Raw genomic sequence first — 72,089 nt, 5'->3', positions numbered from 1 at the left:
CACATACTACACACACACACACACACACACACACACACACACACATTTATAATCTATCTATCTATCTATCTCTCTGTCAAGAGATTTTAAGGGATCGGTTCATGTGGTGATCGAGGATGGCAAGTCAAAAATCTGCAGGGTGGCCAGCAGGCTAAAGACCCAGACCCAGGAAAAACTGATGTTGCAGTTCAAGTCCAAAAGCAATCTGCTGGCAGAATTCCTTCTTGCTCAGGAAGGTTAGTCTTTGTTCTATTAAGGCCTTCAACTGATTGGATAAAGCCCACCCACAATGTACAGAATAATCTACTTTACTCTAAGTCCACCAATTTAAGGAGACACTTATTCTTTATTTTCCTCTGGCTTATCTGTTGAGGTTGTTTTGATATCTTATGACATGCTGCAGTGAAATTTAGTTTTAATTATGTTAGGGTCTACTGTTTCTCTTTAAAACTACCAAGGGAGCAGGAGGATATAATGTGGAGAAAATTGTACTGGAAGTATTTTATTTTATTTTATCTTAGATTTTTATTTATTTTTGAGAGAGAGAGAGAGAGAGAAAGAGAGAGAGACCAAGCAGGAGGAGGGGCAGAGGAAGACGCAGACTCCCTGGAGAATACAGACCCCACCATGGGACTCTATCCTAGGACCCTGGGATCATGACCTGAGCCACCCAGGTGCCCAGACAGGAAGCATTTTATTAAAAGAGTATTCAGAATGAAACAAAGGAAACAAAAGAAAAATGCAGGCAATGTGGAAGTCCGGTTGGCCCCAGTTTTGAGACCATTCCTGTTCTGGATAATTCTCTTAAGCTCTGGTCCACCCATGTCTTTTCTTCTCTTTTCCACCAGATTTTCTTTTCTTTTCTTTCTTTCTTTTTTTTTAAAAAGATTTTATTTATTCATTTGACAGAGATCACAAGTAGTCAGAGAGGCAGGCAGAGAGAGAGAGAGGGAAGCAGGCTCCCCGCCAAGCTGAGAGCCCGATGCGGAGCTCGATCCTAGGACCCTGAGACTATGACCTGAGCCAAAGGCAGAGGCTTTAACCCACTGAGCCACGCACACGCCCCTCCATCAGATTTTCTAACACTTCTGCAACTTTGAATCATTCCTAAGAGGCTTGAGAGTTTTCATTTGTAAAACTGGGGTTTTTAATTTCATTTGGAATCTAAAGGGTCAACCTATGTTTTGGCAAACAGCAAGACAACAACATTCAGGCTGGGCATTTTGGAGCCTGCTTGCCCCAAGGCACTGGGGATCATGGCGATCTGGGGTCGTTGGGAAGCCAGCCTAAGATGATCTGGCTGGCATACGACTGGTCATTCCATTGAATTGGTGACCTCTGGAAATCTCTGAGCAGTAGTATGTGGCGATACGTCTTCGGTTTTATATTGATAACTGACGACTAACCGGATTTCACACAATGCTGCCGTCCTAGGATGCTTTGGCAGCTAAAAAGGGGTGCTCAACATATTGAGTCCAAAATACACTACATGAAAATATCTCCTCTCCTTCCCAGCTCCTGTTTCCATGCCATAGCACTTTCGGATTTCATGCCTTACCACCAGCCCATACTTGGAGAAGATCCACAAGATCCGAACGTGCCATCGTAACATCTCTGAGATGGGCGAAAGTGTTGATAACATGCCAGAATCCGTTCCAAAAACAACTACCAGAGAATACACCTCTTAAGCTCTGAGTTGATTAATCTGGATTGCACTTTACAGGGTTCAGAACAAGGTCAGAAGATAGGGTTGGGTAAGAGTAGCATGTCCTTGAAAGTAAGTGGATGTTGATGACAGACTGAAAGCAGAATGAGAAAGGCAGACAGAAGAGTCAGTTGGTAATACCCAGAGGCACGTAGGTATGTTACATGCATCTGGGAAGAGCCTGCTGTCTAGGTTTCTTTCATACAACAGACTTGCCAGGCAAGGTTCCTAGCCTTGTCTTTGTATGAATTCTAAGGAGGTGCTGTATTACATTATTTATAATCAGGTTTAAAAGAAATTCCTCATAATTGAAATATAAAATGATGACATAAACCTCTTATGACCTTAAAAACTGTATACAGTTAAATCATGTTTCCGTCTTGCTTTGAGACATGGTCATATCTTCTATTCTCTACAGTTCAAGAGCCATTGATATAGAGTGGGTAGCAATTAGCATTTAACAGAAATACTGTTTTGGGACATAGTCCACAAGGTCTTATGTTAGATTCTTATCTTCCCTCCAAATTTTTGCATCTTATATTTTAACAAGCCCTTTCCAAGCCACTTAAGTTTAAACTCTGATGTGTCCTTTACGGTTTGGCTTTAATGATAAAATCACATCTTGGGCACTTGTGCACTCTGCTTTCCGGAAGGTAATTTGGCATTACAAATAAATAAGTACTTCAACACCACAGTCGGACTTCTAGAAATTTAACCCGTGAAAATGATAGGAGATGAATATAAAAATGAATTGACAAAGATGTTTGTTGCAGAGTTATTAATACAGGTGAAAAACTGCAAATAATACTGAATGGCCAAAAATAGAGGCATTGATTAAAGCAATTAGAGTAACATTGCAATTACTTATTGTGCAGTGAATTATTATATAGCCCTTAAAATCAGATGAGAAAATGTGCATAATATATTGTTCAATGGAAACAAATTATACCAAAGAACGTGATAATGATCACAATTTTGTTTGAAATTATGTTTATGTACTGAAAAAAGATTGAAGGTATAATCATCAAAATGTAAACCATAGTTATCTTTGAATAAAGGAATAATGGGTGAATGGCTTCCTCTTTGGCTTCCTTGAGACGTTATAATCTTTCTACAATGAAAGGAATCATTCCTTCACCAAAGAGCAAATGTGAGGTCAATGGTAGGAAGACCCACAAGAAGCCAGACAGCAAAGGTCTAAGTAAGATTTCATGCATGAATGCCCTAATTTTCTGCACAGGGGAGAGTGGGTGCCTACGAGGAAGGAGCCCAGTTTCCCCTATTGTTCAACACCTTACATTAGTGAGGTACTTGTATTGCAATTGAGGAGCCAACATTGATACATTGTTAGGAGCTGAAGTCTGTAGTTTACATCAAGGTCGGTCTCACTGTGTTACACATCCTGTGGGTGCTGACAAGTGTCTGTACCATTACAGCATCATTCGGAATAATTTCAATGTCCTAAAGATCCCCTGTGTCCCACCTCTTCATCCTTCTGTCTCTTCCCCCGAACCCCTGCCCACCACTGACCTCTCTACTGTCTCCGTTGTTTTACCTTTTCCACAACGACATAGAGTTGGAATCGTACAGTTTATAGCCTTTCCAACTGGCTCTGTTCACTAAGTGACATGCATTTAGGTCTCTACATGTCTTTTCATGGCTTGATAAAGCTTTTTTTTTTTTTAAATATGTGACCAGATTTCCACTTTAGGGATTTACCATAGAGTTTGTTTAGGCATACATCTATTGAAGGGCATCTTGGTTGCTTCTAGCACTTGTATTTGTTTTTATAGCTTTATTGAGATATAATTAATAGACAATAAACTGCACACATTGCAAGTCTACCATTGGATGAGTTTTCATGTACTTACATGCCAGCAAGACATTGCCAAGATCAAGGTAATGAATGTATCTACTGCCCCGAAGTTTCCCCACTCCCTTTTATAATTCCTTCTGCACACCCTTACCTGCCGCCTCATCCTCAGGCAAACACCCTGATATATGTCACTTGAGATTAGTTTGCATTTTCTAAGAGTCGATATAAGTGGAATCATTCAGTGTGAACCCATTTTGTTTGACTTCTTTTATGAAGCACGATGGGGAGACATTTTCTCCTGGATTCTGTACAAGTTTAAATTTTAAGAGGTTGGCAAGTCTTCTGAGGGTGTCAGCTAAGAATATGTAGCCAGAGATTTATCCTAATGTCAAGTAGCCCCTCATTAAATAGCTCCTTATATTTGTCTTCAGTTACGATGAAAGCAAAACTGTTCTTTCTTTCAGAGTCATGTGCAAATGAGTCTCTACTCTCTTTGGTACAGACACGAAGCATTTTCACAATCTGATACAATGAACCTTCCAAGTCTAATGAACCCTTGCCACGTTTTGATATGACTGACAGGTTTTTTAAAAAATATTTTATTTATTTGACAGAGATAGAGAGAAGGAGAGAGAGCACATACAAGCAGAGGGAGTGGGAGAGGGAGAAGCAGGGTCCCTGCTGAGCAGGGAGCCCCATGCAGGACTCGATCCTAAGATCCAGGGATCATGACCTGAGCCAAAGGCAGATTTTTAACCAATTGAGCCACCCAGATGCCCCAAGACTGACAGCGTCTTGACTGAGTGAAGCTTTCAGCCTTCTTTAGCTCTGTACTTTGACAACAGCAAATTATGGAAAAGCATTTTCATTGTATAATTAATTGGAGAATAAAAGTCGATTATATAAATGTGTGTATTATAATTCCAATTTGACTAGAAAGACTACTGAAGGAGTGAAGACTTATATTCATCTGCAATGATAAACAGCAAAAGGTTAATTAGAATTTTTTCTCAACGGTGCAACGATGAGTGATGTACGTTTTCTTCCTCATCCTTTTCTGTGTTTTGCAAATTTTCTAAATGACTTGTGTATTGTTATCAGAAAAGTGTGAAAAAATTTAATGTTAAACTCCAAATTTGGGCTTTCGATTTGCAAGAAATCAGCAAGTTATTTGGAATAGTTCCCATTTCCAACTACCTCGAGCCCTAAGGCAATGAAAGTCAGTATTTATCCACCATTCATTCGCTCAGGTACTCCTCCAACAAACGTTGTGATTCAGCTCCTAGCTGCTAGGCTCTGTGTTATAGACATCCCTTTTCCTTGGAAAGATCCCTCTACAGTTAGTTTTCTGGGTCCATTCACTGAGTTGAATGGGTCAGTCAAGGCGAGTGCTTAAGATTTCAACCAGGAAGTAGGCCTTGAAAGAGACAAGAAATGTGCTGTTCTTGGTTCTCAAACGTGAACCCATTCCAATGACAAATGTCATTCTGAGTGATCTTATGGCGCTTTCATCAGTTACTGCAAAAACAATGAAGGACCTTAAAGTACTTTAGGACCTGGAAAACGGCTGTTCTTACAGGGCGCTTGCTGGTTCCATTCTTCTAGAACTTTTGTAAAGTTAATGTTTACTTTACGATAGTTGTAGACTCTTATGCAGTTGTAAGAAAAAAGACAAAAAGATCCCGTGTGTCCCTGTCTCTCCATGTATCTTCCATGTGCCTCTTCACAGTACCGCCTTTCAGAACTGTAATACAGAGCGCACGTTCTGGAGAATTTAATACTAGAAAAGAGAAGAGAAACAGCTTTGACTTCTCATCAAACTTCGAACATAGTGGTCACCTCTCCCTTTCTTAGCGGGATTCTGCAACATTGGCGCTTCCTCTTACACTGTCTGATAAAGGCCTCCCTCAAGATAGGTTTTTCTTTACATCTTAAAATATTTAAATATTTCCTTAAAGGGTGATGCGACAATCACCCAAAATCTAGATTATTTTCTTGGATGAAGGTAATGTATAAGTGCACGAGGACATCAGGCTGTGGGGACTCTGGAGAGAATAACTTCACCTGTGAACATTAAGTCTGTTTGTAGGAAGAAGGCTGACGGGAGGAATATTTTTGAAGGAGATCATTCAGCTGTGCCTTGTCTCAAAGGAGCCCTGACCGAGGCAGGAGAAGGAAGGCACTCTCCAGCTACAAACAATTATGGCGGCGCACCCAGGGGGGCTGCTCCTTCCTTTGTGAGGACAGGCACAGTCACACTCAGAAACTCTAGAGTTCAGTTCAGGGAAAATATCTTGGAGAGGAAAAGGGAAAGTGTTTTTAAGAGAAGCCCAAGCCACCTCCCCATTCAGAAGGAGATAAAGGAGTTCCTGGGGTCTCTTCAAAAGCAAGTCAGTCAGGAGACCACCTGGAGGTTTACTTGGAGTTTATCCTTAAAAGCGCAGTGCTTCCTTGTTCTTCTATATAAATTCCTTTAATAAATAAATAAATAAATAAATAATATAATATAATATAATTAATAATAATAAATTATAATAAATAAATAAATAAATAAGCACTTGCTACCTATCCACTCCTCGATGCTGAGTTGGCAGAGAGGTGAGAATTTTTTTTTGAAAGATTTTATTTATTTGATAGAGAGGAAGAGAGAGAATGCCCACAAGCCAGAGGAGGGGCAGAGAAGCAGATCCCCCTGCTGAGTGCGGAGCCTGAAGCAGGACTCAATCCCAGGACTCTGGGATCATGACCTAAACCTAAGGCAGAGGCCTAACTGCTTAACCGACTGAGCCACCCAGGTGTCCCAGAGAGATGGGGATTAAGAATGACTTTTAAACATGAGATGCTTAGAAAAAGATGACAGGAAAAAAAGCATCCCTATTAGAAAATAGATTTCTCATATTTTACTCCACCTGAGTGCCTGTTGTTAGGAAAGCACTGCACTGTGAATCAGGAGACCGAGGCTTTGGGGCTGACTAGATGGGTGGACCTTGGTTTTCTCAATTGAGAGCCTGGTCTAAATGATTTTTAAACTTCTTGTCCAGATCTATAATTTGTGCCGTGATATAGTTCAGAGACTATGGGTGGCCCTAACGGTGGAGTCAGTCAAAGGAGCTCCTGGTAACTGCCTGGCACAGGCTAACCTTCAGAGAAGTGGGCTCCCCTCTATCCTATTTGGAATTTTCCATGAGATTAAGCAGAGTTCAATGTATCACTAAAACTACCCTAAGGCTTAGAGGATGGTGTCTCCCTGACTTCTCGTCAGTCTCCTCCCCACCCATGTGACCCCACACCATCTCTCCTCCTATACCCCACAGTCTGAGAGTGTGGTGAGTGTGACCTCCTTGCAAAAAGACAAAAAGCTTATGAGCTTCGATGCCCAGGTTTACCACTTACCATCTGTTATGGGCTGAATTGTGTCTGCACCTCCCACCCCATCACCAAATTTATATGTTAAAGTCCTAACCCCAGTACCTCAGAATATAGCCCAGTTTGGGAATAGGGCCATTGTAGATCTAAGTAGAGGTAAGACGAAGTCCTACTGGACTAAGGTGGCACAGAAACCAATATACTCCAGTCATTATAAGTAGGAGAGATTTGGATACATATGGGTTCACGAGGGCAAGGCCATGTGAAGACTGGAGTTGTGTTACCACAAGCCAAGGAACCCACCAGACACCAGGAGAGAGTCCTGGAATAGATCCTTCACTACTGTTTTCAGAGGGAGGCTGGCCCTGCTCCAACTTCCAGCCTCCAGAACTAGGAGAGAATCAATGCCTGTTGTCCACGCCACTCAGTCTGTAGTACTTTGTGTGAAAGCAGTCAGTCTTGGAGGAGGCCATTGGTTTGAGGTGGCTCTAAAGGGTTGGTGGTCTGTGTAAGCAAACTAAACCCTAACCCAGAGTGAACTCTGGGTAGAGGTTAGGAGCAACCAATCACAGACAGCCAAGGGTCCCAAAGAATGCAACCACAGAAGCTATAGCCAATCAAATAATTTCCTGGCTTTGTTTCTTTATTTTTTGTGGAAAAGACTTGCCCCTACCTCCTGTTGGGGGAGGGCTCCTAATCACTTCTGGATTGGGGTTCCCGATTTGAATGGATGTTTACTCAACTCTTAAAAAATTTAAATGCTTCAGTTTATCTTTCAGTTCCTCACGACAGCCATAGCAAACTAATATACCATCTGTGCAGTCTTGGGCAACTCACACACATTCTGTGAGCTCAAGTTTTCTCAGTGGAAATTGAAGACAGGGAAGGTTTTTATTTAAAAAAAAATTTTTTTTTTTTTAACTCTTCACCCTCCAAGTTTCCCAGTCCCCTTATGCATGAACTTTGCTTTTCAAGTACAATTTTATATTTGCTCGGGTCTTCAGTGAGGACAAACACGTTTCCACTGAGAAGAGGGCGCACCCCTCCATCTTTTCTGCATTTTCTGCTGAGTTCTGACCGGGCCTTTGAACCACCCTGCTCAAGAGGGAATCCATTTCCGCAGCATATATTCAGTAGCTTTTGTGACTGTACAAATATCACTTTATTATAAGCTTCTTCTATAACAAAAGCTAGACCAAAGCCTCCATGAAATTATCTTGTTTTGCCCGTTTTTCTCCTTCTACTAGAACACTTTTCAGAAATGAAAAATTCATTAACAGGGAAATTTACATTCGGCAGGCAGCTGTCTGCCATGATTTGTAAGAACATATTTCTTTTCTATGGCTTATGAAATGAATTAAAAGTTTAGAGTTATTCTTTTAGGCTGTGCATGCGTGCATGTGTGTGTGTGTGTGTGTGCCTGTGCACTTGGCTTATTAAAAAGTAACTGACTTAGAGCAGCTGAGATGAAATGAGAAGGAGTCATTTTTTCAAAGAAAATATCAGACATTCACCATGGTTAGATGCTTTTTGACAACAGTTATAAGATAATGAGCTTTGTATAAGGCACCAGATTCAGATCAAATCATTTTTGAAGATTTATTTTATTTTTCTATTTTTAATGATTGCCTTCATTTTTGTCAGCTCTTAAAATGAATAAAAATGGTTTCAAATCTGATTTATCCATAGTCTCTGTGGTTTATTTAAGCTTTGTTCACCCATGTCTTTGTTATAACTGATAGAGATTCCCAAGTTCCCAATAGTATACCTATAAACATATCATTTAATTAATCTTGAAGAGTCTAAGAAAGAACAGTTCCAGGGTGCCTGGCTGGCTCAAAGGAGTGTGTGGCTCTTGATTTCTGGGCCATGACTTTGAGCCCCAGGTTAGGTTTAGGTGTAGAGATTACTTAAATAAATACAACTTAATAAAAGAGAACAGTTCCTTTCATTTCTAGATAGTAACATTGCATTATGCATGAGAATATTTTCCATGTGCCAAAGTTAGAAGCACTGATTTAGTTCCCAGAAGGAAGCATATTATAGAAAGTACTTATAATTAGGTTCTTGGATCAGGTGTGTGTATGTGCATAGGTATGAATGTGTTTGCATACAGGTGTGCATGCATATGTGTGGATTAATTTTTTAAAGATTTTATTTACTTATTTGACACAGAGAGATCACAAGTAGGCAGAGAGGCAGACAGATAGAGAGATAGAGAGAGAGAGAGAGAGAGAAGCAGGCCCCCTGATGAGCAAAGAGCCCGATGCGGGGCTCGATCCCAGGACCCTGAGATCATGACCTGAGCTGAAGGCAGAGGCTTAACCCGCTGAGCCACCCAGGTGCCCCATCCCATATGTGTGAGTTAATTAATAAATCTTGGGATAAAGATTCATGGGGGAGGATTTTTCCGTATCCTAGTGGAATTCCCTCCCCCCCTTCTTGGTTGTCTGTTGAAATAGAAGCATTATGAGTTACTGATTAAGAAGGTAATGGCTCTCCAAACAAATAAAAAATGACATAAAGGGTCAGACTGCTGATTTGCCAGTACAGGAATCTAAAAAGCTGACTGTGGTGTCACTGGATTCTTTTATGGAAATAATAATAATAACAATTATAGTCTCACTTCGCTGAGTACCTACTATGTGCTAAAAAGTTCTGCTAGGCAATTAATATTTGGTTCCATATTTAACCCTTAAACTTTGTGGATATTATCATCTTGGACTGTTGGATGGGGAAGGTGGAGCTAACAAAAGGTAACTGCTTTGTCCAAGGTCATTGAACTAGGAAGCAGCAGGGTCAAGATCAATAAAACCAATCTTGAGTTGTGCCAAAGCCATAGTTTACTAAACTAGCAGAAAAAGTTTCTCTGCATAATGTCATCCTCACAAATCTCATTCTAAATATTTTTTTAAAAGATTTTATTTATCAGAGAGAGAGAGAGAGAGTACAAGCAGGAGAAGGAACAGAGGCAGAGGGAGAAGCAGGCTCCCAACTGAGCAAGGATCCTGAAACGGGACTTGATCCCATGACCCTGGGATCATGACCTGAGCCAAAGGCAAATGCTTAACCAACTGAGCCATCCAGGCTCCCCTCATTCTAAATTTTTTAACTTAAAATTTAAAAGCATGATTTAACAAAACAAGTACTGCATAGGCATGGTTCAAAATTAAAAATGTATGAAGAGTATAAAACAAAAATAAGTCTCCTTTCCCATCCATTTACACCCAGCTAGATAGATATGGCCTCTCTCTCTCTCTCTCTCTCTCTCTCTCTCTCCTCCCCTCCCGCCAACCAAACAATTCTAGCCACACCTTTATAAACTCTGGTGGATCTCTTAGTATTAAAGTCCTGAAGAGTTTACATTTTCAGCCTGTCCGATTTCTTGCAAACTTGTACATGATACTTGCTTAGATTGATCAGAAGTGAGCAGAAAGGGGAGGGATTTCTTTCTTTCCACACATCCATATTTTGAAGGAGGAGTACCTAGATGACCTACCCAAGTGAGTCATTAAATTGTAAGGTACACATTAAAAAAAAATTTAAATTGAAAACCTGTTCCCAGGGTGGAGGATAGAAAACAAAACGATAAAAGAGGAACTGGAAGGCAGCAAAGAGCTGAGGTGAATATAAAGCTGAGAGATGCAAAATTTGAAATTAAAAAAAAAAATGCGTTTGATGTATAAACACAGCCCTGACTGGCAGCAGACTATCCCAAAATGCAGGCAGGAGGGAAGGGCTGCCTCCTACCGAAATACCAGAAACCACACAGCACATTCCTAACCCTTTAATTCCTCTGAATAACAATTTACACCACCAAGAAAAGAAAAGCTCTTAGATGTAGAAAGCAAAATCCTTATCAGGACTGATGCCCAGTATTTAGAAAACAATTTGGACCGGTGGGTGGAGGGGGGAATAATCTCTTTTCCCCATGATGTGGCAGCAGAGAATAGATCAAAAAGCATCAGGCAGAGGAGTCCAGCAGGGACGAGAAACGGGGAGGATTTTCACATTCAGAGACACGGAGAAAAGAGCAGGCAGCTGACTGACAGGCAGAAGAAAGATGTAAATGATTTTTTCTGTATTAACCTTAGCAACAGCTCTAAAAAATTTACTGCCCCACTGGATTGTTTATTAGGCTTTGAGCCATGTTTTCTTCCTTTGAATGTTGGGATGCCCAGGCTGGCATCCTACCTGCAAGGTTTTGCACGCCCGCCCTGTACCATTCACTCACAAACGCCCTGATCTGATTCCATTCACTCCCAGGAACACTCACTGAATCCCTCTTCTGTGCAAGAAGGTGCTAGGTGCTGAAATGCAAAATGGAAGTACGCAGAACATTCTTTTTATTAAGATGCATCCCTCTACTGTAAAACAAATCCCTTTTTAATAAGGCACTCTCTACTCTCAGATTATTTAGCTCTGTGATACCCAGCCTCTTCTTTACAGGGTTCCAGAACATTTCTTAGAATAGCCTATGATTTTATGGCTTCCGCCAGCCACAAATGGTCTCAATCTGCCCATGAGATATTTCTTCCTGGATTCTGCTCTTCAGTGTCTAGCAAAGACTTTGGCTTTTGTAAATAAGGCAATATTTAATTACAGATATGCTCATGACATGACATCTTTTTAGCTTTTCTTGGCTTGGTTCTTAGATGTCTGATTACTTGCACCAACTTCTTAGGAATTTTTGAATTATTTTCTACCCTTGGCTTGCTAACAAACAATGACTTGACCGGGTATTTCTTACCTTTGGACTTATACAGAAGCATATATATATATATATATATATATATATATATATATATGATATTTAGAGATTTGAGATAGGCTAGAAAAATGCATAAATTTGCAAAAGGATAAAATAAGAATCACAGAATCCAGGAACATGTGGGAAAGAAAATATCAAACTAGATAAGTAGTGTGTAAATCTGTTGCTTGACATGGGGACTGCGAATTGGCTCTAAGCTTCATAACTGACCAAGGCAAGGAAAGATCCATGGGGACTAAAAGTCCAGGCCAAGCTAGTTGCTATGTGGAAGCATAGCTTTTCTGGATATTGAGCCCTGTGAGAAATCTCTCCCCTGGGTCCTCAAAAAATGGCACTGTGAGGTGTATTAGATAACATAAAAAATGACTTGGGAAGTCCCACCTGGTGGTTTCCCATGACACACCTTCCTATTGGCAGATGGCTTGATATCAAAAGGTAATCCTAACTTAATAGAGACAAAAGTAAACTCATGCTTTGAGCCTGTTATGGGCTGAATCATGTTCCCTCAAAATTAACATGTTAAAACCCTAATCCTCAGAACCACAGAATGTGACTGCCATATGGACGTGGGGGCATTTCAAGAGGTGAAGTTAAAACAAGGCTGTTAGGGTGGTCCCTAAGGCAAGCTGACTGGTGTCCTTACAAGAAGAGGAAATTTGGACACATGAGGAGGCATCAGAGCCCATGTGCACAAAAGAGAGATCATGAGGAGAGGCAGCAAAAGGACAGCCATTTGCAAGCCAAGGAGAGATGTTTCAGATGAAACCAACCCTACCGGCACTTTGGGCTTGGACATCCAGCCCTCAAACCTGTGAAAAGTAGATTTCTATATATTGTGCCATTTTGTTATAGCCACCCTAGCAAACTAATACAGACCCCAAAGGCAAGTCCAGAGGAAAGAAATAGGGAATGGACATAGGAGAGGCATTTGACGTTGATGAAGCTTCATGAAAGCTTTATGAAAGAAGAGGAGGGATTTCAGTGGATTTAACATGCAATAAAATACTTGCTGACCCTCCCTGTATGGTTCTCTGTACAGAACCCCTGTTTTTGAGAGCCACGGTCTTGGCCATGAGATTTGCATTTGCCAATAGAATGTGGGCAGAAATGAGCAAGGTATACTAGTTTCAAGCAGTGGCCCATTGTTGACTTCATTATTACAAGATGAGCAGTATCAGGAGAGTAAGGAAAAGATGTTTCTTTACCCTGAGTCCTGGGGAGAAGGCAATGTGGAGAGTAACCAGAGCTGATGGGTGGTAGACATTGTTTCACAAGCCAATGAGATTTTGAGGTCTTAATTGCTAGCTAAGCAATTGTTAGCTTAAGCTAACAGATACAAAACTGATGAGTGATGTGGCTGTCAGGCAAAGCTCATGAGCTAATTTTTCAGTCATCTTTACTTAGGTTGTATCAGGAATATTGAATTAACTTACAGGAAACATTCATCATGGAGTCAAATGGCAAACTGAATTTTCCAGAAAAAGAGAGTATAGGCTAAAGGGAGGATTTAAAATTAGGAAAGAATTTAAGATTTCCTTCACATGAAGGAAAAATGGAAGGTACTGAGGAAATTTAGTCTGAAGAAGAGGGAAGATAAGGAAGAAAATTCTGTGGAAAACGGAGCATACCCATTTTCTGGGTGGGGTGGGGCAAGTTTCCAAGGGTTTTTGCTGGAAACATAAGTGAAGGAAATTTTCACTATTTATATTTAAATTCACATTATATTAAATATTAAATGCATGTTAAAAAGGAAGAATTTCCTAACTGTTAGAACTGTTTCTTAAAGGAATCTCCTTATTAGAGGTGCTTAACCAGACGCTGCTAACATCTTATAAGAAATAGGAAGGAATTTGTTGTTGCTGATAATGTGGTGGGGGACAAATATGTAGTGTTGGATTGGACCAGTAATTTTGAAACACTTTTAGTACTGTGACAAATCTTATAAGGAACCCTTAACATAATAGTGGTATTTAGTAGTCTAAATTTATTTTATATAGCCAAACTAATAACACTTAATTTGTATAGAGTCATTCCCTATAATGGTGAGACTCTTCAGATGAACATAAAAAAAATGAACTGAGGTTGTTTACTCACCAACTGTTATCACGTAGCCTCTCTTTGCTTCATACTGTTCTTAGCACTGGGAAAGGCAACATGGTTGTTTCTTGCTCCCCTAAAATTTATGACAGAATAGAAGAGACAGACTTTCAGCAACTAAACCAACAAGTAGGATAATTTTAGACAGTCATAAGTGCTCTGAAGAAAAATAGCACAATGTGGTGGAGAGTAGGTGGCTAAGTGTAGACATAGCAGAGTGAGTTGTCTGGAACAACCTCTCTCAGGAGCTAACATTTGAGCTGACTCCCAAGTGACAAGGAGGATTCTGAAGAAGAACATTAGAACATTCCAGGCAGAGGGAATGACAGAAGAAAGACTATCATGGAAATGAATGTGACATGGTTGAGTACTAGAGTCATGGGTGTACTCTGTGGTGGCAGAACAAGAGGGAGAAAGAGGTGGGTAAGGCACAGATCATGGAGGACCTTACATGCCAGTTCTGCTCAAACTATCCATGGTGAAGAACTTAAAAAATAATTAGAAAATTTTTTTCAGCCACAGGCAAACATGCAGTCCAGTGGTATTGGTCTGTAGCTTATGCTGCTAGGTCATGTCCATGCAAGTCTGACAACCCCCTAACAAGACTCTTGTTCAGTGAGATGAGTCCATTGATCATGTGCTTAAACATTGTGGCAATGCTATATCGCCATGGTAGTTTCCAAATGCTGACTCTCAATTTCTCTCCTTATTGTATTTATTTTGATGCAGACCAGGAACACATGGCTATGGATCTGGGGCCCTCACTTTGATTGGTGCATGGAAAGGACCTTGGATTTTACTCTAAGTGCACTGGGAAGCATATACAGGGGAGGTGGGAAAAAGAAGAATCAAAGACCATTAATAGGATTGTGGTGGTTCTCTTCCCTAAGAGAAGAAGACTAATGGAGAAGAAAACTGGGTGGAGAGAACAAAACTTTACTTTGAAATGTTAATCAAGAAATGTCTAAATCTCCAAGTAAGAAGTCAAGTAGGAAGTTGAATATATGCATCAGGGGCTCACGACTGAGGTCAGGGCCAGGGTTGTAATTTGAGAGTCATGATAGCCTGCAATTAAAGCCACAGGCTTGGTGAGTTATTATGAAAGCATTGTTATGAAAGAAAAGTAATCCTAGGACCTAGGCCTGGGGCTATTATGACATGAGAGTCATTGACTCTGTCAGTGACATTATCCAAGAACTTTGAATCTAATACTTATGGAACCAGGACATCACAACACATAGAACAGAATCCCAAAGCAGCACAATGTTGCCAGGAACTGGATCAGTAGGTACACAGGGATTGAATGAATGGGCTCCAAAATTCCCTTCTAACTCTGAGCTATTGCAATTCTGCTATCATTCCAGTTTTACACCCACAACATGGGGTGGGGGTTCAATAGTGGTATTCAAGAAGTCATGTCCATATCTAGAACTTGTGAACGTGATCTTGTTTGATAAGAGGGTCTTTACAGATGTAATTAACTTAGGAATGTCAAGATGAGGACATTCTGGACTATCGGGGGGGGGGGGTCTACATCCAATGACCAGTGTTCTTATAGGAGACACACAGAAGAGAGACAGAGACATAGGAGGAGAGGTTATGTCCCTATGACAGAGATGGGAACGATTCTGCTTCAACCCAGGCAATGGTGGCAGCCACTGGGAACTGGAAGAGGCAAGAAGGTATCTTCCCCAGAGCCTTCAGAGGGAGTGCAGCCCTATCAACTCACTGATTTGGCACTTTGGCCTTTGGAATTATGAGAGAAAAGAATTTCTTTATTTTAAGGCATTCAGCTTATGGTGATTCAGGAAATGAACGTACATCCATCTTTCAGCTGACTCTATTCCAACATTTCCTTTGGAACCCTGCTTTATTTTAACCCTATGGTTCTCAGCAGCAGCTGCACATTAACATGGCTTCGAGAACTTACAACAAATACAGAGATTTTGCTTCTCTGGGCTTCGGTCTCAGTTGGCATCAGAGCACAGTCAGAGATGAGAACTGCCATTTAATGAGTCACAACAGCTTAATGCCATGGGGATGACATAGATGCACACCAGGGACGAACATCTATATGAACATTTCTTTAACCTTACGAATTTTCTTTGGAACATTCTGTCTTTATGCCCAAATGTATTCTTGGAAACCATTTGGCGCCGGAGCATGTCGGCTGTCTACACAGACACTGATGGCACGAAGTCAGGCCTGTTTCCACCACGAAGGGGTAAAGATATGCTCTAACAGCAGCCATCACTACAGATCAGGATGCTCCCCTCGCTGCCTCCAGAAGCACAGGAGTGGGGAGGGGGAGGGGAGGCATTGTGTTCTAGACCAAAGCCTAACAACATTTAACTTTAACATGAATCAAAAGATGTCACTTGCAAGGTCTTGCTCCCCATGGTCCTACTGCCTTCCTTACAATCAGATAATTATAATTTTGAATTTCTGGTGGCAGGCTACCCTGGGTAATTAAAAAAAAAAAAAATCTACCGCCTAGATGAGCTGAGTAGGAGAATAGTGCATTCTCGTTTGGAGGGAAGAGGGCCCTTAATTGTGGAACAAAGCAATTCCTTGTACGTCGGTCCTAAATAAATGTTTCTTTATTTCTGAAGTTGTGTGACCTCCTGCAGTTGGTCTTTCTAGCACGTCAGGGAGCAGTCAGGAGTGAATTGTGGTTAGCAATGCACGCTTGTCTGTAAAGGCCTTTTAGCAACAACGAGGAGCTCACTGCGTCCATTGACTCCCCGGGAAGTCTGAGGTCACAAGCTTGGCTGGGGCACATGAGCCCAGATAATGAAGATGGTTTTGCCCTTTTGAAACAAAGCCAGCAACTGTATGTACTTCATTATGCCCTTTGGGTCATGTGCTAACAATGAGGGTTTCTCTAACACTAATCCCCCTAATGATGGCTTCTCCCAGCCCTTACACAAACCCCACAAGGCCCCGTGGTTTGGCAAGCCAGACAGAATAAAGGCAGCACGGTGTTTGGCTTTTGAACCGAGTTCAAGGCAATTAAAGTTACGGGCTAAGGAGGAAAGGAGGGGTTTAGAAATACCAGTATAATAAGGAGTATGACTGCAGTACCCCGTAAATTATCGCAATTAGGCAAAGCCTGATTTAACGGGGGAAAGATGGTGAGAAGCGCTACCCTCGTTAAATCTGGCTGTGAGAGGCGCTTGGAATGGCATTAAATTTGTTTTAGTTGTTTGAATCACATAAAACAGCCCATGCGTGTGCGAGTACACACGTGCACTCACGTGGGTTCGGCGGATTTTTTGCAGGGTTTTTTTTTTTTTTTTTTTTTAGGGGAGAGGAATAGAACGCAAAACCAAACAGTATCAACTCCCCCACCCCCCATACCAAAAATCCACTGAACGAGTGTTCAAGAGCTCAGGACTGGAAGAGGAGGAGAAAGGCAGGGCAGAATCGGGGAGTGGAAAGGGAGAGGAGTTCTGCTGACAAAGCCATGTGTCCTCTGGGCTGGGGGCTCCTGCTCAGTTGCCTGGGCTGCGCACTCCTGCCGGGAGCCCACGCGCAGTTCCCCCGGGTCTGCATGACCGTGGACAGCCTGATGAGCAAGGAGTGCTGCCCGTCGCTGGGTCCCGAGCCTGACAACATCTGTGGCTCCCAGGAGGGCCGGGGCCAGTGCACGGAGGTGCAAGCCGACACCAGGCCCTGGAGTGGTCCTTATGTCCTACGCAACCAGGACGACCGAGAAGGCTGGCCCAGGAAGTTCTTCCATCGGACCTGCCGGTGCACAGGTGAGGGAGGCGGGCCGACCCGGTCGTGCCCTGAGCCAGGTGGGGAGGCCCCCGTTGGGAAGGGAGCCCCTTCTCAGGACGAGAGGAAACTCTTAAGACTATCAGACGAGGCTTTCCGTGGCCCTCCAAGTTTGGTTTTCACAGGCAGCAAACTGAGTCGGGCTGATGCCTTGGTTCTACGTTTCGCACCCTCTAGTCCACCAGACGAGTATTACGTGGGCCAAGCCCGGTTATGTGAACTCATGCCAACATGCCATTGGCTTGTTTGTTGGAAGGGGGAAGCTAACGAGCTTCAGAGCAAGTCCTTTCAAGATGATTCCGTGGCCTCCCCTTCTGAAATGGGTTTGCACTTGTAGAAGGGGGTAGGGTGGCGCGGGGAGCCTTGGCGTCTGCAAGACAGGCGTCCAAGGCAGGGCTTCCGCGGTCCTAGCCTCAGAGTTTCTGGTGTTTGGAAGAGGACTTGGGCAGAGTACCTCTTGCTAGTTCACGATATGCCTGGGTTGTCACTTTGCCGCAGTCGCAGGGCTGCAGTGGGACAGGGCGTCTGGGAACTGGGGAGGGAGGGTCCTGGTAAAACAATGGCTTTTTCTGCTCTTGCCTGGGTTGCATGTGGGCATTTGGACGTTGGCTCCTTGTCCCTCTTTCAGACCTTGGGCTCTCTTATTACTCGTTTCTTTGAAATCCCTGTGCGCTTTTTATGCCTGGAGCTCTTCTGAGCCTTCTCAAGTCGTCTTCAGTAGGGCCTGCCTGGGTTCAGCCGCTGCCACGCACAGGGGCCGTAAACCGTCAAATCCTGGCAGGGCATTTGACGCACAGAAATCGCCCCAGCAACTTTAGCAAAGCCCTTGGCCTCTCTTCTACATATAGCAGCTGGCTGCATGCCAAGTGCTCTTCTTTTAAATTATTATTATTAGAGGCACCTGGGTGGCTCAGTTGTTAAGTATCTGCCTTTGGCTCAGGTCATGATCCCACGGTCCTGGGATCGAGTCCCACATCGGGCTCCCCCGACTTGGGGGGAGGCCAGCTTCTCCCTCTCTCACTCCCACTGCTCGTGTTCTCTCTCTCTCTGTCTCTCACTGTCAAATAAATAAAATCTTTAAAAAATAAATGATTATTATTATTTGCTCAGGTTCTCATAAGATGCCGGTACATAGGGAATACAGATAATGGGACTATGTAGGGATATAAAAAGGTGAACTTAAGAAATGTACAAAGGACTGCATGTTGATGTAGGAATGGTGTTAGTTTTTTTTAACATGCAGAAAATTCTGGCTGTATAATCACTTTGCAGTCATGCTAATTCTGTGATTCGAAGGAACTATTTGTTTTGCATTGGGTAATCATTGTGACAGAATTTTAAATAGCATACTGAACATATACTATCCATTTTTTTCTGAGCTAATGGAGCATTGTCTTCTATAGACATTATTTCTTGGATTCTCCTGGCTTTTGTCTGAGAAGCAGCAGGTTTCATATTACCTGTGTGATTGAAACCACACTACACAGTAACTTATTTGTCTATGACTCAAAAATTCTTCTAGAACACTTACTTCCAGGCCAAATCAATGATAGAGTGCTACCACTTACAAGGGTTGGGCCTCTCCATTTATGGAGTCCTGGGGCAGACGATATTAACAAATCAGACTAACTTTTAGCTCTTCTCATCATCATCTACTTTATATTTTGACCTGGTTAGCAAGGTTGTTTGTTTTTTTTTTTTTCCTTTTGTTTTTTAAAGGTGAGGATGGAGAGAACAGAGAATGGCCAAACAGAAGGGATAATTATAATCTCCCTTCCCAGAAGGCGCCTATTATATTTCTCCAGAAGTGACAGGAAGTTAGAGTCACAGTGACCTACTTCCTAACATGAAAAGGGATCCCCTCCCCCCTGCTCGGAGGAGGATAAACACATACCTAGGGCAAAGTAGGTCAGAAAGAGGGTTTGACCTGTATGTCCAGACTGTTAAGGACATCACATGTCTATAGGCCATTCCAAAGAGGCAGAGCTTTCTCAGTGCCTATGGTCTCCATTGCCAGCCATTGTCAAGGCCATGGCTGCTCTTGAGACCAACTACCAGCCTATGGCTCTCCTCCTGCCCTCTATGATTTGGTCTGTGTAAACTCATTCAGAATCATAGCTCTTTCCATACCAACTCTGGTTGGCTCCACTTATATCGGCTCAATGGTCTTATGCTTTGAGTCTCGGGGCATCCGACCAAGTCGCAGTGGCCAAACTGGAAACCAATTTATTATAAACAGTAATCACAATTCTGTGATGTGTCGTGTGTCCCAAGGCAAGACATAGGATGTTCATTCAGCTTATTCTCCCACAAAGAGTGAGTTGCTTGCCTTCCAAGGGTAGCATTTCCTGGTTTGAGAAGCAGTCTTCAGAATTTAAACCTGATCTCAAAACCTAAACCCCAAAGCTCTCCTCTATGTTATCCACATAATTTTTTTTTTTTTTTCAAATAGGGTTCCTGGGATTTTTCTAGGTCACCAAAATTTATTAAGGAAGAGATGTAATAATGACCCTGAGCTTTGTTAATGCAATGGAAAAATAAACAGACATTTATCCATCAATGGGCATTAAGATTGTTTCTACATCTTGGCTCTTGGGAATTGTGTTGCGATAAACATGAGAGTGCTAACATCTCTATGAGATCCTGATTTCAGGTTTTTTTTCGACAAATATCCAGAAGTGGAATTGCTAGATCATATGGTAGTTCTATTCTTAATTTTTGAGAAAGCTCCATACTGTGTTTTTCCATAGTGCCTGGGCCGTTTTGCTTTTCCACCAACAGTGCACAAGGATTCCAATTTCTCCACATTGTAGCCAAGTGGTATATACATCCAACTGAATACTACTCGGCCTTAAAGAAAAGAAGGCAGTCGTGTAGTGGGTGACAACATGCATGAACCTGAGAGGCTTTACACTGAGGAAATGAGTCAGTCACAGAAAGACAAATAGGGCATGGTTCTACTTATATGAGGTATCTAAAATCAAATTCATTAAATCAAAGAGGGGAATGCTAGTTACCTGGGGCCCAGGGAGTGAGACAGAGAGAGTTAGTAATCAGTGCACAGAAAGTTTCAGGTGGGCAAAATGAACAAGCTCAAGAGAGTTAATGTTCAACGTGGCACCTAGAGTCAGCAATGATGTATTGTACATTTAAAAACGCATGAACATGATAGACCTCATGTTAAATGTTCATACCACAATAAAATAAAATACTTCATAGTCTTCACGAATTTGAAGTTGGTAAAAGACATTAGCCTAACAAAGAGAAATAACAAAATCTGGAGCGGAACTCTCCCCCATCACACACACAAATGATGGGCTCAAATCCTCTAGAGAGAACTTCTCTGTTCTCTGGAGGGATAATTTGGAATCCAAAACCCACTGACCTTGATTGTCAGGAGGGCCTGAATTTCAGGAGACCTTGGCATTAGCTCTTTACCTTCTACGTCTCCCTTGCCAGCTGGCGTTTCTGAGAGCATACCAGTTGCAGCTGTGTTGTTGGACTTTTGGAAAACATGCATAGCAAATAGTTTTTGAACAGTTGTCGGAGAGCTTCTTGTTTGTACAAGTGACTAAGTGCCTCCATTTTTCCAATCTCTGAAATGGGGATAATGATGAAACCGCACTTGTAAAACCTTTTTGAGCTCTGTAGATGAAAGGCTCCCTGTGAGTATAAAGTATTGTTATTAAAATAATAGAATCTCTAATTAAAAGGAATACGCTATTTAGAGCTCCTTGTAAATTCACTAATCAGTGGTCCTTAAGCTTCTTTAGTCTAATAGCCTTCTGAGGTTGAGCTGTTACAGTTCATGTAGGAACGTGTACGGCTTGGCGGTTCTCATTCTCTTTTCTAACCCTAGCCCAGTCCTAAGTAGGTTTACGAATTTGTCTTTTTAAATTTAATTTTTGCCCAAGGACATACTCAGTGGTAGATAGATTGGTATCTCCAGATCCTTTAGTTTTCTTTCTCTCCCCATTTTCCAGTAAGAAAATGCCATCTCTACTAAGAGGCCATCTTGTATTTTTTGATGCTGTGATTGGTAGGTTAGGGGAATAAATGAACTCAGGTCAAGTTGATGTAGGGAACCACTAGGGTATCTAAATTAGAGAAATAAGTGTTTTGTGTGCTGGGCTTTCAGGTTGTTGCACTTTTCTGTTGTCTGCAGCATTTTCTTGAATACTTTGGACCATGTTTAGAAGCTCCAAACGTAACAGGGGCTCAAACGCTGAGTTTTTGGAGAGATGCTGGAAAAAGAATTTTTTAATTTTTTTTGTACATTTCAGGGTCATAGGCGAGCTTACATGCAGAAAATTTTTTTTAATTTTTTTGAGCTATAACTGATATATAAGATATAAGATATAAACTAAGATATGAGATATAAACAAATATAAACATATAAATAAATAAATATATAAGATCTAAACTAAGGTATTATCTTCGTTTCAGATGTACAAGTTAGTGACCCGACATTTGTATACACTGCGTAGTAACAGTTCCTACCGAATAGTGTTGGCCATATCCCTTATACTGTCCATTACATCCCCGTGACTTATTTATTTTATAACTTGAAGTTTGTACTTCTTAACCCCCTTCCCCCGTATGCCTCCTTCCCCATCCCAATTCCTTCTTCTTAGCCCTTCTATGTTGCTTTTTTGAGGACAAGTATTGTTTTGTAAAATGAAACACCTTGGGTCACCATAATTGTGAGGCAGCTCTGGTCTTCTGCGTCAGAATGAATTGTTTTGCCTTTTGTCTTCTGTGGTGCTTGGTTTATTCCTCTGTTTTCACTTGTCCTCAGAGTTAGACCTGCACTGGTGGTTCATGGCACACACGTCTGTCATCTCCTGGATGAAGCTATGGTGCCTTATATCTACATGTATCTTCTCGTACCTGATGCCTTTTATTCCATTATTCATTGCTTCATTTCTCACCACCCTGACTGACGTTTATTTAGCCCTAGTGATGCCCTTCAGGTACAAAGAGGGGAAAAAACACAACATGGTTTTAAGGTGTCCACAGTGTAGTGGACAAGGAAGACAGATGAAAACAAATATTTAAAATCCTGCTTTGGGGCTCCTGGGTGGCTCAGTGGGTTAAAGCCTCTGGTCAAGATCTCAGGGTCCTGGGATCGAGTCCCGAGTTGGGCTCTCTGCTCAGCGGAGAGCCTGCTTCCCTCTCTCTCTCTGCCTGCCTCCCTGCCTACTTGTGATCTCTCTCTCGGTCAAATAAATAAACAAAATCTTTAAAAAAATAAAATAAAATCCTGCTTCTAAGTGGTATCTAGTAAAAATAACAACACTCAATATAGAACTTATGTACCAGACACTGTTCTAAGCGCTTAATACATTAACCTGCTTGTTTTCTGTGTTAACTCTGTGAGGCAGAGCTCTGATCCCAATCTGACAGGCTTGAAAGAGTGAAATCCAAACCTACAAGCATGGAAACTTCTCCGAACAAACAAGTGGGAGCACAGAGAGAGGCACGCAGAGCTTTGACGGCCCTTTAGGCTGTGGGTGCTAATAAATTATCTGTTGAATAAACAAAGGAGGGAGATAATTAGCTATTGATCATTTTGTTTCTAGCAACCGAAAATAATTGTAAAGGAAGTGAAGGAATATTAAAACTCATGACATAAGTTACAAATTACTCAACTTTGACAAAATCTGGAGACAAGTTTTACGCATTTACATGTAGAAATGTATTGAATCGATCATTTTAAAATTGGGGTGTGCAATTTCTTAGCATTCGGAAGGAGACCCTCACTCTCTAATTATAAAGCTGTGGCTCTGTATTCAACTTTAGTCATCTGGCTCTAGGGAAATGGTGGATATTTGGGTGCTTGGTATTGGTTACTTGGGTACTGGTATTTGGGTACTGGGTTGCTCAATAAATATTTATAAATAATTTCTATTTAGTAGCTTCCCTCTAATAATCAATGTAGATTTTAATGTTTAACTGAAACTGTTCCAAAACATGTTTCAGTCTTGGGACTAGTAGAATTTTTTCCTTTCAAGTGTTTTTTTATTTCATTCTCATATGATGTTAAAACATAGAAGACTGGGGTGCCTGGGTGGCTCAGTGGGTTAAGCCTCTGCCTTCAGCTCGGGTTGTGATCCCAGGGTCCTGGGATCGAGCCCCGCATAGGGCTCTGCAGGGAGCCTGCCTCCACCTCTCTCTCTGCCTGCCTCTCTGCTTACTTGTGATCTCTGTCTGTCAAATAAATAAATAAAATCTTAAAAAAAAAAACATAGAAGACTATAGCTAACTGAGTTATGTGAGGACAGGTAGGATATTTTGAGTGTTTCGAGGAGCATAGAACCCAAATAAATTACCTTAAGAAAATTCTTACTCATGATATTTTTAATGACATTTTCTTTAACGATCCAAAAATCCACTGGATTAATAGAAAAGGAGGCCCGGACATTTTTCTTTACATGATACAAATGCTAGTCATTTTGTTTCATGTTATTGTAATATTTTCTTTGTAGAAATTCAAATAATCTTCTCTCTCCTGTGGTCATAGTATTTTTTTCTTACCTCTGCTTTGGTATTTACCATTTATCAAAATTATTTACAGGACCGGTTTTCCTCCTAATCCACAAGGATAGGGAGAAAGAAGAAGAAGAATTTTTCTGTCTATTGGATTATCTGTCACATGCTTTATATGTTTTTGTTTTTAGTTAATTTTTCAAAAAAATTTCAGCTCTATTGAGGTACGACTATGAATATGAATGTATAATTTTTAAAGTGCATATTGTGGTGACTTGGCTTTATGTTTCTTTTAGTCAGTCAACAAATATTCATTTTGTACAAGGCCAAGCACCGGCCTAGACAGTAGGATAAATGCTTTCCGGTTGCCCGTACCTGAGACAAGTAGATAATTACTGCTACTGTGATGAATCCAGCGGAGGGGGTATGTGAGGGACCGGGGAGGCCCAGGGCAGGAACACCTGACCCTGACATGTAGAGTCAAGGATGACCTTGTGGACCACCCACCGTGAGGCTGAGAGCAGGAGTGGTAACCCAGGCAAAGCGGAATTTAAGGAGATGAGGAGGGAAAGTGCCGTGGACTGAAGTGAGAGCTAGTAAAAGGGTCTGGGAGGAGAGGGAGGGGGACGAGGGGGAGAGAGGCAGGAGAGGAGGAGGGGGTAGGGGTAGGAAAGGAGAGGAGGAGGGGGAGGGGAGAAGGGAGAGAGGGAGGAGGGAAGCAGAGTTGGTTTCCCATGTTAATGCTTTAAGTCAGCCCTCTAATCCCCTGGGAGATGAGCATTACCGACCCTGTTTGCTTCAACATTTTGCTCTAAAAATATTTGAATGTTCACTCTCTAACTTATCACCGCCTAGGGAAGGAGGGGCTGGTCATACCAAAAGCAGTAATCAAGGCTTAAAAGGGAAAAGTCTAGGACAAGCTGAAATAATTCCCACTTTAGATGCTAATCAGGAAGGAGTTTATTAGTTCCCAGGGCTAGTACTCCTTCCCTGGGCTGATAAAGCAGGGACATTTGGGCCGTGGACAAGGGAGCCCTGCAGTGATTTGCACTTCCTGAGACTGTGGCAGCTAATTCACCTTTACGACCTGCCGGCCTCCATCGATTTTTGTCTTAACTCTCTCTCCTTTGTGAAATAAACCAGCTTTTGTATGTCAGATTTCCCCTCAATCCCTGGAAATCAGCCCATTTAGTTTGGTTCCACCTTGAGCTTGGCAAATGTTCTCTTCCTCTTCTAAGTCAATGAGCCACTCCCTCTGTGTGGGCCCTGGTGTGTGGGCCAGAGAGAACAGGGCTCAGCAGCATCGCCATCCCAGACTGCTGGGGAGCCCGGGGGTCGGGGTGTGGGGAGGAAACAGAAACTCATTCTCTCCAGTACTGGAGACCTCAAGGCCCAGGTCGAGCTGTCAGCAAGGTGAGATTCTCCTGAGGCCTCTCTCCTGCTTTGTTGGCTGCTGTCTTCTCCCTCGGTCTTCGCATAGTCTTCCCTCTGTAACTAATAGTGTCCAAACTGCCTCCTCTTGGAAGGACACCCATTGGACTGGATTGGGGGGCCACTTAATGACCTCATTTTTAACCTCATTTCCTCTTTGAAGACCGTAGCTCCAAATACAGTCGTATTGTATCTGACTGGGGCTTAGAACTTCAACCTGCAAGTTTTGAAGGGACACGGTCCACCCATGACAGCTTTTGACACCTTTCCTATTGTTTTCTTGCTGGCAGTATTTCGAAGGAACTCTAGTACTCCCATCCTTGGAGATTTCAAGAGGAGAGGAAGTGTAGGAAGATGGCTCCCTTCGCCTTCCTGCGAACACCTTCCTCTTCTCCTCCTTTCTAGGCCACACTTCAAATTCAGAAATTTCTTCCAAGCTACATAAACTGACTCCCTCTTCCATCCCCTCCCCCACTTTTTTTTTTTTTTTCTTTTAAAAAAATAAACTAGGACATTTTGCTGGCTACAACTGTGGGGACTGCAAGTTTGGCTGGACCGGCCACGACTGCAGTCAGAGGAAAGCCCCGGTTATTCGGAAAAATCTTCATTCCTTGACGGCTCAGGAGAGGGAGCAGTTCTTGGACGCCTTAGACCTCGCAAAGAACACAACGCACCCCGACTACGTGATCACCACCCAGCACTGGCTCAGCCTGCTGGGGCCCAACGGGACCCAGCCGCAGATCGCCAACTGCAGCATATACGATTTCTTCGTGTGGCTCCATTATTACTCTGTTAGAGATACGCTATTAGGTGGGTTATTTCCCTCAGCCGAGGGTATATTATTATAGTTTGGGACTGTGGGGGGATGGGTGGGGAAGTAATTTCGGGCAAGTTAATTAACAAGAGAACAACACCAAGAAGGGTTAGGCTTACGAAAATCAGACGATTATCCAATGCTGCCTGAAGCAAGGAGGAAGAATATTCTACCAGTACGTTGGCTGACATTTGGGAAAATGTTTTCCCCTGGAGTTGGTGTGATGGGTTCAAAGTCTAAACTCTCCTCTGTGAAGCTATTAATCTTCAAAGGCAAAGTCTGGTGAAGCGGAGGCAAATTCCTTTTGATTCCAGAAGAAAACATGTCTAAATCTGGCCATGGAAGCCCTCTCTGACATTTTCCCTCAAATTAGAGGAATTAACAGAACATGTGCTAAAGCACATGAAGCTTCTTTGTGCAGAATTAGAGGGTTTATGTGGAAAGTGCGTATCTCATTAAACACGCATGTGTTAGTCTTTAGACTTTTGCGTCATCATTCATGGGGCCTGTAAATGGTGTCTTGCTGTTGGGATCCTTGGGTTTTTTCAGAGTTGTATTGTCACGGAAGAGCATTAGCTGCTCTGGCAATGTAGAATTCCTCCTGAATTAGCCCTTGGAACCGTTGCAGTGGATGCCTGAGAAAATGGCGCCCTGCCCTTCTAGATCCCCCAGTCAGGGCCTGTGTAAAACTTGGAATGGGGCCTTGTTTGTTAAGAACCTCATTAATCTTGTAGGACCATCTATGCCCTCGGATATGTCTCAGTCAGGGATCACACGGACTTCAGCTCACTCCAGAGGGATGGGAATCCATTCCTGGGTATTCTCTGGAATCCTGAAGCTTTCTTTGGCTCTACCTATTATCCCCACCTTTGGGGTCCCTTATTGGAGTCAGGGTGAATGAAGACATCAAGCTCCCTTTGAATAGTCAGATTCTCATTGGAGTTGTCTGTTCTTGTGTTTATCACTGGCTCCTCATTACTTGATTTTGCCTCATTAATTCATTTGGGGAACAAATCTTTGTTCTGAATTAAAAAGGACTATGTAGCCACCAGCAAGTGATAGCATGTCTTTCCTCAGTGCGAGTCCTTAAAAATCTTGCCTCTCAGGTAAGCATCTGTCTTTCTTTATCGACAGATAAGGAAGCTTTTCTGGCTGTAAACCTTTATAGTTTTCCTGTCATCACTCGGAGGAATTTTTGCTTTATGAGAGGGTTGTCTCTCAGGAGGGAAGGAAGACTATAGTTTCTGGTCATACCTAGGAATTAAATTTATATTCGTGTCTGTTCAGCTGTCTGAAGTTATTATAGGTACTTTGAAAAAGAACTAAAGTTAGCTAAAGTTTCTACATAACCATCGAAAGCTTTTATGAAAGCAGAAGAAAGATGGAATGGGCAGGAAGGGGGTCATTAGATTGACCAAAGCTTTTCACTAAAATTGGCGGTTCCAGTGGCCAGCAAAATTGGTCTGAGTGTATTTTTCTCTGTTCTAGTCTTGGCGACCATGCTTGTCAGCTGGTGATTGTAACTGATTGACGGCAGAGGCAAAATCCATCGAAGTTCTTTGCAGTGACAAAAATGCCTGAATGAGGACTAAGAGCAGCCCAACTTGCCTTATTATTAATTAATTTCTCCCTTATAAATGTGTGCATCTGGAAGGAGTCATGAAATGTCACTTAAAAATTAAACATTTGATAGGGATTCTCAAAGCTGAAAGTGACCTAGATGTGTCTGGATCTGGATCTCTGAGGACAATCAAACTTTTGAAATGAAAGATGGAGAATTTACCCTAGAAGTGCTAGTTGCTTCTGGAATTGTTTTGTTGTCGCTGTTGTTGTTTTTAGAGTGATAAATGACAAAAACAATTTTTTTTTTTTAGTTGGAGCAGCATGGATTTACTGGTTCCGCAGACACATCCCACTGGGGTAAGGTTTCACATTTAAAAAATATTATTCCATGATCTTTAATATGTTTCCCAATTGCTTTAGGACCAGGGCGCCCATACAAGGCCATAGACTTCTCACACCAAGGACCTGCATTTGTTACCTGGCACCGGTACCATTTGCTGTGGCTGGAAAGAGATCTCCAGGTTGGTCAAAACTCTGCATTTGGTATTTTTAGTTATGCGTTTGGTCAAGACCCATATCAGTATTTATTTTATATGCTTTCTTATTGCATTTGATATCATGAGATAAGTAACTAGGCATGCCCTTTGCTTTTAGCAACTTATCGGCAATGAGTCCTTTGCTTTGCCCTACTGGAACTTTGCCACCGGGAGGAATGACTGTGATGTATGTACCGACCAACTGCTTGGGGCAGCAAGACAAGATGATCCAACTCTAATTAGTCAGAACTCAAGATTCTCCAACTGGGAAATTGTCTGTGATAGGTAATGGTACATGTTTACCTGCAATGGAAATCCAGAGGCCATATTATCCTACGTCTGAGAGAAGGAAAGAGGCTGTGCATGTCTGTTTCCAGGGCATCCTGGGTTCTTTTTACATGTTTCTGAAAATAATTTTCCTGAGGGAAGTGGGATTTAAAAAAAATTCTAAGCCCTTTTATTAAAAAACAAAACAAAACAAAACAAACCACCACCACCAACAACAAAATACCAGAGGCCTGGAAATCACACTGGTGAATCGAATGGGCTTGGTTATCATTTCTAGATCAACTGTTTTAAAGCTAGAAATAGTTTCTGCATTTGGCCAAACCTTTCTTACGTACTGATTGTATTCCAGGCAGTGTAATAGTACTGACAATACAAGAATGAATAAAATAGAGCTTCCCTTTTGGATATCGTTTTGTATTTACAAAGGCAGATTGCTTGTAAACAAATTACAATACAATGTGAAAAGAATCATGACAGGTCTAAGTGTGAAGCCAAGAAGAGAGTCAAGAGAAGTCTCTAAGAGGCAGAGGCATACACCCCAAGCAGAGAAGTACTGAAGAACATATAAGCAAATGACCAGCCTTGCAACCCATGGAAAATCCTGTCCTCAGTGACTCCTTAAATTTCTTCCTTTTTTTTTTTTTTTTTTTGGCACATATCTCAAAGAAAGGTCCCTTAAGAGGCTCTGCTGCTTTCCTTTATTATCTATCTATCTATTTATTTTTAAAGGTTTTATTTATTTAGTTGAGAGAGTGAGAGTGAGAGAGAGAGCATGAACCAGGGAAGGGGCAAAGGAAGAGGGAGAAGAAGGCTCCCAGCTGAGCAGGAAGGCTGAGGCGGGGGCTCCATTCCAGGATCCTGGGATCATGGCTTGAGCCAAAGACAGATGCTCAACCTACTGAGCCACCCCAGTGCCCGCTGTGTTCCTTTATTTATCTGTTTCTTCCAAATCATACTGGGTCCAGCTCCCCTGCCCTGTGTCTTTGTCAAGCTTCCTTGAACACACCTCTCATCTGCGTGTTCATGTGTTTGCAGGGGTGTAGGCCAATCTAGCAGGGATCCTCTCTTCTACACACTAAGCTTTTCCTACAGCCTTCTGGATAGTGCTCCCCAACATGGGGGGATGGATCACTGTAATAAAATTTTTATCATGACTGAGATTTTGATTGGTTGGTTTGGCCCAAAGTTACGACACTATTCACAAATTAAAGCATTCCATTTTCACTCTCCATACAACCCTTAGCCTGGATGACTATAACCGCCGGGTCACCCTCTGTAATGGAACCTACGAAGGTCTGTTAAGAAGAAATCAAGTGGGACTGAACAGTGCAAAATTGCCAACTTTAAAAGACATACAAGATTGTCTCTCTCTCAAGAAGTTTGACAGCCCCCCTTTCTTCCAGAACTCGACCTTCAGCTTCAGGTTGGTGCTCTGAACTCTGTTAGATGACATTTTAAAATACTTTAAGATTTTCATGCCCGTGGTTGTAATGAACTCGAAGAAAATCCGGATGTTGGGAGTCATGTACAAGGCTAAGTAATGCAGAAGGGCTTGACAAGTGAGGATAACAAGGAACCAGTGTTAGGAAAGTCATCAACCACCCACTATAATGAATAGTGTCATTTTAATATTTTCTAATTAGCTATTCAAAACCATCTTTGGTATTTCTAATATAGGTACAGTGTTCAGAATCAGGTACTTCATTAAATATCATATTTAAAAAAGTATTTGTTCATGTTCTTTCTTTTTCTTTTCTCTTTAATGTATCAGCCATAGACCTTAATATCAAAGTCCGAGATCCCAGAGAAGTATTATAGACCAAATGCAGCTCAAGCTACAACACAGCAATGACATCACAATACTTAAAATGGAAAGGCCGACTAATAAATCTCTCCCTCTAAAAAAACTTTCAGAATTGTGGGAAATAAGTACGGATGTAAATAAGATTTTAAGCAAAGATGAATGGGGCTCCCGAAAGACACGATGGATAGATTCATGGTCTTCCCCCAACCCAGATTCTCTTTATCCCGTGTGTAAATCATACAGCTGGTGGGTTATTTGGGGCGGCGGAGATGAAAGATGCAGAACTGTACCAAGTGCAGCAGAATTCAAAGTCTGTGTGGGGATTAGACATAGCTCTCAGAGTAGCGTCAAGGATCATATAAAGGCTGACATTTAAGATTGTTTGAAAAGGAACATACGTTTGCTCTTCATAGTAGTAAAAATGCTATCGAAATGGAGCACAATCTTCTTCTTTTTTTTTTTTTTAAGATTTTATTTATTATTTATTTAAGAGAGACCGAGATAGTGAAGAAGAGTACAAGCAATGAGGAGAGGGAGCAGGGAGCCTGACACAGGGCTTGATCCCAGGACCTGAGTCAAAGGTAGATGCTTAACCGACTGAGCCACCCAGGCAATCCTAAAATGGACTGCAGTCTTTATTGATTTGAGTTAAGGGAGTGGTTATGGAAATGGGGGGCCCAGATCACCATAATTGGCACTACTTGGGAGCTGCTTAAAAACACATATTGTGAAGAACTGGCCCACACCTTCTGAATCAGAAACTCTGAAAGTAGGCCATGATTCCCATGTGATTTCTCCTGTGATTCCCACGAATGCTTAAATTTGAGGATCACTGACTTAAGAGAAGGACAGTTTGAATTTCTGGAAAATTCAAACTAGGGAGGAGAAAAAGATAAGGATAAGGATAAGAGGAATATGGGGATACATTTAGAATGCTGAATATATTATAGTCAAGCGGAGGTCTATTTAGTTGAGAAATGGGAGTATGAGAGTATGTGTTAATTCAGAATATATTTCTGATGGCAGACCATGTGCCGGGCATGGCACTAAGCTCTGGCAATAAAAATCTGGAGAAAACACAGTCTGTGTTCTCTAGGACTTCAGAATCTGGCATGGGAGAGAGATATGAAGGTAAAGAATTGTCACACAGTGTCTAAAAGAGGTACGGTCAACTGAGCAGGTGTAGAAGTAGCATTGATTAAGAGTTCCCTCCCTTTCTAGAAGATCAATGAAAGTTGGGACTAATTTGTAGTTAATTAGCTATGACAGTGATTTCCATGTCCCTATCCCATCTCAAGTCAGAAGACTGTTATTTAGGCTGGAAACAATAAAAATAGATCTTTATCAGTTGTAACTGTTGTCACTGACATACTGATTTTCTCTCAGGAATGCTCTGGAAGGGTTTGATAAAGCGAACGGCATCTTGGACTCTCAAGTGATGAGCCTACATAACTTGGTTCATTCCTTCTTGAATGGGACAAGCGCTTTGCCACATTCTGCTGCCAATGATCCTATTTTTGTGGTATGTTGAAGGGCTTAGAATAGGTGAAAAATATTCTATGCAAGATGTTGGATTTATTTGTTTTTTGGTATGATTAAGGTTTGGTGTGTTTTATTCTCTTTGTGGACAATGGGATGTATTCAAACGTTAAATTCATTTTATTCTATGCCCTAGAGTTGGTTAGACAGCATTTAAAGTCCCCTTTTCAGAAACCCATGCTTTAGAAATGCTTAGTTTTGCAATGACACCAGACAGGAGTTTATAGCCTAGAGTTGGATCCATAAGTTAGTAATAATGACATTATAAAATACATCACAATTTAGCATAGTTTATATAATAAATTAGCATAATGATAATAATTTTTCAATAATAAAATGCTTGATGTTGAAGATGAGTGGTGGAACCACTGTGACCCTCGCATGAAGCCCAGCCACCTGGCACCTTTGGAACAGCACACGAAGCCCACAGCTCTGTTGGTGTTTGGTACTGACCTCCTCACTTCACAAAGCGTTTTGCCTAAAATGGAGCTGCTTCTGCCGTCCTAATATTATTGTGTCCACTTTGGACTGAATCTTCCATGTACAACACTTGTCAGAAGACGGTGTGGACCTCCCTGGTTATACAAGAGCAGGTTCTTTTATTCCTTCTGTGTCTAGTTGTTAATCAATGTAGGTTTAGCAGAATCCGGTCCTTACATGCTTTCATGGTTAGGTACCACCTAGTAACAAGTTTACTGGAGATAGTGAGAACCATGGCCAATACCCACCCCCAAGGGCAGGAGGCCGCCATGTGTAAGAGAACCTGGTAGTGCAGAACAGAAAAATTGGTTTGGATCGGTTTGCAAACTTGCGGGTATATTCATACATTTCTTTTTTGTTTGCAAAGGAATAGATTCTACCCAAACTAATTTACAATAAAAAAATTAATTTATTGACTTAAATAACTGGGAAACTGAGGAGTGCTGCTGCCTTTAGGTATTGCTGAATCTGGGGGGGGGGGGCTCAAAACAGGTCAGCTCTGTCTCTGTCTTCGTGGCAAATGAGCTAGCCACTTGCAGCCGCAGATGTGCGCGCTACCAGTGCAGCACGTGAGGCAGGGCTGGAAGCAGCCATGCTACCATAGTAACAGAGAGCCGTCCCAGGATTGGCCAGGCCTGGATTCCCTGCCTTCTATGAGCCAATCAGTGTGGCAAGGGGAGTGAGGTGCTCTGATTGGCCAGAGCAAGGCCACATGTTCACCTGCTGTCCGGGCATGCGTGTGAACCCAGTACTTACCATTTTGGGGAACTCCCTGCAGGGAAGAAAGTTTGTGTTAGTCCGAGGAGGGATGGAGCGTGGGGTAGGAGGGCTGGACAGAAAAAAATGGCAAATGTCTTAAATTAATAGAAAAACCGCATTTGATGTCCCTTAATTTATTAACTGGCTTCGCATGTCTGAGAGGAAAGACAGCCAGCCCAGAGGGAGCGAGCTGGGGTTGGTACGGAGGAGCTCACGGCTTTTCAAAAACCAACGCGGGATGAGCGGACTCTCTTGGTGTCTCTCCTGATAACTTTAAAAACAGAAGGAAAACCGGAAAGGAACTCGACCATGGGATTGTAAATGTTGGAGCCCCAAGCTCTGTTCACTAACCAGACGGGGGAGGCGCAGGCCTGGGCCGTGCTGTCCCGGCTGCCCTGGTCAGCCCCCTCCGGCCAAAGACTGCCGGGCACCCAGGGAGAGGACCGCGTGGTTCCGCGGTTCCACGAGACCGAGGAGGGTGTATTCCGCGTCGTTGGGACAGACTGGGGAAGCATGGAGTGGCTCAGGGGTAGAAAAGAACGAAGGGATTTGGGCTTGTGCTAGCTGATTTGGGGAGGGTGGACGGAGGCAGGGCTTTGCTATGGGTTGGATGCTGTCAGGAAGCAGGGCAATTCCATGACTTTGTACCCCAATCATCTTTAGTAATTGGCAGGGCAAAGGCAGTTGCTTGTATTAGCTGGTGGTAGAGCTACTGTTCATGTTAGGTGTTGTAGGGTTTGGACAATGTTCGTGTTTTGTCTACATTCAGGCACAAACGTGGAGTTGTTTTGTTTTTGTCTTGATCCATTAGGATCATAGAGTGAGCTTGTTTGATGTTGATGTTCCGGGATTGTTTACCCCGGAGCAGAACACCGGGGTAATCGTGATGATGGTGCCAGGCCAGCTCCAGGATGTCTGGGGCTGCTTTTTTCCCCCTTAAGTACAGTTCGCCAGAGTTGGCTTAGAACCTTTAGATGTCTTAAATATTTGTATTTCAACTGCTAAACCCCTACAATGTCTCTGCTTTACAGATACCTAACTGATTGACTACTGTTTTAACTTTGTCTTGAGGATTGTGTGTCTTGGATGGATGGTTTCAAACTATTTTAACACTGTTTGTCTTCAGGGTCCTGTGTCTTGGGTGGATGGTTGCAAAGCAATTCAAAAACAAAATTTCACCACTGGTCACTTTTTGTTTTGCCAGCATTTAGAATTTAAATTATTACCTAGTATAGATTGTATTGTAGCAAGCAAACACTTTATGGTTTTTTTTTTCTTTTTCCAGAATTTTCTTCACCTGAATATTTTAGTAGTGTATCTTAGTCTACTCAGGTTGCCATAACAAAAATAACATAGACTGTTAAACAACAGAAATTTGTATCTCACAGTTCTGGAGGCTGGAACTCCAAGATCAAGGTGCTGAGTGACAGTGGTTCCTGGGGAAAGCTCTTTTCCTGGTCTACAGACCACTGCCTTCTTGGTGGTGTGTCCTCACATAGTGGAGAGAGAGGCAATGAGCTCTTCGGGGTTTCTTCTTATAAAAGTACTAGTCCTGTTATTTTAGGGCCCCACACATATGACCTTATTTAACCCTAATTACCTCTTTTGGTATCTAAAATCTCTGAATATAGTCGTGTTGGGGGTTACAGTTTCAACAAATGAATTTGAGGGGATCATAATTCAGTCCATACCATCAGTTTATAGCAGTTTGTTCTTCTGGTCTCTTTGGGAGGCCACATGGCATGGTCAAAAGAACACTGTCAAATAACTTCTTAATTTAGTACTGAATTGTGCAGTCTTGGGAGTCTCGTCGAAATGTGTGAATCCTGTGTTTCCTGTTCTGCAAAGTGCAGGTCACAGATCTTGATCGGGTGTTGGAGAAGAATGGTGTGCTAATTAATGCAATACTAAATAGATTAGAATAATATGAAGCTGCTTTAGAAACTGCCAAGTACAATACAAAAGTTATCATAAGACAACAATGTGTTTTATGGTAGTTGCTGGGAAAGAATCAGAAAACTATATGTTGGCTTTGAATTTCCAAACCTTAATTAAGTTTTCTTATCTTGTTCTCCATAACAGACAGTTGTGCCCTAAGGCAATTTTACTGACAAGAAATCCTTAGGTATTTCAAAGGGGATTTATTACTTTTTACTCCACCCAGTGTACACAAAAAGGAGATATGAAGAGGGAGGGTAAAAGTAGAGCTCACAATGCTCTGAGCTTGCCTGGTGGTGTGAAGGTCTGGGAAGCTTTCTGGATTCCCAGATAGATGAATGCCTGGCCAGAGTGAGCTATGGGGAATCCATAGATAAGGCAGGAGATGAGCTATTCCTTTTTTCTAAAAAGCATTTCTTCCCTCAGATTTGGGTAATAAAACATGGAGTCCTCAGAAATGTGGACTCTTGATCCCAGCCTCAGGCAAGGTGGGACTTGCTTACCTGCAAGATCTCCACAGCCATCTTGGTTCTTCTGTCGGATGCTTGCCCTCTTTATTGGTGCTAACTTGATGTTTCACATTTTTTTTCTAGCTATTATCTCAGCCATTAGCTTATGCCAAACAGTACTTGTGTCTCCCTTCTCTGCCATCTACCTTTATGTTTACTTACCTATATTTCTCTAAATAAGCTTTTGTAAAACATACGTTTTCAACTATCAAATTTATACACACAGATCATATTCATGAGAAAAAATGTTAAGTACTCCTTCACCAGTACCCCAAAATATTATGAGTAGGACAGCAGAATTTTCTGGCAAAATCAGGATTATATGCCTCCACACAACCTTTCTCTCCTACTATAGAAAATAAGGGCGATGCTAGTGACTTGCTTTTCAACACCCTAAGTTTCAAGGATTGTTACATCTTATCTCTTTCTTTGGAGGATACCCATTTTGTGTGTAGGACTTGGCAACAGTTTTCTGTGAATGACCAGATAGAGCACGTTTTAGAGGCCAAATGATCTCTGTTGCAATAACTCAACCTTGCCACTGTGGCATGAAAGCAGCCATAGACAATACATGAATGGGTGAGTGTTGTGTTCTAATGAAACTTTATTTAAAAAACAGGTAGTAGGGCCTCCTGGGTGGCTCAGTTGGTTAAGTGTCTGACTCTTGATTTTTGGCTCAGGTCGTGATCTCAGGGTTGTGAGACTGAACCATGAACTGGGTTCCAAGCTGAGTGTGGAGTCTGCTTGGGATTGTCTCCCTCTCCCTCTGTCACCACCCCCACCATGCTCTCTCACACTCTCTCTCTCTTGTTCTCTCTGAGAGAGAGAAATAAAAAACCTGTGGTAAGCTCTGGTCCACAGGCTTTAGTTTGCCAACTCCTGCTCTAAGGAATTAATGTCCCTTCTCTGCAGTATTTTGTTTATCAGTCATGTTTCTCTTCCTGCTCTAGGAGAGCTCACGTGACTTTATGGGTGAGGAATTCTGTGACTTGCATGTAGTTCAAAATACTAGATATTTAATCATCCTTGCCTTCATTACTTTTAATACCTTTAATATTTAAAATTTTGTTCTTCTTTGCTATAAGTTGTCATATGCAAATAAATAGAAAAAAAGCCACAGCCTTTTTTTTTTTTTTTTTTTTTTAAGGCACGAAGTGTTTTGGCACTAGTTCCAGAACTCACACTTAAGGCTATTTACACAGAGTTTCACATTGAAGCCAATTCTGGCTTAAATAATTTTTGCCTATATTGAGATCCAGATTACAGTATTTCATTTAAAAGACTGATAGCTCCTGGAATTTCAAGTTCACAAGGCAATTTATGCAAATATATTGCATCCAACATTTATTAAAATTATTTTCCTGAAATCTCTTCAAGCAAGAGAGGTACAAAGTTGTATCTGATCACAATAATGAGTAAAAGATATAATGTTAAAATACAGGAAAAACTCTGAACCCAATCTCTGAAGTTCTAATAATTCATAAGATAATTAAAGGATATGCACACATTCATCATAGAAAATACGATTAGGTCACAGAAATGCTAAGTAGTGCTGTCTTCAGTATTGGATTTAGGCATAATCTAGGGAAGAAACAAAGGAAAACCAATACAGCCTAAAGTGAGAAACAGTTGAGTTAACTGCTGAGAAAGAAATTATGTTAGAGATATTTTCCTTCCAATTTCAAAGCAACTGTTCTTAGGGCTGTATTTGGATGTTATCCTTTTAGAAAGGTACATTTGGCAAGTTCTCATTCTTTCAATTCCTAAGTGACTGGGAGATTCATAGGTTGTATGACTAATATTCACTGCATAGCTCATGTTTTTGTCACCTTAGACACTGAAATTCTACATGGAATGAGGTGTACATACAGTGTTACCATCATTTGTATTTCTTAACAATGACTAATAGTTGGGTAAGATAGCTCCAAAAATTTAGGGGGAAAAAAAACAAGAAAAGAAAAAGTGAGTTTCTAAAAACAAGACTAATGGGACTACATAAAGTTAATTCCCTTCTGACTCTACTGTTTTAGGCTATAATAAAATTAGTAAAATTAATAGGTCATAATAACAAGTATAAAATACTTGTGAATTGGTATGAGTTTAGTTTAAAAAATCCCCAAAGAAGAATATAGGACATTGCTTCTCTCCCCTCAAGAGTGAAGCACTTAAAAATGGATCAATTTTATTTATCTTTCTTACAAAAGAAAAAGCATATCAGTCAGTTAAGTATCCGACTCTTGATTTCGGCTGAGGTCATGATCTCAGAGTTGTGAGATCAGTCCCTGCATCAGGCTTCTCGCTCAGCGGGGAATCTGCTGGAGATTTTTCTCTTTCCCTCTAATCCCCCAACTCACCAAAATAAATAAATCTTAAGAAAAAAAAGAAGAAGTATAATTAGGCTAATACCTTGAGTATTTAAATTAGCCTTATTTTATGTTAATTTTTCATTTTTAATAGTTAAAAATTTTTAATTGTTTCGAGTTACAGAAATATTGGCAAAAAGATTTTAATTGTAATTCCATCTGAACTTTCTGCTTATTTCCTCTCATATTCTATGCTTATACAGTTGTACCTAGAATGCACACTTTTTAGATTGTTACATAGTTTCCTAAATACTTTTTCAAAATTTAAAAATAGATAATGCAATAAGGAGTTCAAATATAAAAGGCATAAACTGAAGTCTCCATATCACTACCATCTCCCAGCGAGTTATTATCATTTCCCCCTAGTCTTCTAGGTTCATTTTATAAATATACAAACAAATATGATATCTGAATGGCAGCATACTTTAGACTACAAAAGTCTGTGGCTTTGTTATTCTTATTTGTATTTTGTATTTTTTCTAAATCATTCCATATCAGTTCATGAAGGCCATTCTCATCCCTTTTTTATGGCTGTATGGTATTCTATAGTGTGGCTTTATCCTGAAATTTTAACCAGTTTTGACAGGCATGTAGGTGGTTTCTAATCTCTAGCATGACAGACAGTGCTTAAATATATGACCATGTAGAGTAAATCAAGAGAAGAGAATTACCAGCTCAAAGATGAAATAAATACATTTGAAATGTATGTAGATACTGCCAAACTGCCTCCGGAAGGTTGAATAAATGCTACATTTATTTATTTTTAAACAACTGAGATAAAGTTAGTAATTCCTAAAGAGTGTGACACTTTGGTGAGTTTTAAAAGAGCTGAGGTATTGGAGATGGTGGGTGGCCACGGCTTGGGCAGAGAGTCCCAGGGTGGCAAGATTTCTATACTCTTGGTCTAGGGGATAGTTTGTTTTTTTTAACTTGGCATGGGCTAAATGGCCCCTGAAGAAATTCTTTCCAACTCTAAGCTTTGTTAAGATAGACCCATGCTCTATTGAGAAGAACTAAACCTATGCTAAGAGATGAACTTCATACTCTTCGTCACTGATGAAATTAAGTAGTATAAAGGCAGACCACATTTATATGCAAATCTAAAGTGGCTATCACATTGATTTGGGTTCCTTCCTCCTAGAATTTTGGTGATTCCTTAGACACGAATGGACTGGCAGTATCTCAGTTCTTATCTAGAATCTCTTCTGACATTCCCCTGGTTCTCTCTCTCCCACTTGCTTATGACATATGCTGACCCAGTGAGTTCTTTTAAAGCCGCCATACTAATAGCAGAATCTCTTATACTCCTTAATCCTTATAGTATACTATAAGGATTATAGTATATATATAGTATGTGTGTGTGTGTGTGTGTGTGTGTATGGATTATACTAAAGTATAATACTTATACTTTAATCCTTAAAGTATAAACTCTCTTCCGCATGGACTCAACTGATATTTCTTTTTTAAATTGAGATATAACCGACCTGTAAAGTTAAGTTAGTTTCAGGTGTATAACATAATGATTCAATATTTGTATATATTGCAAAAACGGTCATCATAATTAGTCTAGTTACTGTCTGCCACCATACATAACTGGTATTTCTTTTCATATACATGCTCGTATATCTTACATACAATGTATTGCATATATCTAATGTATACTTTTGAATATTTTATATACAATGCTTTTATATAAATTTATGTAGAAAGGGTGCTTTATCTTTTTTTTCCTTGTCTTTTTAAAAAATATTTTATTTATTTATTTGAGAGAGAGCATGGGCAGGGCAGGGCGGGGAGAGGTAGAGGGGGACGGAGAAGCAGGTCCCTTGCTAGGCAGGGAACCCGCTGCTGTGGTGGGTCTTGATCCCAGCCTCAATCCCATGACCCTGGGATCATGATTTGAGCTGAAGGCAGGCACTTAACTGACTGACCTACCCAGGTGCCCCTAACCTTGGTTTTAAATGGACCTTCCCTATGTGACTGGGTGTGTATTATGTCATTTCCAAGTGATCACATATGAGTTTTCAGAGGGGCAGAACATTATCATATTAATACTCTCTCTGACCATGAATGATGTCTTCTGGGTAAGAACACATGAATTCAAGTGGTGAAAACCACAGTGCACTGGTCTTTGGTGATCTACTGGTGTCTGTGGTCATTATGGCAGGGATCTGATTGTGAAGACATCTAAGCTAAGGTTAAGTTTGATAGTAACTTTATTCTCTAGTGATCCTGAAAAAAGATACTCATGATTTCCTTGTATTTTATTCAAGTTTCTTTATGCCTGCAAGCACAAAAGCCATTGGTGATTGCTTTTTTCTGCAAGGGTTGCATTAGAGAAACTTTACCTTGAAAGCCCATAGAATCACCTTTTCTATGGTGGAAGTTTTTTTCTTCCTGTACCTTTCCTTATGTAGTTGGAGCAAGAGAAAATGGGCTTGTGAAACAAAATTTGTAACCTCATTTCTGAAGCACTCAATTTTTAATGTCCAAATATAACTATGTATCTCTATAGCAGATATAAGGCAACCACAGTATTCTGTTATTTTACTTGTGCTTTTATTTATTACCCTCCCATTACGTTTAGCCTTTACAGAGACATTAACTGAGCTCATGTTTGACTCATGTCAAACAAAGATACTATTAGTTTCTCAAGAGTAATTCAAAGTATCTTGTTTCAGAACAATGTTCACAACTCTAACAAAAATACCTATTCTGCAGGCTGCACCACTTCTCTTTATGGCTGTGGATACGTTATTGCTTGCAGCATTTTGTTTATTGCATTCTTTGCATCTTCTTGGCACACACTTGCCTCTTTTACTACATTCTATAAATTGGGTGTTCTGTATATGGTTCCTACTAGAGCATTTATCGTATAATGTTTTATAGCCCTTTGGAGACCTATAATCTCTCCTTATTATTTTTCCCCTCTTCTTTTATCTCTCCAAATTATGAATTGCTGCAGAGTCTTGTCCCCTCCTTAATTATTTACACTTTGCACTGGGTGAATTCTGATGTTTTCCAAAAGTTATTTGCCTCTTGCAGCACTGAATCTGGATCTTTCTGTGTCCTGAGTGTCCCTTGTCTCTTTTTCTAATCACAATTTGATCTCTGACTTGAACTCACACAGTCCCTAAATGCTCAGGAGATACTGTGTGACCTTCTTTGGAAAATACACTCTGGAAAACTCCTAGATACGTTTTCTGTGTATCCCTTAAGATTTGGTTCTGCTGCTTCATACAGAAAACCTGTTATAGAAGCTTCCCCTCATAAAAGAGAGGTTTATTTTTCTCTTAATGTAAAAGATCCCCAGTGTCAGGCCATCCAGAGTCACCACAGACAGTCATCACAGACCCTTTTGTGTTTTTGCTCTACTAACCTTGGTAAGTGCCTTCTTTTCCTAAGTTTGTTAGTTAGCAATTAAGATGGCTGCTGCAACTCCAGCCATCACACCCATGTTCCAGGAAACAGGATAAATGGAAAGGGGGAAAGGACCACTTTTAAGCTGAGACCACCACCTTTAAAGAGCTTTCTTAGGAATCCCACCCAGTGATTCCTAATCCAATCTCAGGGATAATTTGATACATTCCTTCACTCAAAATATGAAGGAAGTTACAGAGAAAGGAGAGTGGATATTTGGTAAGCAACCAATAGTGCATACTGTCCTTAGGCACTCAGCCTCTATTGCTTGGGCTCTGTGCTTGTGGCAAAAGTTCTGTTTGAACTTCCCAGGCTTTAGCTCGAGGATGAAACACAACTTTCTTGTCTGGGAGCCTTCTAACCTTCTCTGGTGTTCCCGGGATTCTGGACACAAGATACCTTTTCGGTGACTTACACCAACAACTAACAGTCAGTTCTTTTTCCAGGACTGATCCCTTTTTTCTAAGCTCTCCTTATAGGAAGCATTGATCATTTACATTATCATGTGTCTTCCCAGGTTGTTGCTTATGCAATAAGCATTATACCTCTATTTCTTTGGAGCTTCGATTTTGTTAGTCAAAGCAAAGATTTTAGAATTAAGAAAAAAATCTTTAATGTCTGCAAAAGCCCAGGTCTTAAAATTTGATGTTTTTGTTTTAAGATGATTATCTCTGCCACGAACTGTAAAAATCCATTTGGGAAAAAATTCCTTGAGTAAATCACTCAGTTCCTTTAACTATCTTATATGTAGCCATGTGAGACAATATAGGTAGAAAGTTCTTGCTGTTGCCTGATAGGGATAACTAACTACAAGTAACCTTGGGTAAGATTTGAAAATAGATATTATCTCATAAATATACAATAGCTACATAAGCCAGAAGGGCAATGCCCTTAAAGGGTTTGAGAAGTGCAAAGAGCTATGAATTTAGGCTGAGAGAAATTAGGGAAATTGCTTCAGGATGAGGACCATTGTATTGGTCCTTGATAGACACCAGAAAACAGAAGAAATCAGATTGTAAGCTGAGGAAACACCACCAGATAGAAAGGGGACTCTTTTGTTGAATTGTACAGAAGACAAAACTACTTTGTGTGGCACTGTCTTCAGGCAACAAATCCTTATTAGACATTGACTCTGCCCAGGTTGCATGCTAAGCTGATACTTCCAAGGTGAAAAGACCCCCTCTCTGACCTTTAGGAGTTAGGGTGTTGTTAAGGAAAATAGATAAATATGGAACAAGTTATAGAAAGAAACTAAAAAAATAAGTAACAGGTCATAGTATAATTTGGCCAGGGCTCTAATTGGAGTACAAGGAATAGTGGCAATTGGGTGAAAGAATTCGTTTGAGAAGCATTTTTTATTGGAATAAATACCTCCCTATCCCCATGTGACAGGCTCTGGGATGACACCACTTGGGACCCAGGGGAAGAGAAGGGAACAGTACCCCTCAGGCCCTGAACTTACAGTCTAGGGTTAAAAGAGGAACCTAGCATAAAAGTTGGGCTGAACTCTCGCATTTATGTCGTGTTGCAAAATTGGAGCTATAAATGTGGAAATTTTGCTGTTAATATTTTAAAACATAATAATTGCTGTATTTGAGAAGGACTTTAGTAGCTTCATTGAGAAAATAAAAATGAGCACTATGCACATCACAGCATTTTTTAGACTTGCTTTTGCTGGCATAAGACCGAAAATTTAAATGAAAGTGTTATAAAATGAGTACCTAAAAGAGCCATCCCACTGAGAAAAATTTGAAAAGCCATTTTGGAGATTTCTTTCCTTCCTTCCTTCCTCCCCTATCCATTTGTGTTTCAATACTGTTAAACACAATCCTGTTAAACACAGCCTCTTCTTCTGTTAAGAACAAAATCAAAGATATCTATCTTATCATACTTGCCTTTCTCCCCAACTTAATAATTAACACTCACATATTGAAGGCATCTACTGTTCTCAAACCAGTGTTAAACCTGCAAGTGAAATTCCATTTATTCACTTGACAAAGCGGTTGATGATCCTGTTTGGAGAGATGGCATGAAGCCTTGAAAACGTTAACTAAAAATTACAGTGCTTAAGTCACCAAGATATGGTTGGGTATGGAGAAGTCCTTATGTCCAGAAGAACCCCAATCCACTCTAGAGAAAGCTTCAATCAGATTGACCTGATTGGGACAGACAGATCAATGTCCAATGCCATGTTCAATTTTCTTGCAGGTGCTTCATTCCTTTACCGATGCCATTTTTGATGAGTGGATGAAAAGGTCCAATCCTTCTGTGGACGCCTGGCCTCAGGAGCTGGCACCGATCGGTCACAATCGGATGTATAACATGGTTCCTTTCTTCCCTCCAGTGACTAATGAGGAATTCTTTTTAACTGCAGACCAGCTTGGCTACAGCTATGCTATCAATCTGCCAGGTAACAAATACAACTTCTAAGGGGATAATTCATTGATCTTCTGAAGGACCTTTCTTTCTTTTCAAAAATGCAAACCAGGACCTTAAATTCAAGTATGCAGGTCTAGTTAATTTTATTAGCGATTTTCTAAAATATTTATATTAAGCAAAATGAGCCTTTGCACTACCAGCTAAACATCAGAAAAGGGACTGGTTTGATGATTGAATTAATAAATAATAGCATAGAATAAATATATGAAAATAATCTGAATTATTATAAACCTGGCTATGGTTTGAAATGTCTAGCCCACAAAATCAAAATGCACTAGCCACACGTGGATGGGGTTCATCAGGACTTGGAAAATCGTTACCTGAAGGTAGGACTTGGTTTATTGTGAAGAAGATAAAGCACTTACCGTGAGCATGAAGGTTAAGGGGAGACCAAAAAACTCAGTAATTGAGATAAATAGAGTAATGTACTATTTTTTAAAAAATCAAAATAAATGCAAAAAAGATGAATACAATATCAACATTTTAAATAAAGACAGGCTGTTGTGATCATTGTTTGTTCACCCCTCCATTATTTTGTAATGAGACCAATTATTTCCAGGTAGCCCATGCCAGCCCTGCTGGGTTGCTTTATGAGGTTGGCGTTAGCCTGCCAACAATTCGGGCTACATGGGGCTGCAAGTATATGTGTCCTTAATTAAAGTTCTTTAAATCATGCTTTTACATCATAGATTTTTTAGTAGCTCTTTCCATTTAGTTGAAAATGTGGGAGGATGTTTTGGTAAGTATATATATGGGCCCATATCTTTCTATTTGCCCAGGCCCTAATATAGCTCCATGGGTCACTTAAACAATTTTAGGACGGGCTGAGAAAGAAAAGGTAAAACAATCAATAAATATCTTATTTTGTCCAGAACTCAGAAAAACACACAGCCCATCTGCTGGTGAGTTCACCCCATGTGCCCCTTCCATCTTCCCGAGATCTCTGTCTGGGGTGTAATCGTAATGACCTGTGAGCTCACATCTCTCTCTCTCTCTGACTTCAGAGTTGTTCAAGCCCTGGAATCTGTCTCTTGCTTTTCCTTCTAGTCCTGCAACTTTGCTTGTTTTCTTTACTGATTTCAAGTTTCCATTCTCTGGACAGCTGAGATAGCTTTTGAAACTTCATTCTCTTTTCTCTGGAATCAAACATAGCAACAATCACAAGGTTTGGGATGAGCATTTGCCCCTACGTCCATTCCTCGGACACCAGCCAATTAACAGGTATAGATTGAGAGTCTGAATATGCCCAGAATGTGTTAACTCCTCAGGAGACACAAATTCACGTTTCACGTGTTGGTCTGCCACAGAAACTGACAGTCTTGTCTGGGGAGACGTAACTACAACAGAAGGTTGAAGAATGGAGTGGGGCAGTTGGGAAAGGCTTCCAGAAAGGGGTGGGTCTTGAGTCTGATTCAAAGAGATGGTGGATCTTCTGTAGAGGAGGTGGAAAGAAGGGAGCATTTTAGATTGAAGGATGGCAGGGCTTTCAGCGCTGTGAAAGGCGTGGTCTGTATAGGGGACTGCCTGAAGAAACCAGGCTGGAGAGGAAGGCTTGGGTAGAAGATTACCTGAATTAAGTCCAGATCTGTGAGAAGAGCCCGATTACAGAGGGCCTTAAAAGCTAGGCAGAAACCACAATGAGACACCGCCTTCCACACATTAGGATGGCTATTACTGACAAAACAGCAGGTAATAAGTGCTGATGAGACTGTGGGGTAATTGGAGGCCTCGTGCCCTGATGGTGGGAATGCAGAGGGGTAGGTAGCCTTTGTGGAAAACAAAATGGCAGCTCCTCAAAAAACTGAACATCAGATTTACCATATGACCCAGCAAAGAACTGAAAGCAAGTACTCACGTAGATTATTTGCAAACCTCTGTTTGTAGCAGTATTATTCACAAGAGACGCAAGAAAGAACTCAACATCCATTGATGGCTGAATGGATAAACAAAGTGAGGCATATGCGCACAATGGAATATTACGCAGCCTTAAAAAGGAAGGAAAGCCTGTCATATGCTATGACACGCATGAGTTTTGGAGATACACTAAATGAAAAAGCCAGTCACAAAACAACAAAAACTGTATGATTCCCCTTATATGAGGTGTCTAGAGTCGTCGAGTTTATGGAGACAAAAAGTAGAATGGGGGTTGCAGAGGCTGGAGAGCTGGGGCACTGGGGAGATCTTATTTCAGATGTGCAAGATGACAAAAAGTCTGGCGGGTAGGTGGTGCTGATGGTTGCTCAAGCGTGTGAAGCACTAGGCCCCACACCTGAGCATTTAAAAAGGATTATGATGATGAAACACACGTTTCACATGTATTTTACCACAATGAAAAGAACAATCATCTTTGGTTCCTGAACAAAGAAATGTCAGAATAAACATCTGCGTTTGAAGAAGATGGTTCTGGCAACAGATGTTGGATTGTCACAAGAAGAGAAAAATTACCATGATCTTGGAGGAATCCCTGCAGGATAAGGAGGGGGCTTCTGGGGAATGGAGGAAAAACGAGAAGGAGGATTTTACATTTAGCCAAGTATAGGGTGAAGAACAAGAACCCAGGTCAGAGAAACTGAATTTAAGGGCAGCTGGCCTAGGGGCGCCTGGGAGACTCAGTCCATTAAGTGTCTGCCTTCTGCTCAGGTCGTGATCTCAGGGTCCTGGGATCGAGTCCCGCACCGGGCTCCCTGCTCAGCAGGAGGCCCGCTTCTCCCTCTCCCACTGCCCCTTCCCCTGCCCCTGCTTGTGCTCTCCCAACCCTCTTAAAAAAATAAATAAAGTTGGGGCACCTGGCTGGCTCGGTGGGTTAAGCCTCTGCCTTCGGCTCAGGACATGATCTCAGGGTCCTGGGATCAAGCCCCGTGTCAGGCTCTCTGCTCTGCGGGAGCCTTCTTCCCGCCCCCTCTGCCTGCTGCTCTGCCTACTTGTGATCTCTTTCTCGCTCAAATGAATAAATAAAATCTTAAAAAAAACTTAAAAAATAAAATAAAAATTAATAAATAAAATCTTTAAAAACAATTAAAAGAAAAAGAATAGCTAGCCAAGGATAAGGGAATTTTTAAAAACATGACAAATAGGCATAAGTATATTAAAATGAAATCCACTAATTTTGTGGAGAGCGCTTATAAAATATATCTGAGTAGAGAACTAGATTTATCAAGTGCAAGATTCAGATTTTATTCACGACTCTTTAAATGGGTACAAATTTCATCAGCTCCTGCTCTTGAATGTCTCCTATTATAATAGCCAATCTGATCTGCCTTATACATTTATCACCCTATAAAAAGGTAGAGACAATAGCAGAATTCCTCCATCTGGAGCTTGTATATTTCCAGTTCCCCAGATACTACGTTAGCATACAGCTTAACAAATGAATTTCTAACTCACAAAAGTAGTTATATACTTCCTTGGAGGGTTTATTCTGTGTAAATGTGTATTGGAAGAAATTTAAAACATGCAATCAGCTGTATTTAAATAGAATGCCATTTCCTCAAGAAAAACAATTGTGGGTATGACAAACTGTTGGTGGGGGAAGAAGATAAATTTTATCCTAGCCAGTATCCTTCTGCTCTATCAACAAAAATGTACACGAGAAGCAAATGAGTTCATTCTTCTCTGAGAGTCTTTAGCTGATGAAAATCCCAACTGTTGACCCTTCTCTTCTGCTTTAATTCCAGCTGAAGAAACTCCAGGTTGGACCCCAACCCTCTTGGTGGTCATGGGAATGCTGGTAGCTTTGGCTGGTGTTTTTGTGGTGCTGTTTTTCCTTCAGTACAGAAGACTCCGAAAAGGCTACACACCCCTAGCAGAGACACATTTAAACAACAAGAAGTACACAGAAGAAGCCTAGAGAGCTCACGCCTTCCCCTGGAGAGGCACCAGCCAAGCCACAGGTCTGACCCTGCGGATGAACACGCTATTAGTCAGTGTTCTTCCTTTAGGAGATGTTTGACACGGTTGCTGCTACTGTGGTGCTCATTCTCAAGACAGAGGATGTGCAGCTGTAGTCGCTGGTTTACTTACTGTTTAACAAGCACAAACGGGAATGTTTGAGGCTATCTTGACCGTCAGACAAAGGCAGAGCTGACAATTTGTGTTATCTGATAGTAAGTCCCCGTATTAAGCCTCCTCCTGTTCTGAGAAGACACACACAGACACACACACAGGCATGCAACTGATAAAGAGGATTCATTTTATTTTGGAGGTCACTGTAATTTGAGACCTGGGCAAGATCACGGTTCATTTTTTCTTAACACAAGTGTGTTCCTTTGTAAAGGGGCAAGCAGGGTTGAAGCGGAAGATGCTTCCTGCGTCTCCGTGAGCTTAGCTACAAACATCCGTGCTTCTAGGTGCCTTCCTGGTTATCTTCCGGTGGCTTACTTCTCTTCTCTCTGTGTCTTCTTTTCCAGCCGTTAAAACAGCCTTGAAGATGAAAATAGGCCTTATTTTCCGAAGAGGATGGAGAGTAAATGAAGGAATGAATGATCCGTTTGGTTTTTTTTTTTTTTTTGCAAATTAGACTTTCCAGAACTTATCAGAATCTGTAGTTCTTAACAGATATTCAATAGCTAGATAAACATTGATTCTATAGTGAAAAATAGACAAGAGATTAAATGATAGAGTTTTCTAGTTAATTAATATACTGTTTTAAGTCTCCTAATATCTATAGAATCACTTCTCCCAGGAAAGGCTGGCTGGAAAAGGTTGTGGGGCTAGACCCCTGACGATCTGAGTAGAGTTTCATTGCTTTGAGGTCTCATTTGGCTGATCCTGAGCAAATTTCTTTACCAGGTAGCCTCAGATGGAAAATTATCCGCGTGTATTTTTAGGAGTTGGCTTCCGATTTTACTCATGCTGTGGTGTTCTGACAGTTACTTACGAATGCTAATCAATTAAGCCTTATCATTTAAAAGCAAACCATCCATACAAAATATAACATTTCAGAATTAAATGGTTATGCTCCACTAAGTAATCATCATCTCATGAGAGGTAAGAATGAAGCTATCTTTATTTACTAAGATGCTCAGACTTACCAAGAGGATCCCTCCTTCTGAACAGTTAGCGGTTACTGAGATTGAAGGTAAATTTCATCTGCTCATATCTGCTACCTGTGCCTCAGGGCTGAGTCCAAAGTTCTAGAAGGTAGCCTGTCTGTCCATGCATTTCAGCTGCTCTCTACTGGAATAGATGTGTGGGAAGGTTGGGTGGGAAGAGGATTCTTGGAGCCAGCTGCTTTCTACATATGGGGGAGGGGGTTAGATTTATCAAAACAGTGTTATCCCTCCAAAATAAGATAGCAAAAGCCGGAGAAAGGGACAAATCCCAATCAGAACCGAATTGGAGTCTGAGCGAGCCTCAGAAAGCTACGGACACATCTCAGTGTGGGCTCAGCATGTGAGAGTCAAGATAGCCCAGGGTCCTTCATGGGCCGAAGCCCTGCTTGGGTCTCTAGCCACCGCCCACCACACGTAGATCTCAATTCCTGCCTTTAACAGTATCTATGGAAAATTCGGCAAAGTTTGATGAATGTACTCCATTCCAGAAGGTTTATGCTCCAAACTCAGGATTGTTGGGGATCACAGTTTTACACCCTATTTTTAAGTCAAAAGAGATATAATGGAATGAAGATATAGTTGTGCATGGTAGGTGTGTTTCTGAAAAGTTACATTTAAATTAATTGCATGTTAGAAGCAGCAGGAGAGGGGCCCCTGGATGGCTCAGTCAATTGAGTGCCTGACTCCTGCTTTCGGCTCAGGTCATGATCTCAAGGTCATGAGATGGAGCCCTGAGTCGGGCTCTGCCCTCCCCTGCGAGTCTGCTTGAGATTTTCCCTTTTCTTCTGCCCCTCCCACTCATGCTCTCTCTCATTCTCCTGCTCTCTCAAATAAATAAAATAAATTAAAAAAATAAAAATAAAAGTAACAGGGAAAATGACTTTTTATAGATAAACTATATGAATACTTCCATAAAGCAAATAACCACCTCTCTCTTGTCTCTCTGGTACATCAGAATTTTCATTCATCATATTCCCAAGCAATTTATTTAAAGCCAGAAATAGAGGGTAATCATTTTTACTTGGCTACTTTTTTCTATAGCAGATGCAACTTCTAAAAGATACTGTTTTATAATGCCTTCCTAACAGAAATGATTTCCTAATTTTGTAGTTCATAAAAGAGGAATAAAATTTTCTAACATTTCCTGACATTACAGTCAGTTAGCGATGAATGCCTTTTAAGAAATTTAAAGGTAGAACAAACCTGTTAGGATGAACAAGTTAGTTTGCATTTACACTGAATCTCATGGAAATAAACTCAGAAAATACCACGAAGCATTGTAGAGTTGGTGGTATTTCTCAATGATAGGGGGAAAACTTCAACCTTGAAGAAAATGAATAGATCACTCTACATGCTTCTAGCCTCAGAATTAGAAAAACTGTATATCTATGAATTACTGTTTCAAAAGAAATGCTGTTAGAAAGCTAACATTCAGAAGTGACTGAAATCTGATAGCCTGTTTCCTTTGTGACTTAAATTCTCTTCTAATTTTAAAATTCTTTGATAGTAATTTGTGTCTTGCTTAGGATTTAACATTGTTAATTATAATAATCCTAATGAATACTTTTAATCTCATGTTAACAAGAAATAAAAAATGTATTAAAGAAGAAAATAAAAATAAATGTTTTGCAGGTTATTGTTCATCTGTTGGAGGCTATTGTTTTTTAATTTGTGAACATCAGTTCCCATCTTTTTGGCACTCAGTATGCATACATTAGAATATATGTATATATATAATACATAAATACAAATGTATACATATAACCATATATGTATATACAAATATATATCTAACATACATAATTACAATTTCAGTTTTGAAAATAAGGTCTTAGATAAACGGAGGCTTCTACTTTCTTTTGAGTTTCTTGGCAATTGCTACTTCCTGGCTCTCAGGTTTACAGGCAGAAAAACAAGACATCCCTCTCCTCCCAGACACGGAGTTCCTTTTGATGTCCCCACAATCTTGGGTTGCAGGATGGGGTGGGGTGGCTGCTTCAAGTCACTGACCAGGGAGGCAAAGTCCCACAGCAGCTAACTTGCTGATTCTCCTGGAAGCTCTCCAGTTCAATCATTTCATTGGAGACCCCGGAAGAAAACAATGAAGTAATGTAAGTTATGTGGAGTTTGCTTCTGCATTAAGAACGGAAGCTTCTAGATGTCAATTTAGACACCTCTCTGTACAGCTCCAATGCCATTTTATCAAAGCACTTTAAGTACCCAGAAAATGGTGGTGGTTAATCGATACAGGGACATAAAAGAACCAGTTCGCTCCCCAGTGGAGACATAATTATTCTCCCCAATGCAATGGTCAAACTCAACGTGGAACTCGTGCTATTTCTGCAGAACCTTACTCATCCTGACTATTTTATAAATATTCTTTAAGGAACGAACTGATCCCAAAGGAAAACTTTTCATTCAGGGCCTCTGGCATCTGTTTTAGCATTAGCAGGATAAAACACAAGAGAGTGGGTTCTTCAATTCCTGCCATGAAATTAGTAGCAACCCGTCTTTCAGTTCTGAGTTGTCTGGACACTCTGTGGACATTTACTCCATGCAAACTAATTAAAGGGCACACGGCCAGCTATCTTATTCTTCCCACCAGTGGTAGACCTTCATTCTACCATGTGTAGGGACTAAGATAGAAAGGGAAGACGTCATGACATCATTTTAGGGTCCTCCACTATGGTTTCAGGGGAAAGAGTTGGCGGCCGAATTATGAAGGCAGGCAAACCAGTGCCTTTCTTATGGAGAGGGACCCAAGATGTTTCTTCAGAAACTGTCCACCGATGACATGATCATTTGGCTTTAGCTACAAGGGTCATTCAAGCTGAAAATCACCCCTGTGAATGTGATTACGCTTTGGCAAGTAGTTTAATGAAATCTTGAAAACAACACATGAGAAAATTGTGAGCAATAGGATAAATTGAAGTTTCCCAGAAGAAAATAAAACACAACCCAAGGTTCCTATTCAAAGCATGTATGCTTCATACAGTCTCATCAAGACTGTGTCTCTTTGGCAAAAACCCTTAACCCACGTGTGTTGTTTTCCCCATGGACTCAAGTCAGACTTCACGCCTGTAATAGGACTGAATTTGGTGCTCTCTTCTTCAGACCATTCTCTGCTAAAACTATCACTGTGTCTCCCAGGCGCGATTGTGTTCTGTGTTGTAAATAACGTCTCATAGAAAGGCTTACACTTGTCCTTCATTAAAATAGCAGAGCTGGGGCACCTGGGTGGCTCAGTGGGTTAAGCCGCTGCCTTCGGCTCAGGTCATGATCTCAGGGTCCTGGGATCGAGTCCCGCATCGGGCTCTCTGCTCAGCAGGGAGCCTGCTTCCCTCTCTCTCTCTCTGCCTGCCTCTCCATCTACTTGTGATTTCTCTCTGTCAAATAAAAAAAAAAAATTAAAAAAAAAATAAAATAAAATAGCAGAGCTTTCGCTGCCAGAACACAGTCTGATGACTCATTCACTTCCTCCGTTATTAAGCGTTTCTGGACCATCCTGAGGAGGAGCAGAGCGGAATTAGGCTTACAATAAAGCAAACCCTGCCCTCTTGTGTTTTATTAGAAAATTGCGCCACGTGGTGAAGTTCTTAGAGCTGTTTACCTCTATCCTGGTTAATCGCCTAGGTTGGGGAAACAAATACTGAAAGATTTGCCGTGAATTCAGAAATCAGGACAGATAAAGCATAGCACTTAGGAGGAAATGATTTCCTGTGCAGGCAAGGTAGTCGTGACGAAGGCTCTTAGAGTTTCCCTTTTAATATATTTTGGAAATGTTGAATGTTCAACAACAAACCATTAAAAATTTGGGGAACCATTTCAGCCGCCAGGCAAAACTCTTGTATGCTTGTCAAATATGCACAGGGGAGAATTTATCACACCATATTATTTAGATGCTCATACCATAGCTGGAGGTTGGGGAAATTTCTTTTTCAATTAAAAACTGTTACCAAGAAGCTGGTAAATTTTGAAAAAAAGTTTTTGAAAGTTTTCTGAGGTTTATCTGATATGAGGTGATTGAAAAAGGGACTCAAAAAAGTAAAGAAAGCATGTTGTGTAACGTTTCTCCTTCTAGTATATTTATCCAGGTAAAGATTAAAGGGGGACATACAGGCAAGGGTTTTCTTTTTCTTCTTTTCTTTTTTTTCTCCTTCCTTCCTTCATTCCAAAAGAGAGAGAGAGAGAGAGAATGAGCAGAGGGCAGAGGAGAGGGAGAGAGAGAATCTTAACTAGGCTTCATGCTCAGGGAGGAGCCAGATGTGGGACTCCATTTCACGACCCTGAGATCATAACCTGAGCTGAAATCAAGAGTCTGATGTTTAACTGATTGAGCCACTCAGGCGCCCCCCGCCCCCCAACCCTTTGGTTTTGTTTTGTTTTGCTTATTCTGAGATGTTGTCTTTTCTTTTTCTTTTTTTAAGATTTTATTTATTTATTCGACAGACAGAGATCACAAGTAGGCAGAGAGACAGGGGGAAGCAAGCTCCCTGCCAAGCAGAGAGCCCGATGCGGGGCTCAATCCCAGAACCCTGAGATCATGACCTGAGCCGAAGGCAGAGGCTTAACCCACTGAGCCACCCAGGCGCCCCTCTGAGATGTTATCTTTACGTGAGAAAAATGGATGCTCCAAATTTCCCAGCTGGATCTACCTGTTACTCTTTCTCTGGTGGTTCATTCCAGTGTTCACTCCAGACATGGTAATGGTAGTTGTTTGCATGGAAAGTAGGAAAAAGGAAAAAAAAAAAAAAAAAATTGGGGAGTCAGATTTGAAGCACTTAGAATGCTGACAGAGATGAAGCCCTCTCTCGAAGGGAATCATTAATATATTTCCCACCGAAAGACATATTATTATATGACACACTTTGCAGATAAGCTAATTCCCAAAGCAGTTAATTTCGTATTAGTGTTTCTACAGAAGGTCTCATTTTCAGTATTTTTATTTGCTTCTTTAAATAGCAAGGACTTGACCATTGCCAGGGATCAGTTCTCTTCTTAAAAGAATATTTGTGTTTCAAAAAGTCTTGTGCTTGACACCAAGGAGGTACACTCAGCTAAAACACATGTGTGTCGGAGCTCCAAGTTTCAGACCTACTTATGCAAGCAAGTGATCAGCCTTGAACACAGACATGTAATCTCAGCCATAATCCTGTGGAACTCTATTGTTCCCCTGTCTCTTCTTTGTGACAAGCCTACAACTTCCAACCTTTTCGGCTCCACAATTCTCATTTGAGCTGCACGTTTTCTTTTCATTTCAGGCATTTTGCAATTCCGAGGCTTGTAACACATTACAGACTCAAGGTCGTTTTCTTTCTCTCTGTGCACTTCTCGCCTCTTGATATCCTCTTATCAAGATGCCGGCTTCTTTGTGTTTCTAACACTTTTACTTGAGATAGACCCAACTCTTTGATCTTGTGCCGACTCTAAATCGTTTGCTGTCAGCCTCGGGGAGTGGAGATCTGCTGCGTCCCCGGTGCCCTGTCTTCTGTGCTTGACAGCATCATCGGGCATCTCCAACCATCAAAGGGCTCTTCCAGCCCAGTTCCGTGCAAATTTGTCCCTTTTTTGCTTCAGTATGTCACAGTCTGCATTTTCCAGCTTAGCGGTGACAAGAGCAGGCGCGATAAAATCATTCTGAAATTGACACAGGCCGTCGCGGATGTAAATTCATTGTTTTTGAACAACAGCTGCTCAGAACGTCAGATGACAGTGAACTCACCTTGCAGCTAGATGGCTGCCTCGGACCTGGTTTTCCACTTGCCGGTGACAGGATGCAACGGGCGTGGGTTTTATCCCAGAGCAATCTGCTCACCTTTGTTGTAGCTGTCAGAAGGCAAGAGCTTCACTCTCTGGAGGGCTTGGCTGAGATGTCTGCGTGTGAACCTCACTATACTTAGACACAGGACAAAACAGATGCTGCAACTCATTTTCCATTTACAGCTGGAGCTTGTTCCCTTCCTCCCTATGCTAAAAAGTGCCACTGGAAAATATCTGTTAAAAAGCCCGCTATTTTTTCCCATTCAAACCACCAGTATGAGACTTGACCTTAATTATCTCCCCGTGTGAAATATCTGGCAGTCTAAGATAAGGGTTCTCTGCCCCCATGAATAGCACGGTATTTCCTGAGCCCTGTCAAAGGCCAGTGTTCAATACAATCTGAGCATAATTCTGTGTTGACGTTTGGCAGCTTTCCTTTAATGCCCGTTGGCCCTGGCCCTGGGTCAGTGGCTAGGGAAGGTTCCCAAGGGCTATTTTCTTTTCCTTCCTTCCTTCCTTTTTTTTTTTTTAATTTAATTTTAATTTTTTTTCAGTGTTCCAAGATTCATTGTTTATGCACCACACCCAGTGCTCCATGCAATACATGCCCTCCTTAATACCCACCACCAGGCTCACCCAACCCCCCACCCCCTCCCCTCCAAAACCCTCAGTTTGTCTCTCAGAGTCCACAGTATCTCACGGTCCATCTCCCATTCCCCCAACTTACTTCTCCTCTCCAACTCCCGATTTCCTCCATGTTATTCCTTATGCTCCACAAGTAAGTGAAACCATATGATAATTGACTCTCTCTGCTTGACTTATTTCACTCAGCATAATCTCCTCTAGTCCCGTCCATGTTGATACAAAAGTTGGGTATTCATCCTTTCTGATGGAGCATAATTCCTCAAACTCAACACACACGAAACAGATAATCACATAAAAAAAATGGGCAGAAGACATGAACAGACACTTCTCCAAAGAAGACATACAAATGGCTAACAGAGACATAAAAAAGGTTCATCATCATTAGCCATCAGGGAGAGTCAAATCAAAACCACATTGAGGTACCACTGTACACCAGTTAGAATGGCCAAAATCAACAAGATAGTAAACAAGTGCTGGAGAGAATGTGGAGAAAGGGGAACCCCCTTACACTGTTGGTGGCAATGCAAGTTGGTGCAGCCACTTTGGAAAACAGTCTGGGGATTTCTTCTTCTTCTTCTTTTTAAGATTTTATTTATTTATTTGACAGACAGAGATCACAAGTAGGCAGAGCAGCAGACAGAGAGAGTGGGGGAAGCAGGCTCCCCGCTGAGCAGAGAGCCCAATGCGGGGCTCGATCCCAGGACCCTGAGATCATGTCCTGAGCCGAAGGCAGAGGCTTAACCCACTGAACCACCCAGGTGCCCTCCAAGGGCTATTTTCAATGGCAGAGGGGCACTTCAGGGATGAAATACCAACTGGCTTCAGCTGACATGCAAGGGAAATGCATTAAGAAAGTTTTAAATTTTATTTTCTAGATTAATTTTTTTGCAGTGAAATATAGATAACATACAGTTTGCTGTTTTAACCACGTTTAAATGTCCAGCTCAGTTGCATTAAGTACATCCACAATGCTGTACACTGTCACCACCAACAGTTTCCCGAGCTTTGTGGTCATCCCAAACAGAAACCCTGTGCCTGCTAAACAATAATCCCTCATTCTCCACTCTCCCCAGCCCCTGGAAACCTTTATTTAACAAGTTATCCAGGAGTCTCTCCCATCTCCATCCTGAGACCCTCAGCTCTGCATTTTGGGTGGAAAACTTATTGTCTTAAGTCAATGACTCTATCCCATACCTCTGGCTGCAGTGTTCCAGCCACGAATGTAGAACTGAAAACCTTAACATTGGAAAGGAATCTTTGCTGGTTTCTGGGAAGTAAAGCCCAAAGACAAAGTCTTACGCCCGAGTGTTACAGTGTGAAGACATGAAGTCCGGAATCACAGCAGCCATTTTGTCTCCTTGAGGGAAAGTTCGAAGGTGAGAGGGCACTTTTTTTCTTTTTCTTTCTTTTCTTTTTTTTTTTTTTTAAATTTAGGCCAGTTTAAGCTTGAGTTTCTCTTACAATATGAAGATAAACTCATCATCAGGAAATTTTTAAGAAAGATTTCATTTACTTATTTATTTATTTGAGAGTGGAAGGGAGAGGGACAAAGACTCTAAAGCAGATTCTGCACTGACTGCAGAGCCCACTGTGGGGACTCGATCCACAACTGGGAAATCATCACGTGAGCTGAAACCAAGAGTCAGATGCTTAACTGAGTGAGCCAAGCAGCTCCCCATTTTCAGGGAATTCAACAATAAAGTGAGAGGAGCACCTGGGTGGCTCAGTCAGTTAAGCATCTGCCTTCTGAGTCAGCTCCTAGGTTGGTGGATCCTGGGGTCCTGGGATAGAGCCCTGAGTCAGGCTCCTTGCTCAGTAAGGAATCTGCTTCTTCCTCCCCCTCTCTGCTCCTGCTCCCCCCACCCCCACTTGTTCTCCCTCTCTCTGACTCCCTCTCTCTCAAATAAATAAAACTAAAAATATTTAGGAAAAAAAATGAAGTGAGAAAGAAGAGGAGCCAGTTTCCTTATTTTCAGACACCATAATTATGCCTTTATTGGATAAAATTTTTTTCTTTGTTCCTTAACGATTGCAAGAAAGACATTGGTGGGGAAGCAAGGGCTCCTCTTAAGGTAGGGGGCCCTACAGTATAGGGGTGCATTCAGTATATGGCCTCTGCATGAAGAGGCCATATACTGTCCGGGATTAAAATCCCAACTTGATCTCTTATTTGCTGCCTAATCTTTATTTCTAAATTTTAATTTTTACCTATTCTGGGCTTTTGTTTCCTTGCCTGCAAAAGGATACTAATAGTGTTTCTCCCTCTCCCTGCACACATGGATGTGTGAGTTGAGTTCATATATGTAAGTTCTTCACACCCCTGCCTGTGTGTTACACTGGGTGGTCCAAACAGGAGGAATTTATTTCCTCCCAGTTCTGGACACTGGAGGTAGAAGACCAAGGTGCCCGGCGAGTTGGTTTCATGCCACGACTCTCTCCTTGGCTTGAAGACAACTGCTCTCCTGCCACTTCTGCTCGCGGTCTGGTGTCTCCCTTTTGGTGTCTACATTTCCTCTTCCTCTAAGGACACCAGTCCCATGGCATTGGGACCCCCTAATTGCCTCATTGTAACTTAATCATCCCCTTTAAACGCCCTATCTCCACATATGGTTCTATTCTGAGGGACCCTGGGCTGGAATTTCAACATATAAACGGGGGGGGGGGGGGCAAAATTCAGCCTAAAATTCAGCCTATAACAGCCTGGAACAGAGAAGTCGCTCTGTCAAGGTCGAAGTCACTTGTCAGGTCCCTTTGGAAAGCCCGGTGTGTGACACCAGTGCGGCAGGTGAAATCCCACGGATCCAGCCAGGCGATCGCAGCACCGAAACGCAAAAGCTGGCTCTGCGGGGTCTGAGAAGTTACCTGCAACACTAAGCTGGCCTCTGCTGGGGGGTCCTTGCTCTTTCCCACTAGAAGGGTCTGTGCGAGTTCTTGGTGCTCCGTTGGGGACCGGGTGTCACTGAGCCACAGATGGTTTCAACCGGCATGAAGACCTCTCACCACTGAGTCAGGAAAGCGCGGAAGGGAGAAAGCGACAGAGAGGGGCGCTTCAAGGAGGCCAGCCATCCCGCTAAGCCCCAAAGGGCAGCACTGCCTTTTTCACTTGGTGGAGAGAGAGCAGGAATGTAAATGGTGTGTGAAATGTTAAATGTGAGTGAACTTTAAGCAATTGACATGGTGCTTCTGCTTCATTACCAATTTCGCATTTCCCCCTTCTGAAGCCAGAGCAAATGTTCCCAGTTTCCTGCTCTTTTCTGAGACCTGAACTTTACTGGCAGGCTCAAGCTGGATTCACCGCAGACAGAGCTGGGATCCTCAGACCTGCCCTTTCCGTAGATGGCCCCTTTGGTTTGCTTTGAGGTGGGAGAGAAAAAGAAGGGGACTGAACAGTGAGGAGGGAAAGGGTTGACTACCTCCCACCTCTCTGGGTCTGGAGCCCGAGACCTTGCAGACCACGCCCCCTGCTGAGCCACCTGCCCCTCCTACTTGCACAGGTTGGGATATTTGAAAGTTGCAGTGTATCATTTCAAATTTCCAGAGGTCATTTTTTGTTTTTCCATATTTTGTCTGTGTCTTTCACATACCTGACTGCTGTAGAACATTCTTCCCCAAATCATGCATCGATACCCTTAGACTGCCTTACATGGGATCTGCCTATTGGTCATTGAACCAAAGGAAATTGTGTGCCACATCACGTGGCAGGGGAGGTGGGGCAGGGGCTGCCAGGCACCATCTCAGTTTCCGCAGACTTTTTAGGTTCTTCTCCCTGCACTATTTGTGTACTGATGGATTTGAATATTTAATTTCATGTTTACTCCTTAATATTTTAGCAAAGCGACTGGCAAACAAAAGCAAACAAACAAAGAAATGAACACCAGTGGTAAGTTTCACAAGTGTAATACACGTGGGTGAAAGATGGAAATCAAGTGGGGATAGATAGATTTAACCCCAGCAGGACATAAGCTGGTTAACTGTGGGTTTCGTTGCAAAAGAAAAGAATAGAAAGAATAATAAAAACCCTGAAAATACATCATCAGACATTATGTGGAAATGGCGAGGTGTTACTTAAAATTTTTAGAAATACGTTTCGCTCCCTGGGAATGTATCTTTCCTGCTGGGCTTTCAACTTTAGCCTCTTTGGACATTTATCATCATTAGAATTAGATTTGGCTGCTATCTGGTGAACAGTATCTGGCCAAGGCTAGCTAGCTATCTATTTATTTATAAAGATTTATTTATTTAGTTGAGAGAGAGCGAGCGAGGAGGTAGGAGCAGAAGGAGAGGCAGAAAGAGAATCCCAAGCAGACTCCCTATTGAGTGTGAACCCAATGTTGGTCTCAATCTCACAACCCCCAGAGATCAGGACCTGAGCAGAAATCAAGAATCCTCTGCTTAACTGACCAAACCACCCAGGTGCCCCTGGCCAAGGCTGAATTTAACCTGCGATCCTAGCCCCAGACTACTCTGTTTCATTAGGCTCTTCAGTCTATCAAAGTAATGTCCATGTATTTAAACTGTTAAATGTAAGAAAATAAACTTCATCGCCGCCCATTATATACGTACTGAACAGAAATTAAAGAAACAAAACAAATACAACTTGACTCCTTTATAACTCATCACTGTTTCCAATTCAATTAACAGATAGAAATTATATTCCTAACTTTATTAAAAAGCCTCTTTCCAAAAATAGTAGGCATGACTGAAGTTGTAACCTCAGGGTCCAGCAAGGATCATGTTTCTTTTTTTTTCCAGTTATATGATATGACTATCTAGGAAGAAATTCAGGATTTCCATCTTGGGCTTCCCCCTTTCTTGAATTGCTCAAATCGGTCAGGACTTACATAGCCTTCAGTTGGACTTCATCCCTGAGGGAGAAAGCACTGGCAATTTGTTAATTGTTTTTCCTATTGCTTCTCAGGATTCCACGTGTGGATTTTAAAAAAAACTGGTTGCAAACAATTCAGCCAATCACACTGGTCCACTTTTCATTAATGTTACAAAAATATTTTTAAAAGTTTTATTAAATGTTTAAAAGTAAATACAAATTTGACTTTTATGTAGCTTTGACTTAAATTTGAGTTTAATTAGTTAACATATTTATTTTTTAAAATCTGACACATTTTGACTATGGTAGAACAAAAAGTTTTTGAAACAAAATGGAAAAATAATTTAAAATTTATGTTTACTTTGAAGTTTTATGAAAATTTATGAAAATATTGAATATTTTAAGTATGATTATATTGTATTTTTAAGTTTCCAATCTTTACTATCAACGGAACATAAATTATGTGAAATTGAAATGATAAAACATTGACTTTCCTAAAATTAAAAGAAAACAATTTTATGGAACATATCAAGGGATGATTTATGAAATAAATTTATAAATTTATTACATCTTTATAAATTTTTTACTCATCCAAATCTTGCTGGCTGCAAGGCCAGTCATTTGAAATCATAATTGAATTTAGTTGTCTTTAATATTTTATTTACTTTCCATTAGATAAAAACCACAGTTTTACACATATTTTTCAATTTTGTGGTAATAAAACCATATTTGTTGTTTTGAGGAAGGGTTCTGGAAACTTCTGTCAAGAGACAGATGGTTATTTCAGGCATAGTTGGCCAGACAGATCCTGTTGTAACTACTTGACATTTTTAGCCCCTTTTCTCAGGCTCCATGTCTCCCCCCTTTCAGTTTATTGAGATATTATTGGCATACAGCACATTGCAAGTATAAGGTGTACAGTACAATAACTTGAGTTAGACATATTATGAAATAATTATGAGTCTTCTTAGGACCCATTTTCTCATATAGAGATCTAAAAAAAAAAAAAAAAGTTTTCTTTCCTTGTAATGAGACCTTTCAGGATTTGCTCTCTTAGCAACTTTGAAATAAACCATAAGGCATTGTTATCTACGGTGATCATGTTGTATGTTACACTCCTGCCACTTATTTATAACGGGGAGCTTGGACCCTCTGACCACATCCTGGCCCACTCTTTATTGAAAGGATCTGTGCACCCTCGTCCACTGTTGTCTTTTGAAGGGCTCCCTCCCTTTTCCTTTGCATGGACTGAAGTTGGGTGCTAGTCCTTTGTTAACACATGCATGCCTCTCCCCGGGGACCAGCTGCCCCAGGAATGTAGGGCTGGACATCAGACCAGTCTTGTTTCTGAACTCCCTGTCCCTTTCCCTGCGGGGGAAGGAGAGTGTTTCCCCTTTATAAGCTTTAGAGCTCCAGGTGTCCGAACACAGTCTTTCCTGGGACAGTGGCACCACTGACTCTTACTTCCGAAAGAAGCTGAACTTGGCTTTCATGGGGCCCCACATCCACTGCCATGGAGACCCACATTCAGTGACTCATCTTCTTTAAGGAAGATGACACACAGGTGTCACACAGGTGAGGTTCAGGCATCCCTTTCTTTGAAGCAGAGAACACGAAATCAACCAAACAGAAGACGACACTTTGAACTTCTGGTGGGACATCTGGTTAGGTAACTCAACCCAGATGTCTGGTCCAGACTCTCCCAAGAGTCATCCCCACTTTGTAAATGCTGGTTACTGAATTTCTAACAAAATTCCTTTGACTACTACACAATAGGCTTTCTTTCCTGGTGAGTTCTTTACATAATTTTTCCCATCTCCCATTTTCAGTTAAAATGAGAATACTTCACAGCATTGGAAGATGGAGGGAAAGAAAAAAGTTTTCCTTGTACCTAACTTTTTGTTTGCTTTCTCATCCTGGGGAGTAGAGGCAGAGGGATATTAAACATTCAAGTCTGTTCCCATGTAGACTGGGGGAAAGTTTGTGACTCGTGCTGTTTCTGTCTTTCCCTATTTCATTCTCCTAAATGTTTAATCACAGGGAGTAATTGTTGGCGATGAAAAGTAAGAGATAGAACTGTTAGTCACTGTGTTAGCAGGTAGTTTAGGTAGTGATCATGAATCAACAACCTTATACGAGACATAGATGCCTCAGTTTGGGGCTATAGCTATGATGACCAAGTAGGCATAAGGAATGGTTCTTATCAATAGCTCATATTTATGTCAGAATAAGAACTAAATCTCATCAGATTTTCAGTAGGAGAAAGTTCGATTATATAATAAGCAGAGCTTGGACGGATGACTAGTCATTTGGAAAATTATAAAACTGGTTTCCTAATTGTATTCCTTTCACCCAAATAGATGGCAGATAGATGAAAATTCAAATTTAAGAAATGGGATTGTGAGAGTGTAGAAGAAAATGTCAGTTAATTATCTTTAGAATGCAATGGTAGGGAAGACCATTTCTAATTACCCCACCACATTTAGAAAGTATTTTTAAGACTTAGCCTTAATTTAAAAAATTGTACAAGATCAATAGGTTTGACAACTTTCAAGTGTTAAGCATTTATTTTTTGACCAATAAGTTTGTCTGATGTTGTTCTAGAAGTGAATAAGCAAGTCCTACTTTCACTCTCATCCCCTTCTCGTCTATCCCCATACTGTCTATCATGACAGCAAGCCCCATTCAAAATCTTCCATTCACACCCATCTCACTGTGAGTCAAAACCTTACAATGACATACGAGACCCACAAAATCTGTCCCTTTCCTTCCCTCTTTGACTTCATCTCCTATCACTCTCCCTGTCTTGGTTATTCTTTGTTAGCCACATGGGTTTCGTACCTGTTGCTAAAATAGCACCCTCTGCCTCAGGGCCTTTGCACTTACTGTTCTCTCTCTTTCTTCCTTGACACATGCCACATGATTTTATGCCAAAGTCACCTTCTTAGTGAGACCTCACTGTCCGCCGTGTATAAAATTTCAGCTCCTCATGTTGGCACTTTATATCCCTCTTATCATTTACTTTTTTCTGTGTAGCTTTAATGTATCCAACATACATTCAGTGTCCGTCTCCTCCCACACTAGAAAATAAGTGGCATAAAGGTAGAGATGTTTGTTCATTTCCAGGGCCCAGAACAGTGCCTGGAACAGAGAATTCACTTAGCAAACATTGGTTAAATACTCGAATGACTAGGTGATTACAGTTTAATTTCCTAAAGTCACTAATTTGGAGAGTCCAAGATGGAAGTTGGCACTCGGGAGGAAGTTCAGAGCTGAAACTGCTGGTCTGGGAACTCATCTGCGGGAGGTGACCACCAAGCCACTGACGCAAATGTGACAGAACCTGCAACATGGTCCAGAGGTCAGGATGATGGGAAGGATGAAACCACCAGAGAGGACACACTTACTCCCTAGTTCCTAGGGGTCTGGAGGGCAACAAAGCATGACTGGGGCTTCTGCTCTGGCACTCATAAGACTGCCACCCAGGTCTGAGCCACACCCGCAGAAACCATGCAGTGATGACTATGTGCTATTTTCTGTGTGGGTGTTCATTTGTTACGCAGTAGTGGATGACCAGTACATGGGTTCAGAACTTCAGAAAGCTCACCTTTGCTTTTATAGGTCATAGAGTTTATGTTGATGCTGAACTGGGGGAAGGCTGGCTCCACTCTCTTGTCCTCAGTTCCTCACCACCCCCCACCCCTTATCAACATGCTGCTGTTTCCCAAAGCCAGCATGGGAGAGAGACCTTCCACAGGACAGACATTTCGGTCCTATAGAATGTAATCTCACATATGCAGCCATACACTTCCTCTCACTTTTGTTGTTTTCTAGTGGTTAGAAACACATCACAGGTGCCACACACACCCAAGGGAAAGGGAAGACGCAGCTGCATGAAACCAGGACCTGGGTATCCTGGGGATGACCGTCGCGGTGCCTGGCAGTCGGTTTCAAATAGAAACACAAATGATCTTGGAATGACACTTGAAATCTGCAAACCCGAACCCTCATTTAGTAACCATTGCTGGCTCCGTTGCACACAGGCTTCAGAGTCCCCTGCCAACATGCTCCCCGATCCTCTTCCTCACTCCCCGCGTTCACTGTTCCTGGCAGTTGACTTCCACTTATTTTCTAAAGTTTGGACTCAGATTCCTGCCTTCAGAGTTCAAACAACAGTACCTTACAGATAATCTATCTTCCCTTCTCAAAGGTACTCCCGTGGCTGCTTCCAAAAGAGGATTTCTCCCTCCTTTCTTCCTTCTCTTGTCCTCTTTACCAGCTTGCTCCCACTTCGGTCAGGCATTTGAGCTGTTTTCTGCTGTGCACACTGGAGATCCCCTTTTTCTCAAACCACTGCCTGTAGGCCCCGTGGGTCTTGAAAACCTTGCTCATGCTCATCTCTAAAGTATTTCCAGCACTGAGCTCATCTGTGTTTCTCCTCACTCATACTCAGACCTCAGATTTTTTTCTCAGATTTCTTTCTTTCTTTCTTTTTTTTTTTTTTTTGTAAAAGAGATCATGTGAGTGCCTTCTCAAAGGACTTCCTGAAATTCACTCAATGAGCCCTCAGTTAAGGCCCAGAGCTTCCTTTTGGTTAAACCCAACCAGACTGGATGACCACATTCATTATTCCAAGGGTTCCTTATTCTCCAGGAAATGGGTCCTTATTTTCACAACTTCCCTGCCTGGGTAGTGAATGTCTTCCATACATAACTCTAGAAGCTGCACTTGGCCCAGCCCAGTCTGGGTGCACAGGCCAGCATCATGGGTGTATGACCTGCACCACACAGAGTCCTGTGCTCTAAAGGGGCCTGTGCTCACTTCAATGCTCTGTTGTCACCATCTTGAAGTTCCTAAAAATTTGACCTTTGAACTTGAGGTTTATATGTGAAGTCTGATGGGAGGCACAACACGCACAGGAGAGAAGCGAGGCAAGCTATGTATGTCTGCTGTGCCTTGTCCCTGATTTCTCCTATCACCTTGGGGATGGCCCATGAGCACAAACTTCCTGTGTCCCCACTCGAAACCCAGCAAGACCCAAGGTGGAGACCCACAAGCATGAGACACCCTGGGACTGGTGAATCGGAGCCCTGCTGGCCCCAAGGGCCACACCGTCACTTGAGTGCGAACTCGCTTGGAATGCAGAAAGGGGGTGATGGTGTTCTAAGTAACACAAATGGCCAGTGAACCTCTTCATAGCGTTTCTTACTTGTGTTACTTTGCTATTCGGCAAGCACTCACCCTCAGGGAGGACCTGGAAGGAAAGGCAAGAGCAGAGCCGCCCATAGCTCCTTTTCCTCCTGGCTTTCCTTCTTGCCAGGAAGCCGAAGGTAGAGGATGTTGATGGAAGGTGTGAGAATCAAGAAGTGAAATGGAGGGGAGTCGAGGTGGCTCAATCGTTAGGCAGCTGCCTTTGGCTCAGGTCACGATCACAGGGCTCCTGGATTGTGTCCTAAGCTCCGTGGGGAGTCTGCTTCTCCTTCTTCCTCTGCCTCCCCACTGGCTCATGTTCCACAGCCGCCACCCTGTCAAATAAATAAATAAAATCTTACAAAAAAGAGAGAGAGAGAGAGAGAGAAGTGAGATGGAAAGAGTTGAGTTGGTCTGGTGTAGTGTTTTCTCTGTCTCGGTAAGAACAGATTACAAATATACCAGCTAAGAAGTACAGATTATCTAATTTCGATGGTTTCCACATGAGAGTGAAATGTGCTTGTATTTTCATTTCAAACTGTCAGTGTAAAGTAAGTATAAAGATGACCAATAAAACTCATGCTGTATTTTAATTCTTTTAAAACTAGGAACAGCATTCAATAGCAAAATAAAAAACAAAACAAAACACCATGATGAGTTGGGACAGAGATCATGGAAGAAAGGAAAACTGTTTCTATCTGAGCGCTGAGAGCTGTACCTTTTCCATGCATGAGGCACCCCACGTTTTCTCTGTGCGGTGGACTTGGCACATTCCGCAGCTGCACCTGCGTGGGGAGCTGGCTGAGGTCGGAGAGAGATTCGGTGTTCTTCAAAGGCACGCAGGGCATCAGTGGAGTCTGCAGGCCAGCAGGACCCTAGAAGAACATGTTCGAATATTCCTTATGATGGTTCACTTCTGTCTCTCATATGCCTTAGAGCAGGGATAGAGGCAAGCCAAGGTATTGATTTTCTCAGCCCTCAGGGCTGCGGTTCTGGCCAAAGCTTGTCAAAAGCCTCAGGCAGGGCCCCCCTGCACTCAAGTGGTCTCAGGTACTGACATCAGAACACCACATGTTATGGAGGGAAAGTTGCCTTAGAGAAGCCCGGTTGTGGGCCAGATCAAAAGACATTTTTAAAAATCTGTGTCATCTCAGATGTCAGGGAGCAGGCTAGAAGGATACCCCTTCCCTAAAATGGGTGGGACTTCACCTCAGAACCACTGCCGTGTTACCAGCTTCAGTTCAAGCCCGCTGAGAGGGGAGAGTACAAAGTAAGCAATTCTTTTTTTGGTTTGATGACACATACCTGGAAGTGACCAACCACAACAGGTATGGCTGACTGCCATCTTGTCATGTAGACATCATAAAAAGAAAAAAAAGAAAGGAAATATTTTTTTTCTCCTTGTGCTCAGAACTCTTAGGATTTCCTCTCTTCACAGCTTTGCTTTGTACATGCAGCCATACAAGTTGGACATTCTATACTGAGTACTTACTTATCTTAGAACAGGAGGTTTCAACCTTTTGACCACTTTCCTCCACTTCTCCTTTCCACCCTCCATCTCTGCTAACCACAAGTCTGAGCTCTGTTTCTGTGAGTTTCATTTTGTTTTTAGAGTAAGTGAGTTCATATAGTATTCATCTTTGTCTGTCTGATGTATCTTACTTAGCATCGTGCGGTTGAGATCCATCTGTGTTGTCGCCAACGGTAGGATTTTTTTTGTTGTGTTTTTTTGTTTGTTTGTTTGTTTGTTTGCTTTTGTTTTTTTCAGCTGGAGGATATGCTCTGGTACTGATAAAACACAGTATTTATCCACTGATGGAAACTAGAGTGTTTCCATGTCTTGGCTATTGTAAATAACACTGCTAAGATCACGTGGGTGTAGATATCTCTTTGAGTTCGTGTGTCTGTTGCCTTTGGATATATTCGCAGAAGTGGAATTGCTGGACTATATGATAATTTTATTTTTTCTTCTTTTTTTTTTTTTTGAGGCCATTTTGTACTGTTTTTATAGGGACTTCACCAATTTCTAGTCACTTCTAAGTGCACAGGGGCTCTCTTCTCTCCACTTCCACACGGGCTTCTGTTATCTTTTGTCTTTCTGATGATAGTCATTCTGGCAGATAGGAGGTGATGTCTCATTGTGCTTTTAATTTACATTTCCCTAATGACAAGTGATATTGACCATCTTTTCAAGGATCTATTGGCTTTTTGTAGATCTTCTTTGGAGAAACAGGCCTTTTGCTATTTTTAAATTGAATTATTTGTTTTTTTGAGGGGGGCTATGTGGGGTTTTTTGTTTGTTTTTGCTTTTGAGTTGTATGCGTTCTTTATATGTTTTAGATATTAATCTTTTTTTTTTTGAAGATTCTGTTTATTTATTTGATAGACAGAAATCACAAGTAGGCAGAGAGGCAGGCAGAGAGAGAGGGGGAAGCAGGCTCCCCGCTGAGCAGAGAGCCCGATGCGGGGCTCGATCCCAGGATTCTGGGATGGTGACCTGAGCCAAAGGCAGAGACTTAACCCACTGAGACACCCAGGTGCCCCATAGCTATTAATCTCTTATCAGATATATGGTATGCAAGTATTTTCTCCCATTCTGTAGGGTTAGGTTGTCTTTTTACTTTGTCAATGGTTTCTTATGCTGTGCAAAAGCTTTTTTAGTTTGATATAGTCCCACTTGTTTATTTTTTATTTTGTCACTTGTGTTTTAGGTGTCATATCTAAAAAATCATTGACAAAACCTATGTCAAGGAGTTTTTTTCCCCATATTCTCTTCTAGGAGTTTCACCATTTCATGTTTAACTTAAGTCTTCAATCCATTTTGAGTTAATTTTTGTGAATGGTACAAAATTCTTTTACATGTGAATATCCAATTATCCCATGACTATTTATTGAAGAGACTGTTTCTTCTCCATTGAGTATTCTTGGTTCCTTTTGAAAATACCAGTTGGCCGTATATGCTTGGATTTATTTCTGGGCTCACCATACTGTTCCACTGATCTATTTGCCTGTTTTTATGCCAGTGACATACTGTTTTGATGACTATAGCTTTACAGGAAAACTTAAAATCAGGAACTGTAATGCCTCCTGCTTTGTTCTTCCTTTTCAGGATTTCTTTGACTACTTGGGGTCTTTTTAAGTTCTATGTAAATTTTAGGAGTTTTTTTTCTACTTTTGTAAAAAATGCCTTTAGAATCTTGATAGACATTGCCCTGAATCTATAGATGGGTTTCAGCAGTATTCACATTTTAATAATATTAATTCTTCCAGTTCATGAACATGGGATACCTTCCATTTCCATGTACAGATCTTTCACCTTCTTAGTTGAATTTATTCCTAAGTATGTTATTCTTTTTGATATCATTGTAAATGGGACCAATTTCTTTCTCAAAAGTTTAATTGTTAGTGTATAGAACTGTTACTGATTTTTATATGTTAATTTTATATCCTGCAACTTTTTTGAAACCACTGATTAGATCTAGCAGTTTTTTGTGTGAGTCGTTAGAAGTTTCTGAATGTAAAATCATGTTGTCTGCAAATAGAGACAGTTTTACTTCTTCCTTCCCAATGCTTATGCTTTTTATTTCCTTTTCTTGCCTGATTGCTCTAGCTAAGACTCCAGTACTAAGTTGAAGAGGAGTGGTGAGAGTGGGCACCCTTGTCTTGTTCCTGATCTTAGAGGAAAAGCTTTCATTCTTCCACCATTGATGTTAGCAGTGAGCTTGTCAACATTATTATTAACTGTTATTATTGTTAACAACTGTTATTATGTTGAGATATGTTCCTTTTATCCCTAATTTGTGAAGAGTTTTTATTATGAATGGATGAATGCATGTTTGGATTTTGTCAAATGCTTTTTTTTTTCCATTTTTTGAGATGACCTATGATTCCTTTCTTTCATTCTATTAATGCAATATATCACATTGGTTGGTTTGCATACATTGAACCATCCTTGCTTCCCAGGGATAGATTTCATCTGATCATAGTGAATGGTCCTTTTAATGTGCTGCTGAGTTTGGTGTGTTAGTATTTGGTTGAGAATTTTTGCATCTGCATTCATCGGGGATCTGGGCCTATAGTTTTCCTTTCTAACAGTGTTTTTTCCCTGGTTTTGGTATCAGGATAATGATACCTCATAAAATGAGTTTGGGAGTGTTCCCTCCTCTTTGATTTTTTGGAAGAGTTTGAGACGGATTGGTATTAATTTTTCTTTAAGTATTTAATGAAATTCACCAGGGAGGCCAACTGGTTTTGAGCTGAAGTAAACAATTCTCATTATATATAGTCAGTTATTATTCATGGTCGTTATGTTCTACAAAGTTGCAGCAAACCCCGAATTAGGGAAAGCTGAATTATTGCCTCTGGGGGAATACAAGGTAAGATTCCTACAAGCCCCTGGCCACAACATTTTCATCAATGGATCAATATGCAATTTTGTTTCATGTGTGTTTCTGCATTGAGACATCTTATTCAATATAAACTGTTGATTCATTAACCTCAGACTCACAGTCAAAAACACTACAACATGCCTGAATGAAGCTTACCTAACACATGTTATTTTCTCTGGAAGACACATCAAAGACTTCTTGAGTCTAAGAATGTCACATAGTTGGGGCGCCTGGGTGGCTCAGTGGGTTAAAGCCTCTGCCTTCGGCTCAGGTCATGATCCCAGGGTGCTGGGATCGAGCCCCGAGTCGGGCTCTCTGCTGAGCAGAGCCCGCGTCCCTTCCTCTCTCTCTCTGCCTGCCTCTCTGCCTACTTGTGATCTCTGTCTGTCAAATAAATAAATAAAATCATTAAAAAAAAAGTCACATAGCACTTCAGCACCATGCATCAGAGCCATTTAAACAGCAAAATCACCAACAAAGAGCACAAAAATGTGAAAACACAGCACTAAATAGACTGCGAAAATGACACTTGTTTTTAGTAGGAGAGCTGATATGAAAACATAGAGTGTCACCTTGTCCTTCCTCACGTGGGATGCATATGTCCGTGTCTCAGTATTTTCACTGATTGGTGTATGTGCACGTCTGTGAACGACCATGGAAACACTTCAGGGCAAATTCAGGGGTTACAGTAAATTTTAGCAAGTCGGTAAATCTGCAAAGAATGCCATCTGCAAATTGCAAGGGTCAATTGTGTGGGGGAGAAGTGCAAAAACACCCGTTACGTACTTAATTCTGGTATTTAATATCGGATTTCAAGCCGACAGATTTTGCTGTCTTCACAGAACAAAATGTCAATGAAAGTGGAAAGATAAACAGCAGGCAGCGCCAGGGCAGCGGGGCGCCCTCATTCCATCCAATTCTCCTGAGGATGAAGTTCACGGTGAGACGGCAGAGCAGACACAGGTTGTTGTCCTCGCTGTCCACGCGGTCGCTAACAAGCCGCTCCATCACAGTCGCTCTAACTCCGGACGGGCACATTTTTCACGGAGAGGAGAAGCGCTTGCAACAAGGCGAAAGACTTTTCCAGAGTTAGTTCCTAGGGTTGGTCTCGGGGTTGAACAAAGAGGAGGAAGGACTCCCGGCTTAATGGCCTGAAGAGAGAGCAAGTTTGAGTTGCCCTTCTTCTCGGGTAAGCTCTGGATTTGCCGGGAAAGGAGTTTGTGGGGATTCGGAATCCTAGGGACTAGGAGGTAGGTTTAAAGGTTTAGGTGCTCACCTTTTCAGGGGTTTTAAAGGGAAGTTTGCACACTGGTTTTGGGGAGGGAGATTTCAGCTCTCACACTGCCTGCTTCACCAGCTGCGTGTTGATGACTACAACCTCGGAATCCCGCAAAGAATGGGGTCAGGAAAAGCTGGCTCTGGCCCCTTAGTGAAGCTGGGGACTTCCCTGGTGCCTGATACCCCGTAGTTCTCCTGGTAGCATTTCCTTCCTAGCCAAGGAGGCAGTCCTGCAGACCACTCCCAGCAGCCAGGGGGCTAAAAGATAGCAGAGTGAAGCACCCCACTGTCCCCCCCCCCCCCCCCCCCGCTTCGACCCCCCTTCCCCCCCCCCCCCCCCCCCCGGGGCCGAAGCAGGGGATTTTGCTGTTTTTTTCTGCCTGACTCACTGCCCCTTACACTTGAGCTTTCCCGAATTTGGATCTTCCTCTCCTGAAATAAAAAAAGACTTCTTAATAACAGCAATAAGGCACATTGAGAGGGAAATGAGATGCCCAAGGATTTAGGGGTACTTAACTCTTTTCCTTTTTTTCATGCTTTACAACTGTGATTAACTCAGCACAGACCACCCTCCACCATCTCTTATTGCTTAATTAAGAAACATCTCAGAATTTTCTCCCTATTAGTTTCAGGCAGATTAGAAGGGAAAAATATTTTAACAGATGCTAAAGAGTCTTTCCAATGGTTTGAAGATTAGGAGAATGCCTTTTATAGAGCTCCCAAAGTGTTCTCTGGCTGCTTCTGCCAGAGTTGAAAAGAATTTAGTGGCTGGGTTCTTAATGAAAAGCCACAATGCTCTGACAAGGAACTCCTGGGCAAGCATTACTCTGGCTCCAAAGAGTTATTGCAAATTAAATTTTATCCTTGTCCTTTATGATCTATATCAGGCAGCAGGTGTAACAACAAGATTGAAATATTCTTGTCTTACACCGTTAATAAAAGCACCCACTCATTAATATCCGTGCCAGCAGGAAATACGACCTGCTGTGCTCCGGTGGAAAAGCTGGGTACCGCATTGGCAACTTTGTAGGCAAAAGGCAGGGTA

At 41.5% G+C, this 72,089-nt stretch overlaps 1 protein-coding gene across 1 annotated transcript; it reads left to right on the top strand.

Moving 5' to 3' along the window:
- Positions 1 to 17,221: 17,221 nt before the first annotated feature.
- On the top strand, positions 17,222 to 47,754 carry DCT (dopachrome tautomerase; the record flags this gene model as incomplete). Its single annotated transcript, XM_082701706.1, has 8 exons — positions 17,222 to 17,516; positions 25,966 to 26,265; positions 28,253 to 28,353; positions 28,487 to 28,653; positions 29,900 to 30,079; positions 31,847 to 31,982; positions 43,677 to 43,878; positions 47,582 to 47,754. The coding sequence occupies 8 exons, from the start codon at positions 17,222 to 17,224 to the stop codon at positions 47,752 to 47,754; spliced, it is 1,554 nt and encodes a 517-aa protein (XP_082557832.1).
- Between the last annotated feature and the right edge of the window lie 24,335 nt (positions 47,755 to 72,089).

This window comes from Mustela nivalis (genome assembly GCF_964662115.1).
Source record: "Mustela nivalis genome assembly, chromosome: 15".
Classification (NCBI taxonomy): domain Eukaryota; kingdom Metazoa; phylum Chordata; class Mammalia; order Carnivora; family Mustelidae; genus Mustela; species Mustela nivalis.
This window is presented reverse-complemented; position numbering and strand designations above follow the sequence as displayed.